Raw genomic sequence first — 69157 nt, forward strand, 5'->3', positions numbered from 1 at the left:
ATTCATATTGATCTTGAAATCTGCTAAAGTCTTGAGATCTCTTGTATCATCTTGCACTGCTATCTAAGCATTTTCCCCATACCAGACTTTTGAAGTGATTTTTTTAACCCAAACACAAGAATTTAATTTATCTCTATTAAATTTTATCTCATTATATTCATCATATACACCAACCTGTCTAGATCTTTTTGGATCCTGATTCTGCCATCCAATATGTGAGCTATTCCTCCCAGCTTTGTGTTATCTTGCAAATGTAATTAATATGCCATCCATGCCTTTCTCCAAGCACTTGGCTCAAGGCCAAGCACAGATCCCTGGGGATCTCCACTGAAGACTTCTTGTTGCAGTCATTTAACCATTAATTGGAGTTTGGCATCTCAGCTAGTTCTGTATCCATCTAACTGCAGAAGGTGTCCCACAAGTCTTAGTGCAGTGCTAAACCTTAATAGCTTAACTCTGCACTAAGACTCATGGGACACCCTGTATCATGGCCCTGTCCAAATTTCTTCATCTTTTCCACATGAACAACATGAGATATTTTGTCAACCTTTGCTGAAGTTCAAGTAAACTATATCCATAGTGTCCCCCTCATCTACTAGTCTTGTTATTCAGCCTAAAAAGGAAATAAGCTTAGCCTGGTATAATCTCTTCCAGAGTCTTTATAACCACTGATTCCTTTTCTAGATGCTCATTTGTCATTTCTTTAATACTCCATTCTAGAATTTTCCTAATAATTGAAGTCTAGCTCACTGGATCATTGTTCGTAGACTATTTGCTCCAACCATTCCCCTCCTTTTAAAAAATCAGTATATTTGCTCTTCTCCAGGATTGTGGCACCCCTCCTATTCATGATCTTTCAGAAGCACAAACGCAAAGAGGGAAAATCCAGCAAGAACTTTACACTCCTACATCTATGTTCCTTTGCCCCCAAGTGCTCTCGCCTGACTCTCTTGCTCTCTTTCTTGTCAAAGCAATCAGTTCTGTAGCCACATTGTGAGGATCATTTTGGTAATCATCAGTCTATCAGCTTTGGATCTCCTTGATTTTGTCTATTGCGTGAAAGCAGCCCCAAAGCAAGAGAGAGGGTGGTGCCCTTGCCAGGGCAACTGGCGGCAACTATTGCCTTCCAACATCTCAAATGCTCTGGCTCCCTAATTATGCTGGCACTTCTGCGGTCACCCTATGCCCAAATCATATCAGACTGAATGATGCCTCCTACTTTCTTCATCATCTAAAAAAGGAGGTGATAGCTTCTCCCTGTGGGTATCAGAACCATGGTAGTCACGAAGCTTCATCTTACTTGACCAACTCTTATTCTCTTGTAATTGCCCTTTCATTCTGTTTGCCCTCAAATCTAGAACAGCAATCTACCAGCTGAGCTATAGCTACTGGGACAATCTGATTCATTCACAAAGGACCCATATTCTAAGAACATTTCTAGGGTACCAGAAGCCCACCAATCCTCTAGAGATCTGTGGAAGTCCTTCATTCAACAGAAAGCAGAAAAGTTTAGGGAGGCTGATAAGGAGAAAATACAGAAGCATCTCAGAGTATATAAAATATTCCACATCTCTAGTCCTCTACATCTATAGAAATGAGAAGAGCATTTTCTCAACTTTTACCCTAAGACAAGTACAGTCATTATAATTACTTCTTGTCCTTTTAACTTACACTGTTGTAGTCATTATGTATATTGTTTTCCTGTTTTTTCATCAATTCATGTAACTTTCATATTTTTCTGGATTCTTCATATTTATTGCTACTTAAGATGCAATAATATTCCATCACTGCATTTTGAATTTTTTATTTTTATTTTAACTTAACAAACATCTAATAAACTGAATATTTCCATATACACAGTAGAACAAAGAAGATTTTACATGAAACTGCAGATATCTATTATGTAGAGCTTTCTTTTCTTTTTTAGTATATAGTAGGTTCATCTTCTAGTTTAAAAAACCACCCTACTTAGCTATGGTTCTTTCCGATTTTACTTTTGTTCCCTTCTCTGAAATTTTTTAAAAGATGCCTCAATGATCCTCTTTTCTTTTTGTGTTGTTACATTATCCCTACCTGCCCTCTTCATCCTTAACTACCCCCACCTCCCACTGGAAAATAAAAAAGTCCTTGTAACAAATGTTCATAGTCAAGCAAAACAAATTCTCGTATTAGCTATGTCTGAATATATATATGTATATATATATATATATATCTTATTCTGCATCTTAAATCCATCACCTATCTGTCAAGAGGAAAGTATCATGCTTTATTATCAGCTCTTTAGAATCATAGTTCATTGCATTGAACAGGGTTTTCAAATCTTTCAAAATTGGGGTTTTTTTTGTTTTTTTCGCAGGGCAAATGGGGTTAAGTGACTTGCCTGATGTCACACAGCTAGTATGTATGTCAAGTGTCTGAGGTAGGATTTGAACTCAGGTTCTCCTGACTCTAGGGCTGGTGCTCTACTCACTGCACCACCTAGCTGCCCCAAAGTTGTTTTCTTTATAATGTTGTTATTGTATAATGTGTTCTCCTGGCTCTACTCACTTCATTCTATATCAGTTCATACAAGTCTTCTCAGGTTTCTCTGAAACCATCCATGTCATCATTTCTTATGAAACAACAGTATTCAATACATCCGTGTGCTATAATTTGTTCAGCCATTCCTTACTTGGTGGACACTTCATTAATTTCTGGTTCGAAAAGAGTTTCTATAAATGATGTTAGCCATGGTCCTTTCCCCCTTTGCTTGATCTTGAAGTATGGGTCTAGTGGCAATACCACTGGGTCAGATGGCACACAATTTAGTGACTTTGGGGGCACTTTCTGCTTTTCAGAATGACTGGATCAATTCTGAGCTCCACCTTAACATTCCTGTTTTGTTGCTACCCCTCCAACAATTGTCATTTTCCTATTTTGTCATATTCATTCATCTGTTGGATGTGAAAAAATCACCACAATTCATTTAGCTCTTCTGGGAGTTCTCAATACCAATGAAAACACAGGTCCAGGCCCTATCCCCATCCCTAGTTAATGGGTGCCTCTTTTGTTTCAAGTTCTTTACCACCAAAAAAAAGTGTTGCAATGAATGTTTCTTTCTTTATGAATTTTTTTCTTCTGTCTTTGACCTCCTTGGTGGTATATGCCTATCAATGGGATCTCTGGGGCAAAGGGTATGGATATTTTAATTACTTTTTTAAAAAGCATAATTACAAATTGTTTTCCAGAATGCTTAGCCAAAATCACAACTCCACCAACAGTGAATTAATTTACCTCTCTTCCTGAAGCCCCTCCAACCATGTCTGTGACTTCTTTTTAAGTACCAAAGGAGTTGCAATGCCACAGACTTACTTGGACCTATTCAGTCCAGAAGATCATTGTATACCTCCTCCTGACTTTTAAAAAGAGGATTTTTAGGCTACATATGTACAATCATATTAAACATATTTCCACTTTAGTTATGTTGTAAAAGAAGAATCAGAACAAAAGGAAAAAAACCATGAGAAAGAGGAAAAAAAGAGAAAATAGTATGTTTTAATCTGCATTCAGGCTCCATAGTTCTTTCTCCAGATGTAGATAGCATTTTCCATCATGAGTAAAAGAGGATTTTTAAAACAAGCCCTATGGGGCAGCTATGTGGTGCAGTGAGTAGAGTACTGGCCCTGGAATCAGGAAGACCTGAGTTCAAATCCAGCCTCAGACACTAGTTATCTGACCTTGGGCAAGTAACTTAACCCCAATTGTCCTGCCTTCCCCCCTCCAAAAAAACAAAAAACAAAGCCTAAGTGATGATTGAAAGTAAGTGATGGGCCAAGTGCACCAGTCACACCAAGCTACCAGGTTGTTTGGCAACAGAGCCAGTCCTGACATGGCCCAGCTTAGCTCTCTTGGGGCTGCATTAGTGCCATCAAACCCCTCAGAGACAACATTGTGTTTTTGGCCATAAACAGATGTGACCCTGGATCCTTGGGAACAGGGAGGAGGAAGGAGGAAGTATCACTTTTCCAAAAGCTCTTGGGTCATCTGAATCTGCTGTGAAGTCTGTGTTGTGAGAGCCCTACACACTTCATGTATGTTCCCTGGGGAGAAATAGAGATGGGTCTCTTCCTTTTTCAGGTGGACAAACTGAAGCATGGTGAGGGGGAGTCACCCTTCATGGTCACACAGCAAAGTAAGCAGTAAATTTGGGATGGAAGTCTCATATCTCCTTCATGTAGGCATTCCCTATCTCTGATCCCAGCTCTCTTCTCATCTTATGGAAAGGGGGCCCTGTGGCATAGAGAGTAGGGTACCAGGCCAGGAAAACTGGTGGTTCAAATGCCACTCTTGACTTTTGCTAATTGTGTGACCTTGAATATGTCACTTAACTTTTCTGAACTTCAGGTTCTTCATTTGTAAAATGGGGATAATAATACCCATAGCTTTTAGCTCACATGGAATAATATACATAAGGTGTTTATAAGTTTCTATTAGCTTATAGTGCTATATAAATGTCATTTATTGTTATTATTTTTAATATTACTGGGTAACAGAATCAAGATTCAAAATCATCTAAATAATCAAAGGCTCAAAAAGCATTTATTAAGCATCATCTATGTGCCAGGCACTGTGCTAAATGCTGGATATACAAAGGAAAATTGAAAGCAGTTCCTGCCCTCAACGAATTTACAGTCCATTGGGGGAGATAACTTCTACAAATATAGGCATTCCAGGGGTGTGCTGATAAATGTTTAACAACTGATTCCCCAAAAGAAAATGTAGGCCCACTTTGAAATTTGATCTGTATTATTAACACCTTTCCCATCACTTTCTTAAGTCTAGACAATTCACAAAACAATAAACGAAGCCTCCTTTACTTCCAAGGTGTAAATATTCACACTGAAAATTTAACAATGGCTTTAGTGAGTGGTTTTAAACTGGTTCCAGGACACTTCTGTAGCATATGTGAGTGTGTGTATGCATGTGTGTGTGTGTGTGTGTATGTACATATATATATGAGCACTGGGGATACTTACCCCAACTCTCACTTGCACTGGGAAGTCAGTTCAGTCAGTGATCAAGCATTTATTAAGTGCCTACTATGTACCAAGCATTGTCCTAAGCCCTGGGGGATACAAAGAAAGACAAAAGACAGTCTGTACTCTGGAGGAGGTCGTAGTCTATAGGGGAGGCAACATGCAAACAACTATGTGCAAACAAACTATAGACAAGATAGATTAAAAATAATCTTAGAGAGAAGGCATCAAGACTGAGGAAGACTTAGAAAGGCTTCTTTCAGAAGGTTAGTCAGTAAATAAACATTTATTAAGTGCTTACTATGTGCCAGGCACTGTGCTAAGGAAGACAAAAGACAGTCTTTGCCCTCAGGGAGCCTATAGTCTAACGGGAGAGACAACATGCAAACAACTATGTACAAACAAGCTATTTTTGGGACAAATTGGAAATAGTCAACAGAAGGAAGTCAGTAAAAGTAAGAGGGATTAGGAAAAGCTTCCTGTAAGGAGGTAAAATTTTAGCCGGAATTTGAAGGAGGGTGAGCATCCCAGGCATGGGAACCAGCTAGTGAAAATGCCTGGAGCTGAGAGATAGAGCATCTTGTCTAAGAAATAGTAAGGAGACTAGAGTCCCTGAATCAAAGAATGGAAGGAGGCAGGTTATAAAGAGTTTTGGCCATCAAACAGAAGATTGTATATTTGATCCTGGAGACAGCCACTGGAATCTGAGTATAGGGGTGACATGGCTGGACTAACCCTTTCAGACAATCACTGGCAGCTGAATGGAAGATGGACTAGAGTGGGGAGAGATTTTGGCCAGGAAACTGACCTGCAGGATATTGCAATAGTCAAGGCACAAGTTGTACCAAGGCAGTGGCAGTATCAGAGGAGAGAAGGGAGTATATATGAGATATGTAACAAAGGTAGAAACTTTGGGCCTTGACAAATGACTGGATATGGGTGTGTGTGTGTGTGTGTGTGTGTGAGAGAGAGAGAGAGAGAGAGAGAGAGAGAGAGAGAGAGAGAGAGTCAAGGATGACACCTAGGTTGCCAGCCTGGGTAACTGGGAGAGAATGGTGGTATCCTTGGCAGTAATAGGGAAGATAGAAAGAGGAGAGGGTTTGGTGGGGGGAAGATAATGAATTCAGTTTTGAAAGAATAAGGATGATAGAGTGGAAAATCTGTTGGAGAAGACAGGATGTAATGTGATCACTTGTGCGTGCCTTGCTAAGGAGAAGGGCTACCTCTTCATGTGCCCCTAGAGCTTGGTTTCATACATCACTACCTTGGAGTTCTAAGAGTAACCCTGAGAGGTCAGGGTGATTCTGCCTCTAGCTCCCATCCTAGTGTGTTCTCCCTAATATTAATAGCTGATGATTACTGCCAATTTGCCCGCATTTGTCAGTACTAGTTATCTCCCCAACTGATATCTCTTTAATATAACTGATAAGCAGTTAACATCAATTAGCTTTTACAAATGGAAGTTTACTGAGGAAATACAGTAAGATTCAAAGTACAAACACATCTCCCCAAACCAGGGTACACTCTCCTCTAGACTACTCTGGGGAGAGTAGATGCAGACTTTCAGTGGTACTGCAAACATCCCTGCCACCAAGATTTATTTTGAAAGCAGCATGACTGATGGATAGGTCACTCACTCCCTTGCTTTCAAGACATGGTATCTGGGCCACCAGTTTGATGCACTGATGGTCTAGGTGAAGCCATGCAAGTAGATCATGCCAGCTGGGCTGGATCCTCCCTGGCTCAGCTGCCAGCAAACTCTGGTAAGGATTCCAGTTCCTGGACCTCTGGCAGATCTTTCTAACTTTTAAAGTTGACAAAGTCATAACCTAGTCTGTTCTGTCTGCTATAGACATTTTTCTAAGAGCAGGAAAAAAATGAAATGCAACAAAGACTAAAAAACAATAGTGCCAGGTGATAATGACCACATAGCAGCCTGGCCCAAGGTCTTTCTCCCCACTTGAAGGTTTATAGAATTTTTCCCTTTGCCATTAGGAAAGAGAAAGACTCTGATTCCATTTCCCCTCCTCCCCTGAAGTTTGCCTCCATAACCAATTAAAAGGCTTTTTATCACCACTCAGTAAGCAGGCTGTCATAGAATCTCTTTCTCTTCTGAAGTGGAAGGCCATGCCCTCCATTTCACATCATCACTCATTTTCAGAAGCATGTGCCCCAAGCATCTTTGTGGGCTAGCACCATGGAGAGGGGATGCACATACTGGAAGGACTGAGACCCTGTTGGTTGCCCTATCATGTAGGTATATATCAAATAGGTACAAGATAGTTTAGGGGGGAAATCACTAGCAGCTGGATGAGGAAAGGCTTCCTGTGGAAGGTAGAGATTTGAGCTAAGCTTGAAGGAAGCTGGGGAGTCTGAGGTGCAAGAGTGAGGAAGATATGCTCAGCCAATGAAAAGATATGGAAAAGGAAAATGGAGTACCATGGGTGAAAAGAAGGCCACGACTGGATTATTGCAACGTAGAGGGGGGACATGGGTGCTAAGAATGTAAAGGTGGCAATAGACTAGACAGGGGTGGGGAACCTGCAGCCTTGAGGCCACGTGTAGCCCTCTAGGTCCTCAAGTATGGCCTTTTGACTTAATCCAAACTTCACGGAACAAATCACCTTAATAAAAGGATTTCTCCTGTAAAACTTGGACCCAGTTAAAAGACCACACCCAAGGACCTAGAAGACCACATGTGGCCTCAAGGCTGCAGGTTCCCCACCCCTGGACTAGGACAATTTTTTAAAGAAGTTTAAGAGATCTTAATGTAAAATCCTGCATTTAGATTGAAAAAAATCAGCTGTACCTAGAGAGACAGAATTATATAACAATTCATGGGGGAAAGACTAGAATATTTAGCTGATTTCAAATTCTATATGACATAATGCTGTGATATGGAGGCTAAAGCAGATAATGCAATCTTAAGCTGCATTAATAGAAATATGATGAATTGCAAGCTCAGTATGAGAAGACAGTGTCACAAGGCCACCAAAAAAAGCTAATGTCCAAAATTCTATTGGGGGGGGGGAGGGGAAGGAAACAAGCATTTATCAAGAGCCTACAATGTTCCAGACATTTTGCCTTATGAGCACTGTGCAAATATTATATCATTTGATCCTTACGACAACTATGGGAGGTACTGGCTATTATTATCCTCACTTTACAGATGAGGAAATTGAAACTGAGAGGTTAAATGACTTGCTACGGTCACACAACCAGTAAGGCTAGATTTGAATTCAGGTCTTTGGGACTTCCAGGCCAGAACTCTGTTCCCCATGCCATTTAACTCCCTACCTGCAAAGTCAGCTCTCTCTACACTGCCACACTGAGATGAAGGGGCAGCTGATTAGACTTTCTTCAGACTCTAACCTTGTCAATATTGGCATCATGAGTTTGGTCTGACCATGTTCTTCTCTCTATATTTTGAGAAAACCAAGTGATTAAATGATTAAATAAATATAAAGCTGACTAATGCTCACCTGGAGCCACAAGGGACGGCAGCTACTTATGTTTAGGTATAGGGAACATTTATTACCTATTACAGGTTGACCTGACTCCGGATAGTTCCCTGGTAGTTTATGTTCCCTGTTGGAATGGAATGACACATTTATACATCAAAAGATTTACTGAACCATAGGAAGTAAAGGATATTCAATGAGGATATGCATCAGGGACACCCCGAGTGGATTCGGTTCCCTTGGCTAAGTTGCCCATTGTGGTGTACCAGGCAAGCGTCAGAGATCACCTAGAGCTTATGGTTACTTTGCAGGAAGTGACATTAACATTCTGAACCTTTAGTCCCATAAGCCAATCGAGTCTCAAAAATGGTTTCCTTGCCTTTTAAGGAAAAACTATCCTAACTTGCATGATGGTAAGGGTCAGGATATTGCTCCTACCACATTGCCCAATTAAACTTATTGCTATTTGGCAGTATAATGGAGGTCATCCCCATTTTGTAGAGGCTGGAGAGCCTGCTTATGGAATGGCATGATAATGGATAATGGAAGTCCCCTATTACTCAATTTGGAGTATATATAGACCTTCTGTTACTGGTTCTGGTTCACTAACTACAGGGTGAAGAAGAACCTTTTTGTTTGGCTCTGGAGCAGGCACTAGATTGTGTTCAGAAGGCATAAACCAGCCAGGGCAAGTCTTTTGGCTTTGGTTCTTTCTGGCCTGCCTAGCATTGGCAAGGGAGAATAAGCTGCTGAGGGCTTCCAAGTGAGGAAGGGCCTTAGGATGTCTCTCACTTGGAGCTGGCATGCAGCTGAGATCACATGGCCCTGTCATTGCTTATTTTCCTGTTGTGTTTATATTTTTCTTTTAAAAGCACTTTGGAGATGGCTATGACCCAGGCATTTTGAGAGGTCAGGAGAGAAAGTAGTCAGTCAATAAACATTTATTAAGTGCCCAGAGAAGTTCATCAGCATTGTATATCATTCTTATGACCACATGTTTGCCAGAGTTCTGCATAATGGATGATGCTCTTACACTTTCCCAGTCACCAACAGGGTGAAGCAGGGATGTGTGCTTGTTCCCATACTTTTTAGCATGATGTTTTCAATGATGTTGTCTGAGGATGAAAATGGCATAAAGGTCAGTTATGGCACTGACAGTAAATTATTTAACTTGAAAAGGCTACAAGCCAAGATTAAAGTGGAGGGAGAGCTGGGGTTTGACTTTTTGTTCTCAGATGATTGGGCACTCAATGTAGCCCTCTGAAGATGAGCTATAACATAGTATAGATCAATTCTCTGCTGCTTGTGTTAATTTTGGCCTAATAATTAAGCTCCAGCCAGCACAACATTATTCATCACATGGAACCATCAGTTACAGCAGATGGGGAAATTTTGAATGCTGTGGATAAATTCACTTACCTTGGCAGCATACTTTCCAGGGCTGTCCACATAGGTGATGAGATTTATGCATGCATTGCCAGAGCTAGCTCTGCATTTGGGAGGCTCTGGAGGAAAGTGTGAGAGAGAAGAGATATTGGGCTTCCTACCAAAATGAAGGTTTACAAAGCCATTGTGCTGACCTCATTATTTTATGCCTGTGAAACGTGGACAGCACCAGGAAGCTTAACTGCTTCCATTTAAATTGTCTTAGGAAGATTTTGAAGATCACCTGGCAAGATAAGGTACCAGACACTGAGGTCCTTTCTTGAGCTGAACTGCAAAGCATTCAAACTCTACTGCAGAGAGGGCAACTCCAATGGGTTGGCCACACTATTCAAATGCCAAGTGTACATTGGCCTAAAAGACTATTTTACAGAGAACTCACACAAGGCAAGCACTCACACAGTCAGAAGAACTGATACAAGGTCACTTTCAAGGTCTCTCTGAAGAATTTTGGAATCTACTGGGAGGCAAGGGAGACACTGGCGCAGGACCTCCCAGCATAGTATGTCCACATCAAAGAAGGTGTTGTACTCAATGAACAAATCAGAATTTCAGTAACTCAAAAGAAACATGAAATGTGCAAATTTAGAGACATCTCCATTTCAAATATTCATATGGACTATTTGTACCCAACTTTTGGTAGAGCCTTCTGAGTTCATATTGGTTAGGTCAGCCACAGTGAGACACACTTTGACCTCAACATAGTGATGTCATTTTGGTCCTCTTTGAGGATGAACGACAACAACCAAGAAACTATTAAGTGCTTATAATGTGCCAGGCACCATGCTAAGGATACAAATATTCAAAAGCAAGACAATCTCTGATCTCATGGAGCTTACAGTCTAATAGGGAAGCTAACCCATAAAAGGAAGCTGAAAAGAGGGGGAGAGGGCACTGGAGGAGGGAAAGTTTCCAGCACAGAGCATGATGGAGTCCAGTCCATGGGAGGGAAATAGGAAGATGGCAGGAAATGAAGAGTTTACTGGCTCAGGACCCCTCCTTAAATGGAAGCTTTGGGGGGAGTTCTCTTTGCCAACCTCTAACCCTGCAATCAGAGGGGTAGAGGACACCTAGAGTAATGATAAGATTTAACTACCAAGGCTGGTGCAGTTTCACAGGATGATGAGCTTCCTAGTGACAAGGTTTTCTAGGGTGATAATGGAGTCCAGTCTAAAGAGTGCAGCTAGGGGCAGCTAGGTGACGCAGTGAGTAGAGCTACAGCCCTGGAGTCAGGAGGACCTGAGTTCAAATCTGACCTCAGACACTTGATGCACTTACTAGCTGTGTGACCTTGGGCAAGTCACTTAACCTCAATTGCCTTCCCTTCTCCCCTCAAAAACAAAAAAATGAAAAACAAAAACAAATAAAAGAGTGCTGTTGGTAGGAAATAAAGAGAGAGCTCTTCTGGGAATCTTCTTTAAGTGGTCCGCGCCAGGATTTGTCAGAGGCCAAATAAGGGATTGGTAGATGGGGCAAAGTTTTGAGTGATTTGTTTGGCCCAGTTCACAGTAGGAGAGACATGGATTCCAGCCACTTGGAAGTGAATCTGCTGGGGTAAATGCCATGCAGAAACCAAATTAAGTCTCAGCCCTTTCTCCTCAGGGACTAAGATGGCATAGGGAAGAGTATGACCCAGGTGTTGGGCAGAAATATTTGTAACTTTTTTTCTTATATCTTCACAGTAAATATCCCTTTGTAAAAATTAATGTTAATATTAGTTGGTTAAATGGAATTGAGGTGTTAAATACTGGAGGTTAGAGGGGACAGGGAGAGACATACAAAAACAGGGGTTTGAGCCAATAGCATTAGAGAAGAGACACCTCTGACCCTTCAGAGCTGCTCCCTGGAACCCTGATGGGGAGATAGAATGGCCTTTGCTCTTGCAGGATGAGTCTGGAATCTAGCCACACATTGCTATTCTGTTTTAATTAAAATATTTTTATTTTGAATTTATGTGTCATTTTGTATGATCTGGCACAGAGATGTGTTGGTGAAGACTCTTACTGGGTTTTTTTTAATTAGGTAATAACCCAAACAGTACTCTGAAACTGGGTAGCCATAAAAGGGGCAGTACATAAAGGGGAGAAAACCTTTCTAACAATTAGAGCAGTCCCAAATGAGATAGGCTACTTCAGGAGGTAGTACGTTGCTTTTCACTAGACATCTTCACTAGAAAGTTGGATGACCATTGTCGTCTCAATACATATTATCAAGACTATTCTTCAAGATCCTTTTAAAATCTGAAATTCTGTGATTAAGGAGGCAGGAGTTCCTATACATCCTGGGCTGGTCAGACCCCTGCTGAGGTATTATGTTCAGTCCTGAAAGTCATATTTGGGAGGGATATTGACACAGAAGATGGAAACCAGAATGGTGTGGGATCTTCAAATCTGTACTATTTGCCCTTTTCCAAGTAGAAAGAAAGCAATATCCTGAATCAACAGACAGTCTCTAATTGTCTGGCAGCTCTGCTCCTAGGCAGGTGAACTTTACTAGGGGGAAAAAATCAAGAAATGGGGTTAATCTCATTTACTACAAATTCATGGTACTCAACCTCAGATCAGACCTCACCGATAGTCAACCATCCTGCCCTGCCACTATCAATTCCCCATCTCATTCCCCACAGCCACTACTCTGAATATTTTCTTCCCTTTTAAACCCCCCAGGTATATGCACACCTATCTCCTAGCACGTGAGCACAATGTATACTTCATAGACAAGATTTAGGCCATTAAGCAGAGATCTCTTAGGCCCGCTGCTCCTCCTTTCCTCACATTTTTATTATTGCTATTATTATCAACATCATCATCATCATCTTCATCATTATCATTCACTCTCTTTGGTTACAGGAGAGGAAAGGTATTTCTAATTGTCAGAAATGAATCATTCTCTGTAATTTTTATACTATTCTTTCCTACCCAAGGGCAGCTTATGGTACAGTGGATAGCGTGCTGGTCCTGGAGTCAGAAAGACCTGAGTTCAAATTCAGCTTCAGATACTTGCTAGCTATGTAACTCTTGGCAAGTAACTTAACCTCTATTGTCAGTTTCCTCAGATGGGGATAATAATAGCACCTGCCTTGCTGAGTTGTTGAGATATTTGTAAAACTTATTACAGTGTCTGGTACATAGCTGGTGCTCTATAAATGCTCATTCCCCTCCCCTCAGCTCCTACTTTGTGGTTCAGGACTTGGTCCACTGCCATCCCTCTTTCTGATGTATCCTCACTCTCTCCCCTGCCACTTGTTACTTCCCACGTGCCTACAAAAGGTTCAAGTCTCTCCCATCCTTGAAAAAGTTTTCTTTGACCATTCCCCCACCCACCATGTAGTTACTGTCTTGTGTATCCCCTCCCCTAACCATTAAATTTCTTGAAAAAGTTGTCTACATGTAATGCTTCCACTTCACAGCTACCCTCATTAACCCTTAGCCATCTGGCATTTGACACCACTCAACTAAAACTTTTCTTTCCAAGGTCATGGATCCAGATCAACCAATCAACCCATAAGCTTTTATCGAGCACCTGCTATGTGCCAGGCACTGCTCTGAGTCCTAGGGCTACAAATACAAAGAATGAAACAATCTCTACTTTCAAGCTGATATCCTCATGAGGGAGACAAAAAGTACACATGTAAATATAGCTAGAATCAATATAAAAAGAATAAATACGAAGGAGTTTGGGAAGGGGACCCTAAAAATTGGAGACATCAGGAAATGTTCCCATAGAAGATGGTGCTTGAGATGCATCTTGAAGGAATAAAGTGATTATTTGAGGCAGAAGTGAGGAGATAGTCTTTCTAATGCAAGGGGATTGCCAGTGCCTTCCTAATCACCAAATCCAATTACCTTTCCTTTTTTTTTTCAATCTTCATCCTCCTTGACCAATCCATAGCTTTTGATATTGTCAGCCACTCCTTCCTATTGGATGTTCCTTAGCTTCAAAGAGAGCTCCTGGTACTTTTTCTACCTCTCTAATGGAGGAGAATCCTGTCTCCTTTAATTCTATGGGACAAGAATCTATTAAGTGCACTGTGCTAGGTCCTGGGGATACAAAGACAAAAATAAAAACAGTCCTGCCCTCAAGGAGTTTACATCCAAGATTTGATATGTACACAGAAAATTAGGTGTAAAATAAATACAAAGTAATTGGGGATAGGGAGTAGCATAGAGAGGGAAGAAGAGACAGGGAGGGGGAAGAGTCAGAGATACAAAGAGAGACAGACAGAGGGACAAAGACAGAGAGAGAGACAGAGAGAATGGGGGGAAGGGAGAGATAGAAAAAGAAGGAGGGAGGGAGAAGGAGGAAGGAAGAGGGGAAGAGAGGAGAGGGGGAAAGAGAAAGAGAAAGAGGGGAAAGGGAGGGAGGGGGAGAGAGGGAGAGAGGGATAGAGAGAGAAAGAGAGAGAGGGAGAGAGAGAGAGAGTGCATTAACAATTGGAACAATCAGGAGGGGTCTCTTAATAAGGGTAGTGACACTTGGGCTGAGTCACAAAGAGGGCCAGAGATGCCAGGAGGCAGAGGTGAAGAGAGAAAGTCTTTCAGGCATGGGACACAGCCTGGGCAAAGGCATTATCTCCTCATTTTCTCTGACCACTTAATCTGGGGAATCCCCAAGGGGTTGTCCTTGGCTTTCTTCCCTTCTCTTTCTTCATAACTTCATTTATTCCCAGAGCTTCAACTACCATGTCTATGCAAATGTCCCCCAAGCCTGCCTGATCTCCCTTTTGAGCCAGAGACCCAGGACCCCAACTGGCTTCGGGGCTTCTCCACTTGCATGCCCCACTGGCACCACAAACCCAACATGCCTCAAACAAAGCTCATTTTTCCCACTCAAACTGTTCTTCCTTCTGTCAGTGACAATCCTCCACCTTCCTTCACCTTCCTTCACCCATTCACTCATGTTTACAACCTTGTGGTTATCTTTGACCCTTCCCTTACCTTCACCTTTCATATCTAATCAGTTAAATCTTGTGAATCCCACCCCTACGTCATGTTTTATTTCTCTGTATCAGGAGATTGATGAGGGAGACTCTGATCAATTGAGTTCTCCTCCACTTCTCATCCATGGGATGAAATGATAGACTTTCAGGGCTGACCACCTTCTCTGGCTGTTCACTTGAGGGCCAGGCACTTGGCTGAGATGACATAGCAATTTCTGATTGGTTTTCATGACTCCAGGGAGTTGTGTCAAAGGTAACTGGCAACAGAGTCAGGACTCAGCTGCCTATGAGAACTGTGGAAAGGACTCTGCCCTCTTTGAGGCCTTCCATTTAGGACTCTCTACCATGGAATAGCAGCCAAGGGGAGGAGATTTCTCTCCCCTTCTCTCCCCAGCAGCAGTGGCACCTTGCTTTAGAAAGGCCCAGGGTAATGACGATTAGTCTGCGCCTGCCTAGGCAAATCTGAGATGAGACTCCAACTCCCTGGTGGTGCCTTCTTCTTTAATGTTATTTTTCTTTAGCACAGGTCAACAATCTCCAGAAATTGGCATTTCCACTCTTGGTAACTGCTTCAAGAATCTGAGAGTTCCTGAGGTGGATGATAGCTGCTCTGGGAGATTTCCACAACAGCAGCTTCTCAGAAAAAGTGAGCACCCTCCCCCACACCCAACCCCCCCAACCCCTCCCCCACATCATTCTGCAGCAAGACCAAGGAAAGCCATCCTGGCTGGCTGGAGATCTGGCCCTTGTAAGCGCAGACCTGATATGAAAAGAGAAGCAGCTATTTATTCTACAATGCTACAATGTTGTCTTTATCCTCTGAGGGGAATATGAGAGCAATAGGCCATTTGAGATTTTTTTTCTGTGTCAATGTTCAGCTGTGTTTTGTGTCTTAAGCAGTTTCTGAGGTGGAGGTAATATACTTGGTATCCACTGATTACCTTTTTGAGAAGAAATCCTATCACCCACGTTATGGGAAGACACCAGACATAAGGGACCTAAGCCTTGTTTTAGAGATTTCTCTGGAGTTTTACTCTGGAATAGAGCTATATTAAGCCAGAAAGAGGAGGAACCTCAGAAGATGCACAAACTCTCTTTGCAGTAAGCCCCCCATCCCATCTCTGATGAATTGGGGTATTTGTGATCCTGGAGCCTCTCCCACTAGAGTGGGTGACCCTTGAACTGTAGGGTATATATCTCCTTTTTACCTTCTCCCTACTCCCATTCCACCAAGCAAAAATTCCCCCCACCCCATTACTATATATTTTGACAACTGCAATAGTCTTCTAGTAGGTCTTCCAGCTTCTAATCTCAGCCTCCTCTAATTCATCCTTCACAAACTTATTTTCTTTATGTATGGCTCTTGTCCTGTTTTCTTCTGATCAAAAACCTTTATTGGTCCCTTATTGGCTCCCTAAAGTTCAAAATCCTTCACAGCACATTTAACTCCATTACAATTAGCCATCATCCTCCTTTCCTAGGGGGCACAGTGCTGGACTTGGTGTCAGGAAGGTTTATCTTCCTTAGTTTAAATCTGGTCTCAGATATTTATTAGCTGTATGACCCAGGGCAAGTCACTTCACTCTGTTTGCCTCAGTTTCCTCATCTGTAAAATGAGCTGAAGGAAATGGCAAGCCACTCCAGCATCTTTGCCAAAAAAAACCCCAATGTGGCCACGAAGAGTCAGGCACAACTGAAAATGACTGAACAACAATTCCTTTCCCAGCCTGAATTCTTACTATTCCCCTCCTCATACACTTATTGGTGGTGGTGGTGCATGTAGTATTAATGTGATCCAAGGTCTTCCCCACCCATTTAATAGGCCTCAGGTGGGCCTAGGTGGGAAAGCTTGATTATATCTTTGTAAGTAGGCCTAAAGTCACTATTTACTAGGTGCTAAGCTGATGTGGGCATGAAGCCCTCAGGACCTTAAGGGGAGTTGCTAAGACCAGAGCCAGTGGTATGTGCACTGAGTTATAGTCAATCATTAATTCAGCCAATCAGAGACCTGAGTTCTAGCCAATTAGATGCAGTCTAGGACTGTATAAAAGGAGAGCCAAGAAAACAGAACTGAGAGCAGCTGCACTGAGAGCCCCAGAACTGAGAGGAAGACATTGAGGCAGCAAACTTCAAGAGGGAGCTGAAGAACAGACATTGAAAGAACTAGCTCAGCAGAGCTGCAGAAGACAATGCTGAGGGGAGAGTTAGTATTCACGAGTGATTGTTTACACGAAGGTCCTAGCAGGGGTGTAACCAGAATGGCCTTTGTTTTCTTTGAGTGACTCAATTTATCTCAGTGAGCTTTACTAGGTGCTAAGCCCCAGGCCCAAACCTCATTAGGTGTTAACATAATCCATGTGGATGTGAACCTCCCAGGATCCTAAGGGGAGGGGCCAACTCAAGAACCAATCGCTCTGGTGATTCAGATGATGTCTGATGTCTGAAGCCCTATAAGAAGGGAGGACAGAGCCATTTGTGCGGGGCTCTGGAGATGGTGTTGATGAGGAGACTCTGGGCAGCTGTAGTTAAGGAGCCCTCCAGCTTATAAACCTGGATGTTGAAACTTTGTTGAACTCTGGTAACTATCTGTTGGGACTTGAATCAGACAAAGTCTGTTGATGTCTGTAATTTGTTTGCATTTTGTTTTGAAGTTCAGGGTGTTGGTTTTTTCCCCTGAACTAACTGAATGATATTTGAATTAAAAGTAAGCTTGTCAACCCCTTCACCTTGCTTTCCTTAATTAAGCAGATCGAAAGAACCTGTGCTGTTGGCAGCTTTCTGGGTGCTGGCTGTGGGTGAATCTTATACCCCCACAGAAGCTGCTAGCCAGGTTGTTGAAACAAGGGGGAAGGTTACAAGATGACTTGCTATAATACTTTGTTCCTTACTATAATACTGTGTTATAATTTCCTTGTTATTACATTGAGGTGGGCTACTATATCGAATCAGGGACATTGGTTCTTGGATTTGATCCTCTGGAGTCTAAATAAATGTTATACTTCCTCTGTCTTCTACATAGAGAGCTTTTCATACTTAGCAATTCTGAACCATTCAGGCATGTTCATGGTTATCCTCGAAGTCATGAATCTTGCCTTACTGACATAGTGCATTATGGGAATCTGTAGAAGTGATTTCATCAGCATAGGCAAGTCCTAGCATGGAAATTCCCACCACTGATACAGGTTGTCAACTTATAGCTTTAAAGTATTGTCTGTGGGCACTGTGAGATTATGACTTGCCCATGTGTTAGCTGCTACATTTGAACCCAGATCTACCTGACTCCAAGGCTTGCTCTCTATCCACTGTATTACACTGCCCTGTCCTCTATGCTCCTGCCAAACTGGATGATTTTATGACACCCCCCCCCCAAACATGCCCTGTGTTCACAGTACCCTCTACCTAGAATGGCCCTCCTTCCCCTCTTTGCCTGTTGAACTCCTAAATATCTTTTAAAGCCAACTTAAATGCCACTTCCAGGAAGCCTCCCATGATTCCTCCACTTGCTAAAGTCTTTCTCCTTTAGACTTATCATAGCATTCTGTTTTGTAACTCTCTGACATACTCATCATATGACATTGTGCCTTTAGAATTTTCTGTCAAAATGGGTACATAATTTAGACATAAATGGCAATACCATAAGCAAATTAGGAGAGCAAGAAATAGTTTACCTGTTGGATCTATGGAGAACAGAAGAATTTATGACCACACAAGAGGCAGAGAACATTATGAAATGCAAAATGGATAATTTTGATTACATCAAATTTAATAGGTTTTGCACAAAGCCAATGTAAACCAAGATTAGAATGAAAGCGAGAGCTGGGACACAATTTTTATATATATAGCCAGTGTCTCTAATAAAGGCCTCATTCTAAAATATATAGAGAACTGAGTCAAATTTATAAGAATATAAGTCATTCCCCAATTGATAAATGGTCAAAGGATATGAACAGACAATTTTCAGGTGAAGAAATTAAAACTATCTATAGCCATATGAAAAAATGCTCCAAATCACTATTGATTAGAGAAATGCAAATTAAAACAACTCTAAAGTACATCATACCTATCAGATTGTCTAGCATGACAAAACAGGAAAATAATAAATATTGGAGATGATGTGGGAAAATTGGAACACTAATGCATTGTTGGTGGAGTTGTAAACTGATCCAACCACTCTGGAGAGCAATTTGGAACTATGCCCAAAGGGCTCTAAAATTGCATATATCCTTGGATCCAGCAATACCACGACTAGGTCTGTATCCCAAAGAGATAGGAGATAAGAGATATAGAAAAGGACCTACATGTACAAAAATATTTATAGCAGCTCTTTTTGTGGTAGCCAAGAATTGGAAACTGAGGGGATGTCCATCAGTTGGGGAATGGCTGAACAAGTTGTGCTATATGAATGTAATGGAATACTATTGTTCCATAAGAAATGATGAGCAGGTAGACTTCAGAAAAACCGGAAAAGACTTACACGAACTGATGCTGAGTGAAGTGAGCAGAACCAGGAGAAAACTGTACACAGTAACAGCAACATTGTTCGATGATCAACATTGATAGACTTAGCTCTTCTCAGCAATGCAACGATCTAAGACAATTCCAGAAGACTCATGATGGAAAATGCTATCCACATCCAGAGAAAGAACTATGGAGTCTAAATGCAGATCAAAACGTACTATTTTATCTTTTATTTCTTTTTGTTTTTTTTTTTTCTTTCTCGTGTTTTTTCCCTTTTGTTCTGATTCTTCTTTCATAAGACTTATGTAGAAATATGTTTAATACGAGTGTACATGTATAGTCTATATCAGATTGCACACATCTCGAGGAGGTGGGGGAGAAGGGAGGGGGAAATTTAGAACTCAAAATCACGTAAAAGTGAATGTCGAAAACTAAAAATTAATTAATTAATTAAAAATTTTTTCTGTGCCTTATTGGACTGTAAGTGGCAAGTATTGGGTCTTATCTAAACTGTACATCTTTCACCACTCTACCACCCCAGTATAGCACTCTGCATATAGTAAACACTGAATTAATGTTTGCTGATTGTACTTATCCTCTGTTTGAGAGGACACACTTTCAGAGGATGAATTCTACCTTTGGTAGAAAGGTTGTAGGTTAAACACAATGATCATAACAGTAGTAACTGACATTCATATAACACTTTGAGATTACAAAGTATTGTCAAATCTGATCTATAGGGAAGGTACTGGCAAACGGACATAAACATAATCAGTCAAGGGTGGAATGCTCCTACCACCATTATCCAGCGATGGTTCAGAACAGGATCTTGATTGAAGCTCTCTTAAAGGAGAAGGGCTCCAATGATTTCTCCAGTTTCCAGCCATGGACAGGTTATGCACTCCTTCTTTCTTCTAAAGAAAGAGAACAGGAATGGACAATTTAGAAAGGAAAGGGGGCCAAATTCCTGCAGAGGAACATTATTTTCATAGTTGTTTGGAGATAAAATTCCATTTCTCTGAGAACAGGAAGGAGACTGCAGCTGTGCATGAAGGAAACTAGCTAATTGAAAGTTTTCAGCCTTTCCCTGTGTCTGCTGGATAAACAGTAAGGTACACAGCTTTTCAAGAGACTCCAATAACTACAGAAACCAAGATGAAAAACCTGGAGGGCCACCTCTCCCAGGGTGATGAGCTGCCCCTGAATGGACTGAATATTTTTCGATAATGGATGAGCAAAGTGACTAAACAGATCTGGCTGAGCCTGAGAGTCATAGAATCATAAGGAAAGGTGGGGAAATGAAAGAGATGGAGGGAAAACATGAAGAGAGAAGATGAAAAGTAGAAGCTGACAGATATGAGGGGTGAAAGGAAGGAGAAGGGAGGATGTGGGGTTGAAGAGAGAGTGGAAGGAAGGAGAGTATAGAGGCTGATATGAGATTGAAAAAGGAAAGACATGTAAGGCTAGGAAGGGAAGAATAGAAGAGGGATATGGGGCTGGGAGGGAAGGAAGAATTTGAGGCGGAGGAAAAGGGAGGGAGAGAGGGATGTGGTATTGACAGAAAAGTGAGGAAAGGAGGAACAGGCAGAGGGGAATGAGGGAAGGAGGGAGACCTGTGGAACCGAGAGAGAAGAAGGGAGGCATGTGAGGCTGACGGGGAAGGGTGGGGAGGGGGAACTTGGGGCAGAGGGGAAGGGGGGAGTGCGTGCGGATTAGAGGGAGAAGGGGGAAGGAGGAACTTGGGGCAGAGGGGAAGGGGGAAGAAGGGAGACACGTAGGGCTGAGAGGGAAGGGAGAGGCATGAAGGAAGGCGGGAGAGCTATGAAGCTAGAAAAGAGAATGGAGAGATGCAGCTGGGGGAGAGAAAAAGGAGGAAGGAGGGAGACAATGGGGCTACCAAGGAGGAAGGGAATTTGGGGAAAGGGTCAGTTGTAGGGGGAGAAGGGGAAAATGGGAAAAAGAAAAGAGAAAGAAGAAGGAGGAAGGAGGAGGAAGGTAGGACTGTGTCTCAATTTGTGTTTCTAATCTCTCAGTGTTTTGCACACAGTAGGCACGTAATAAAGGCTGCGGGATCTTACCACACACTAGCACACTGAGCTAGACAAGCCCAGGTCAGGACAGAGAGGGCGCCGAAAAGGGGCGGGACCGGAACGATTTAAGCCCCGCCCCTTTCCTTCCCCTGTTTCTTTCCGGGGGGCGGGAGCTGTCGCATGATCCTCTTTTCCCGGAGGCCAAGCCAGCGCTGGTTGCTGCCACTTCTCGCGAGGTCTCGTGACGTCATCCGAGCGCGACGGCGACGGCGACAGTGCCTCCTCCCCTTTAGCCTGCGCGGTGCTGTCTCACCGGTGAGCCGGCGGTCGGAAGGAACCGCAGGCAGGCCCGGCCCGAGCTGCGTCCAGCCCTGTCCCGCCACCCGCCATGGAGTACCTTATCGGGATCCAGGGGCCCGACTACATCTTGGTGGCCTCGGACCGCGTGGCCGCCAGCAACATCGTCCAGATGAAGGACGGTGAGTGAGGCCGCGCCCAACCCGGCCGGAGGGGACGAGGCGGGAGGGAAAAGGGGCCCAGGCGATGCTCCTGGCTGGGGACGCGGACCCTGCCGCCCTCTACGCCTCCGGCGCCTCAGCCGGTGGATGGATGCTGTTAATGGGGCTTTCGGAGGGAGGGAGCTAGGCCTTCTCTCCGGCCACCTCCGGCCTCATCCCAAAGTTTCCCTTGTGCCCTGACTGGGGCATGTCGCGTGGGCGCTGTGGAAACCCCCTCAGAGTTTGAAATCAGAAGACCTGGATTCTAGTCCTAGCTCTGCGACTTTCTGTGTGACCCTGCACCACAGGTCCTTTTTCCTCCAGGTTTCCTTTTCTGTAAAATGAGGGCTTTGAACTCCCTCGAGTCACAGTTGAGTTGCAAGACGAAGCTCTCTGTGACCGAATCTTGGGTGTTGGGGAGGGGCCGACTCCAGTAATCTTACTATTATTAATAATAAAAAGTCGTTTCTGAGGCTTTTTCTTCAGAGTCCTGTGTAATACTGCAATTATTATTATCATCCCTATTTTATGCTTGAAGAATCAGGATCCGAGAAGGGAAATGACAACCAAAATCACAATGATCTTGTGTGAAATAGCAAGTTTTGGAACTCAGATTTCCTGACATCCGGCCTAAAATTCTTTCCAGTCAGTCAGCTAGCATTTATTAATTACTATTATTACGTATATTAATTACTGAAATAATAGTTTACATATATTACTTACTACGTGTCAGGCACTGTGCCAAGCTATGGGGATGCAAAAAAGGGCAACACTTTGTCTCTCCCCCACCCCTCCATCACTACTTTATCTCAGTTTTACTGACAGCTAAAAATAGGGATTGGGGCTGGACCTGTGATATCAGTGGTATAGGGAACTACTGGGTGAGCGAACTCCCTCTTCCAGTACAGGTGGACACCTTTTTTCACTACATGCCTACAGCCCCAAGAGGTTAAGTAACTTGCCAAGAATCACCCAGACACTATATGAGAGGTAGGATTTGAACTCCGGACTTCTTGGGGCCAAGCCTCACTCTTTCTGTCCACAACAACAATCTCTCTTGATAGGTTTGGTCTGCTTATTTGTTTTTGAGTTCACCTGGGGTGGGTATAGTAGTGGGAATTGCCTTGTAACTTAAATTGTAATAACCTTTTTAAAGGAAGTAATGGCAAGATTTTCATGGTATTTATTTCACTGTGGCCTTTAAACAATGAGGGTAAGGAAGTAAGTAGGCTATTTCCACACCAAGTTTTGTTTAAATGACTAATAGTCATAGATACATTGTCATTTGAAGGATGACTTGGTAGTACTTCTTTTAAATGACTGGGGTGCTGAACAAAAACCATAGGAGCATAGATTTAGAGCTAGAAGGAATCTTAGGGGTCACTTTAGTCCCTGCTTAACAGGTAAAGAAACTAAGACTCAAGGAAGTGAAGGGACCTGCTCGAGGGAAGGCTGCTAGTAACTGAGAAGTCTGGGATTTGTTTGAATGCAGTTCTTCTGACTCCAGATCCAGCTCTCTTGTGAAGAATAAAGGAATGAATCGTCAGTTTCTTGAAACTCTAAAGGTCTGCTGTGCCTTGTTTCATCACATGGAGATTTGGAATAAGATCTGTAGAGCCATTAATTCAGAACATGTTACTGTTTAATGGAATAGGACCTTGAAAGTGATGTATTAATGGACATTTTCTCAAGCTGTCTCTAAAATGGATGAAAATAAAAAAAGAAAGTGCTTCCTCATTTGAGGAACTTTTCTCTTAGAGAGCATACTTTTTCCCCCCAAGAGATATCAGTTTCTTGAATCTTTATACTTTAGAAATTAAGTCCTTTGTCAAACACATGATTTGAGGGTGAAGCAAGATTTAATTAGGATCATAGATTTAGAGCTAGAAGGGGTCTCAGGCCATCTAATCCAACCCCTTCCATCAGTGTTAAATACACTGCCTGAAATACCTGTCTATTTTTGACCTTAGAATGATGTTCCCTTTTTGAGGGAAATTCCGTTCTCAGACTGGACACAAAGCTCCAGGAGAGATGCATAGGCACAGTATGCAACAATACTTTGCACATAGCTGGTACTCAGTATCATAATTGTGATAACAAAATGGGAACAGTAAGTAATAATACCCTACATTAATATGGTGCATTTTACTTTTTCCAATATCCTTTCACCCAAGTAAAGACAAAAAGGAAGGAAGCCCACAGTGGTTCACCTGCTTCTCTCTCCCTCCCCCCTTGAGTTCCAATCTGGGCTTTACATTTTAGAGGTATGCCGACAAACTGGAGTGCATCCAAAGGAAACAGGCCAGGATGGTGAGGGATATGAAAGCTAGATAATCTGAGGAACTGCTAGAGGAACTGGGAATGAAAGGAGCTGGAAAAAGTAAAGCTTGGGAATGATATGATATATCTTTAAAAATCTAAAACCTTATGTATGTAAAAAATGGATTCATCGGGGGAGGGGGCGGAGGAGGTGTGACTCCAGTGAGCAGAAGTAGACTAATGGTTGGAAGTTATGGGAAGCTTGATGTGGGGGCTCAATAAAATGAAGCATTTTTAATACTTACAGGTTTTCCCAAAATAGAACAGGCTGCCTCATGAAGTAATGACTTTTCCATCATGGGAAGTGTTCAAGCAGAGGCTGAGTAACTCTCAGGGTTGTTGGAAATGGAATTCCTGTAGTGGGGGAGGGTTTGGATTAGAAGATTCCTAATATCCCTTGGTTCTGTAATTCATTCCTTTTTTGTTAAAATGACATTAAGGAATTGGAGGAGGACGTGTGTGGGGAGAGGAGTGGTTACAAAAACCTTCACAGAAAAAGGTGTCGTAAGTTAGCAAATTAATCACTTCCTTTAATGAAGCAGGCTTCAGTCATTTCACTGGACTGGTGGAATATGTACTTGAGGGAAAGCACATTGGAAAAAGTAAAATATGCTATGTTAATGTAAGACATAACTTATCCCCTTCTAGTTCTGTCACAATAATGATACTGATTTAGTACCAGCTATGCTGGATCTTGTAGGAAATAAAATTCCAGCCCAGAAGGAATTTACAGTGTAGTTAAGAAAAGGAAACATCGACCTAGAGAAATTTAAACAATACCTGGTTATCACAGTATACAAATAAAAAGTGTCACAGAAGCTCAGCAGAGGGAGAGATTATTTGTGGACCATGAAAGTTTGTTGGAGGAGAGGATTTCAAGCTGGATCTTAAAGGATATGTAGGAATAAAATCACATCCTTCCTCCATTTTTCCCCTACTGTTTTTCCAGGACTAAATTTGTTGGAATGTGAGCTTGATTGAGCTTATATTTTCTCACCTAGAATCTTTTATAATTGCTATTTTGTCAAGTAAGCTAAAGTGCTGAAAAATGGAACTTGGGTTTGCTTTGACTTGCCATCTTGGTTCAGTCAAGCTGTTCCATTGGATGTCATTGTCACCTTCTGTATTGCCAGCATGTTTTCAACATAAGGTAGATAAAATTTCCAAAAGATGGCCAATTTCCTAAAGTGAAAGAGATCCAGTTGCTTGTTCAAGGTCCTATATCATGCTTTTATTACCTTAGCATGTTATGTATACTATGATACTGTATCTCTTTGATCTTTCTACTAGTGAATGGAGGTACTTGCAAATTGCCCTGATTATTGCAGCTCTAGTTGATTTTCTTTCATTCTGTGAATTCCTACATTACTGAGAGACCGTATGTACTCCACACTTCGTTGTAATAATGTAAATACTTTAGATTTATTATAGCACTTTGTAACGTTTACATATGTTCTTATTTGATCTTGAACAATCCTTTGAGGTTAGGAAAGTCACTTGACTTCCGTGGACCTTGTTTTTTTCATCTGTAAAATGAGGGGGTGGGACTCAGCTACCTGGAAGATCCTTTCCATCTGTAAAACTTTGATTCTGTGATTCTTTGAGAGGTCATGTATAGTGAATGAAGAGCTGGCCTCAGATTCAGGAAGGCATGGCTAGATTCAGCCTCTGACATGACCTCGCTGTGTGATCCAGGGCACATCTCCATCCCTTAGTGTCTCAGGCAACTCTCTAAGACTAGTATAGTTTCAGAGCAGTTCCTGATGATCTGCATGGGGAAAGGCAATTGTCTCATTGGTAATTCTCTATACCAATGAAATCGCACATCTTCCTTCTTCCTTTCCTCTTCTCCCCTCTCCCTCCTTTACTAGCTCCATTTTATATTTCAAGATGAAGCTCCAGTGAAATTATTTGCCCAAGGTCACACAGCTAATTGCAGCAGAGCCTATTGCACTGTGGCAGTTCTATGAGGTGTATAAGTCATGACAAGTCCTTATATTTCTGTTCCTCTTATGGTTCCTCATATAATTCTGGGCATACTGTAGGTACCTGACAAATAACTTTTTATTTGTTTAAGTTGATTTCACAATGAAAAATAGCATTCTTGCAACTCTAGCCTTTCTTTTAAATGTTAACAAAAAATGTTAAAATTTGTTTGCACACTGACAGGCTTCTTCAACCTATGTAACAAATACAGTTTAGGTTTTATATATTTCCAGTCCATACGGATATGACCTTGAGGCCACATATTAGTAATTTTACATTTATATTTTGTGTGTTTCCCTCTAGCCCTACCCAACCATATTAATGGCAGTTTCAACACTCAAATATTTTAAACACTTTTTAACAGCAGCATTATGCTCTCCAAATCCTATTAAAGGATTGGAACATTTCAGAAGCTTTCAAACATGAAACATGTCTTCCAGGGAAGATTATTCAGCAGTATTTGAAAAATTAAAAGTGAAAGTGAGAGTCAGATAGGGAGATTACTTTTTACTGAAGCTCCAGCTTGAATATGAGAAGCTATGTTCCTTAGGCACTCATGGCTGCCTGAATGTTGATTTCTGTCTAATCTGAACAAGAATCTGGAATAACCAGATAAGATTCAATTATTTTAAATTTTTTGGAAAGTATTTTTATATAATTTGTTAAGTTTCTCTTTTGTTTATGCTTTGGGGGTGATATTAGTTAACAGTTTTTATAGTGATATGTATTTTCAGTTGATTTCCGCACAAATTTCCATTAGTAGTTACTCTTTTACCTTTTCAAAGGTCATTTTCTTTTGCTGTCTTCTTAATTTAGTTGTAGTATCACTCTTCTCTCTGCACCTTCAGATCCTGTCCCTACAATATCTCCTCAAAATGAAAACTTGATTTAGTCTCTTGAAGAAATCCTCAAGGCCTTGGATATCAGGAGCTGAAGGACTGTTTTCACACTTTTGTCATAATTCCCGCACTTCCCTTCAGTGTTTGAGTTCTGATTATATAAGTATTTTTTGATTATATTTATTGCTTTATTTCCAGTGGCAAATGACATTCATGAAATGTGCTTATTCCTGATGGCATGCCATGAGGTATGAGAATGCTGCCTAACATTGTAGAATATTATCTATTTTTTAAAATCTATTTTTGCTTAGGGTTTGCATTTACTGGGCTTGAATATGATTTGTGATGGCAAATGTGTTTTATTTTCTGAACAGATCATGACAAGATGTTTAAGATGAGTGAGAAGATCTTACTTCTGTGTGTTGGAGAGGCTGGAGACACTGTGCAGTTTGCTGAATACATTCAGAAAAACGTACAGCTCTACAAGATGCGCAATGGTAGGCAGTCCCCAGAGCAGGACTTCTGTGCCCTGGCTTTCCCTATTCCTAGAGTGAGGAAGTTGAGTCTTTGGGAGAGGTTAAAAGTGAAGGCCTGGCATATTCACTTGAATTTCTCATCAGCAAATGTTTATTTAGCACCTACTATTTATAAGATTACTTGATTGCATAACTTTATATTATCTTATTGCTGCTGCTTAATACTAAAATGCTTGAATTGAAATAAAAACTGATTTAAAAAATCAACTGCTGATAGGGACTTGAGTGACTTAAAAATGTAATACTGGGGTTAAAATTACTTTATTTAACTGTTTATGTTGATATTCAGTGTTATGTTTCTGATTTTAATAAGAACAATGGATGTCAAGAAGTATTTCCCCTTAACACAGCTAGTCTGTCTCTGTATATCAGACTTTAAGAAACCAGGCCTCATTGGCTATAAGTGAGCAGTGATGAGACGAAACCCCATTCAGGCCTAAAATTGATGATGAGATTAGACCCAGCAAGACAATATGAGGCCAGGATCTGACAGCCTCCTTGACTTGATATGTTTGGTAATCCATAATACTCTTTTGTGAAGCTAGCTAACCTCATTATATAAAAAAGAAATTCCAGAGTCTGCAGTGTAACAAAATTTGTAGTCAAGAGAATTATGATAGAAGTATGAGATTGATAGAAAAATGAGGGGTTTAGAAGGACAAGGACTAAGAGGCAATGATGTTTTTAAGGCCAGGGACCTTTTCTGATGGGAAAGGCCAGCTTTCAGTCACAAGGTACTTTGTAGGGGCATTGCAGTAGGAAAAATTTCTAGACCTTGAATGATTCACAGGTGTAATTGTCAGGGTGTGAACTAGAAAGGAATTTAATTTACATATGAATGCATCTGTTCATTCTTTATAAAAGTATTCAGTAAGATGCATTAATATAACTTTCTGAGCAACAGGCTTGGTTAATATACATGAATCTCATATGCTTAGATGAATTGAAAAATGATCTCTCTTTTTTGCTTATCACAGTGCTTGGCACTGACTAGGCATTCAATAAATGTTTGTTGAATTGGAGAAAAGAATAATTTTCTTTTTGTGTAAGTGAATAGTATCTGCAACAATATTTTTCTTTCCTGTCCTAATTATTGGACACTTTTAGTCTAATAGGCTCTATTTTTAAATTGTTAGAAAATCATTTTTAAAAATTTCTTCACAGGGGCAGCTAGGTGGCACAGTGAGTAGGGCACCGGCCCTGGAGTCAGGAGGACCTGAGTTCAAATCCAGTCTCTGAGACTTGACATACTTACTAGCTGTGTGACCTTGGGCAAATTACTTAACCCCAATTGCCCTGCCTTCCCCTGCAAAAAAAAAAATTCTTCACATATAGTTTAACATTCTCCAAACTAAATGTTTTTTGTTTAAAATCTTATTTTTTTCTAAAAGTAATTCATTTTTAAAGATGTCCCAATATCCCATTTCTTCCCTTGATTGATTTTTTTATACTTTTCAAGTTGCTTCTTGAAACCTTGTTTTCATCTTATACTTATATGTTTGTGTCTTATTTCTTGAGTGAATGAAACTGTACAGTATAGAAAGTTATCACACTGGTGACTGTAAACAAGTTCGTGGATTTGATGCTGTTACAGATCAATTTATATTATTCTTACTGTGGCCGCAGACTTTACTATTCTTCTCACCTTCACAAGGGGAAGGGGCAAGAGAGCCCATCTCCACCCTTACCCCTAGAAAAACAACTCAGACTCCACCCAGGGTGGATCAGTAACCTCCTCTTGATAAACAAAAGACAGCATGTTTCTTTCATGTTTTTCTGGTCTGAATTTCTTTGTAGCAAGGATAGAAAAATGTGGACTGGATGACAGTACAGTTAAATAGATTGTAGCTAGTTAAATAACATACCAAGAAGGTGTTAGATTATTAGATTGCTCGTTGTAAACCTAGAAGGAGGTCTGTATTTGAATATCATGGTACTCTGTCCTTAACCCTTCTTGTTCACTGTTTTTATCAGCAATTTGGAAAAAGACAGGCTTGCTTATCAAACTTAGGGATAACATGAATACAGAAGTGATAACTAATAAATTGAATGACAAAGGAAGAATCCAAAAATTTCAACAGGCTGGAATGATGGACCTACAATGTGGCCCTTTGACTAAATCCAAACTTCACATAACAAATCCCCTTAGTAAAAGGATTTCTTCTGTAAAACATGGATGCAGTCAGAAGGCCCCACCCAAGGACCTAGAAGGTCAAAGCAGGTTCCTTACCCCTGATAAACTAATGAGATGTATTTAACAGGAATATATGTAAAGTCTTTCATTTCAATTTAAAAAAATCAATTGTACAAGTTAAAAAATGGGAGAGACTTAGATGAACAGTTTATGTAAAAAAAGGATTAGGGGTGTTAGTTGATTGACAGTTCACTATAACTGGTATGACTGTCCAAAAAGTTGATGCAGTCATAGACTGTTTAATAGAAAAGTATCCAGAAAAGGAAAGTGCTAGTCCCACGGTATACTGCATACTGTTAAGACCTTAGCAGAAATATTGTGTTTTGTTCTGTGTCTTAATAGATTATAAGCTAACACAGTCCTACCTTCTTTTATATCTAGTGGTTGAATTGAATATGATTTGCCACTGTTTTAATACATAAAACCATTTCATTTATGTGTCTGGAATGGCTAAAAGAATGTGATGAAGAAAGTATTTGAGGTATGACAGGGTTGCAGGAAAAGTTACCTCTACATCTTTGTAGGGCTGCTATACGGAGAAAAGATTAGACTTTGTGTAGTTCTGTAGGATAAAGTGAGAAAGATAGGAAGACAAGGTTTCAGGGAGGCAGATTGTGGTCAGGTATAAGAATTGCATTTCTAATAGTTAGAATTGTCCACTAATGACTACTTTATGAGATTGGTTCCTCATCACAGTGGGGTTTTAGGGTGAATGATCATCTGTCAGGGATGACAGAGAGAAGATTCCTGCCTGGAAAGTTAGAAAAAAATGACCATTGGGATCCGTTCATAACTTTTTAATAGTGTGGTTCTGTATTTTGAGTATTAGACATTGAAGGGTGTGAAATTTGACTGTACTTAACCATTTAACTTCAATGCAAGTCTGACTTTTTGTCTCTTGCACCAGGGTATGAATTGTCTCCCACAGCAGCAGCTAACTTCACACGTCGAAATCTGGCTGACTACCTCCGAAGTCGGGTAAGGAGTACAGACAGGCAAGGCTGAATATTAGGGGAAAGGAGCATGTTTCTTTCTTTACTCTTTGCAAGTCTCGTTCTAAACATAAATAGTCTGTTTGTATTACTTCACCTTGATGCAGCTCTTCCCCTTGGCACAGATTTGGTCTTTTTTTAGATTTGTTCTGTATTCTACAATTTCTCAGGTGAAATCTGGAAAGCACCCCACACAATTCACCTGCAGCTTTAGGTAGAACACACTATAACTTGATTGGGTTTTTTTTGTGTGTGTGTGTGTTTTTTTTTTTTTTGCTTTATTTTTTTAACTTCACACTAATTAACTAGTTTCTAACATATAATTAAAGTCTCTACAGTTACAGGTAAGCTGTCTCTAAGCCCTATAAATTATCCAAGTTTTTATTCCTGCCAGACTTATAAGCAAGTAGCTATCCCTGTCACTGATGTTGAAATTCTTAATCTAATCTGAATTTTTCTATGACTGTCAACATCTGGAACTGGCCTTCCTCCATTGGGTTCTGGCCATGTCATTGGTTTAGTTTGTCTCTTCTGCTTTTCAAAATACACTGTTACCTTTTGAATGCATGAAGATTGCGTGTGACCACCTAATAGAATGTTGCCAGGGAAACATATGTGATTGCTATAATGTATAATTTCCCTCTCTTAAGGGACCATGTATCTGAGTCTTTACCATATGACCTCACCACCCAGTGCTTGTTTTTTAATCTATATAAAGTCAAGAAAACTTGTTAGTCACAAAGAAGTGCTAAGAAAAGAGATTGTAATGTTTCCCATTCATATGGCTTTCGCTAAAAAGCATTTTCCTTAATTTAATCAAGGCAGCATCCCTTTTGAGGCCATTGGTGCCTGACTGTTTAACTGATAAGGAGACAATAAAATAGCAATAGAACTTGCCCAGTGTCCTATGGCAAGTATGAAACAAACCAGACACGTCTGCACGGGCTTCAACCATAAGTGTGGAGCCATAACTTCTGGGGGGGTGAGGGGAGGGTGCTCTTAGTCATATCTTTTGCCCTTTTTAGATCTTTTTTTTCTTTTAGCTTATAAAAGCCATCTTTACCTGTACCTCAGAAATCTTGATAGTGGTGTATTTTCTTATGTCTAGAACAGATTGTGTGATTTGGTTTGGCGTAATTTCAGTTTTAACCTGCCATGTGAGCTCATGTTATGCAGCTGCTTAAATTACCTGTTGCAGTTATAAAAACAAATTGGGCAGGTGCTTTGTAGTCAAGTCTAAGAAGATGATATTGCAGCTCTTCAGGGTCACTTATTTTTGTTCCTCATAACACTTCTTTCTGGGATCCTCTTGAGAAATGGAGCTTCTCTTTCTCGAAGTGTTGGTTTGAATACCAGGTGAGTACTAGACGTGAATGGAAACTAAAATTCAGTCATGGGAGAATAGGAAAATTCAAAGGAAATATTTGACTTAAATGAAAGCCCAATAACATTTCCTCTTTGACTTTCATAATTGGAAAATGTGTCCAAATCCTAGCCATCCAGAAGTTCTTTGTGATATTTAGCAAAATGTAAGATGTGACTTGCTTTGTAAAATATCTCACTGACTTATCAGGCAAATTCCAAATTCCGCCTTTAGGCACAATAAACATTTTGTTGTAAATACCCTAGTATTAATAAGTGAATTAAGCTCCTTTTAAAATCGAGATAAGACTGGCTATGCTCATGCAAATGCATTGGATCCATTTAATCTTCTAGCTGTTAAGATGTTTGATGTACTTAGCAAAAGACTCTCCTTTGTAGACATTGACATGGAGCTTTAGTAAAGGGGTGGGGGAGGGAGAGAAGAACCAGTGGTGTTTATTATAAGGGATAAATTTTCATTTGGCAACTGTCAGTCAGGAGTTTTACAGGTACCCAATCTCTAGGATAAGAAATGCATTTTGTAATGACCAGTCATTATAGCTAAGTTGATTCTATTGTTACTGGCATGAGGGATTTGATATTTTGAGTCAATTTTTAAATAATTTTATTGAAAATAAAAAAGAGATTCTCACCTCTGGAGGCCCTGTGGTTGAATTTGGACTGAGGCAGACTGGTAAATGCTACTCCAATACCAGTGTGTGCTTACATTACAAGACTTTTGTGAAAAAGAGGGGACTCGGGAATGTGGAGGTGTGACTTTGCAAGAATTGGAGGGATGCTTGATCTAGAGAAAGAGGAAAGATGGCACATGAATGGAAAAACAAAAAAGAAAAGAGCCAGGAAACCAGAAATGAGACCTTTGGGTTTGGACTAAGAACATGAAATGCAAGCAATCTTTCCTTTGTTTAATAAACTTACAAATGTAATTGTGTTATTTACATGATATGGAATGGTTTCATAATGTTAAATTTGTGTAATTATTATTAAACATATATATATGCACTTTAGTTTGCTTCTGAGGTAGCAAGTTCCCTCAAAGTGGGAAAGGGCAAGAAGTTTCAAAGGCTTATTTTCAAAGCCTTTAGGCTTGGATTTGACTTAGGCTGGAAGGAGACATTGAACTATGTGGGACAGTATATGTAAGTATTTGAAAGGCTGTCCTGTGGAGAGAGATTAGGCTTGGCCATCAGAGCAATGTGTAGGGGCTGCAGAAAGGCAGATTTAGGCTCTACGGTTAGAGAAAGTTCCTAACAATTAGAAGTATCCAGCTGTGGAATAGGCCGGGCTGAATGCACTGCCTCCGGAGGTGTGGTGGCTTCCCTTCCACTAGAGATTTTCACACAAAAGTTTGTTAGCCACTTCTCAGGTCTCTTAGAGAAGATTATTATCCAGGGATGGGCTGGATTAGATGACCTCCGAGGTCCTTCCCCCTCTGGAGATGCTTTGCTTCTGCCTCTCCCTGATTCCACTGTTGATGCTAAATCACTCCATCATCAAACACCTGCTGCTCAGCACTTTAACAAGATTGATTTTTTTTAGAGCAACTTCTTAATGATTCTTGTAGGCATACTTGATAATATACAGAAAGTAAGAAAAAAAAAGCTCAGAAGCTTGTTTCAATTTTCCATTACTTTTTATGATGATAGTAAATTTTCATTTCTTATTTGAAATTGATAATACGATGCATTTAGAATAGCTCATCTGAATGCCCCCAAGGTACTTTTAAAGAAGCTATTTCCCTTTCACAGATAGGATGACTGAGGTATTCCCTGTTACAAGTAATATCGAGCATGCCCTAGTGCCTTTTTAGAAGCTTCCTGATTGCCGGAGGTATTTCACTTTGTCATAGGGCCATGCTGTCTGTGCTATGTCAAGCGTAAATGATGGCAATGAGGAAAAACTAGGAAAATCTCATCCTCTTTTACAAATCTTATGGCAAGGCAGCAAACAGTCCTGTAATTCCTTGAAAGTTGAAAGAATAGTTACGAGACCTGTGGGTATTAGATATTTCAAGAAATGGCCATAGATTGTGTCTGTTTCAGGATGAGATTTGCCCTGGTCAGTGTTATGTGACTCGTGATCTCTAGCCCCCAAAAAATCATATGACTATTGCCCTGGCTGCTGTACGATTAAGTTTCCTTATTGGCCACTGGAGCAGTTATGCCATCCTCATGCCTTCTGTGGCTCACACAAAAGACTCGTCTGTTGGTTGCCCAAGAGATTGTTTGTTGGTGTCGGTGAAGTCTTGTGACCTTGTGAACAGATGGCACAGGTGAAAGAAACCTTGACTTTACATGTCCTGTCCCCTCGCCACCAGCAGCCGTTTGTTACGTGCGATTAAAAACATCACTAACGAGAGTAATTGAACATGCTTTTTGGCAAACACAGTTAGCAGGATGTGACATGACGCAGCACTGCCTTCTTCCTCTCCGCGCCATCTCCCTCGAGGCCTGATCCTCCGTGCTCACCCCCATCTCCCCCGTGCCCAGGCTTGCCTTCCAGCTCACCTGCTCCAGATGGGCAGCACAGTAGGGAGGACACTGGCAAAGGCAGATGTGTTTATTTACCGGAGACACAACTCTGTGCTGTTGCAGATGGCAGTGCCTGGGAGCAAATGGCAGCCTTTGACAGCACTTCTCCCGCCACCCAGCCAGGGCATCTTGACTGTCAGTTAGCTCACTTTCAGTGGCAGAAAGAAGAAAAAACCAGATGAGATTTCTCAAAAGCCCTGAGTGAGCGTGGTTCTTCTGACCTCCTGACCCTGAACAGCAGCTTCCCCACTTATTTCTCTCTTGGCCTAGTATTAGGTTCTTAGCTTGGCATGACTTCTTTGTGAGGCCAACTATTCTTCCTATTTCTTTTTGAATTGGAAGTGTTGTAAATAGTAATATCTTACAGAAGCACTTACTTCTATGTTAGATATAAGCTTGTTTTGACAACTTGAAAAGCCCTCTGCACCACCTATGTACAGGCCCAGGTCATTTCCCATAGGAAAGCTCTTAGGATTGAGAGCAGCTTATGTTAACCCCACTGGAGACACCACTGATATTTTTAGTGGCTAATTTTATTATCCAGCTGTATGGGGACAGATGTGCATTGAATTGGAGATGGCTTAATTAATATGACAGCATTTTGCACTTATACAGTGTTTTTTCGCCTGGGGAAATGAGATTTTGGACAGTGACCCTTTTAAACACATTTTGCTTTTCTTGTCTTTGTAACTTAACTACTTCTATGCAAAAGACTGTTGATTTGACACAGTAATAAAATGGCTAAAGTGACTTGTCTTTGAAAGCTGCTGGCTTCTCTAGGAGTCTCCCACCCTCCTCCTTTTTCTTTAATGTGATGTTTTTCCCAACCCTTATTGCTGATAGTTAAGAGTTTGCAGGTGTAAAGTCCTCCCTCCTCCTTTTCCCCCATCCCTCTCCAGGGGGTTGTATGTGAGAAGGTGTTGCTTTCTCACTCAGAGAGCATGTATGTGATACCCAGTTGAATGCCTACTGAGAGCAGACAACCCCTGGTTCCTGATTGAGTAGAATTATCCCATTGGAGGGTTGAAATTATGTTGCCCTATAATGTCACCTTGCTACTAAAGACCTTCCTTCAAAGAGAGACAGCTTTTTCTTTATCAGTCATAAGGTAACTGATTTAGCTATGTTTCCTACTGAAACCTGTGTTGGTTTTTGGTGTTTTGTTTTTTTTAAAATACATGTCTGAGTGGGGCTGTGTCCTGAAACAGCAGAGCATATTGGCCTAATTTAGTAAGAGAATTAGATTGTTTTGCAAACGTTTGTCATAAATTATAAGTTATAGCGTATATCTTGAGGATGTACATTTAAATTAGGAGAATGGCAGCTAGTCCAAAAGGAAGTCCAGGGAAGAAAAGTCTTTCTTGGCTGGTAATGATTTTGTTTTCAGTACTGACCACATACAACCTACTGCACAACGAGCAGTCTGTGACTGATACTGTTAGCTATATGTTAAGCTAAACATCTTGCATCTGTAGACTGAAATACCTCCAATATTTACACACTTCCCCATGGCCAGGGAGTCACTTTCTCTTCAGGGAGAATATGAGTATTCATGGCTAGTTAAGCTGTGGAAATGGATTGCGTTTAGTATATTAAGCCAGGTCTCCTGGGATGGATAGGGTGGCATGATGCCTGTGAATTTCATGTAGATTATTTGTTTTTCATTATCCAATTAGAAGTTGTCCATTTCTGGCTGTGGACCTCAGTATACACATTGCTTTACGTTCAGTTGGCACAAGTTGGTATGGTTCGCAGGTGCACCTGCTGTCTCAGTCACCTTCCACAGTAATGTCAACTAGATTTTTGGCTCATGTAGATGAGTCAGCATTAAGGTAACATCCTGAATTCATCGTTACGTATATTCCTGCTTAGCATTCATCGCTCGCTAGCCCTTCCTTCTGGTCTATAATTCTGTCATAAAGCATGGTTTCTGGCTGTAAAATTGAGAATTGGCTCATAAGGGTTGTGGATGGGTACATTTTCCCCATAAGTTAATATTTAATGGAAAAAGAACCAAAATGGCCCTTTTGCAGATATCTCATTTGTTTTTGCCATTGGATACACTCATTTGCTGAGTTTAAAGCAGTATTTTTGATTAGCAAGTGAAATTAATGTTGAAAACAAATACTGTGTTAACTAGTTGGTATAATAAGGCAGCTGTGCCCTGTTGTATCTCAAGTCATTAGATTTTGAAACTCTTCTAATTACCATGTGGTTCCAATTTTAACAAGCCAGTTAAGCAAACTCAGGATTGGTAATGGCCAGAGTTATAAAATTTCCAGAAATTTTGAAACTATGGACAGTTGAAGAAACAACACAATAATCAGATTTTTCAGGATATTGAAATATATACAGCCTTTGATTTTAGTGCCTTTTTTAGGAATGACAGCATTTGAGAGTAGTTGGGGACCTTAGAAAGCATTCAACACAATCTTCTTCCTTTACAGATAAGGAAACTAAAAGTCAGAGTGGTTAATGACTTGCCCCAGTGTCAAGGAAATACAGAAAAGGCAGGATCACCACATATGAGAGTCGAATGAGACTTTAGTGATAATCAGGTTCAACCTTATTTTACAAATGAGAAATCCTAGCCTTAGAAAAGAGAATTGTCCAGTGTCACACAGGTAGTAAGTGAGATATTCTGGATAGTGATAACAGGCCTTCTGACTCCTAAGCTCGGTACCCGTTTTTAGATGTGAAGTGGAGAAGGGAGAGGGAAGAAAACTCTAAAACTCACTGAATTTGACTACTTTTGCTGTAGAAATCTTTGTCCAATTGTCTCATTTTCTGAGCTGCTGCTAGCAGTAGTTTCAACTGCTTCTGATGCTTTTAATTATCTTCACATCCTTCTGAAAGCTTAAAGTTTATCTTGATTTAGTTAAGCGTTGCTACACTTTCACATGTTCCTTGACTTCTTGATTTGGTGTGAATAAAATTGCTGATGTTTGGAAATATTTCACATACTGCAGAAGTTGCAGGAATCTGAAGCATTGAGAAGCCATCAATTCAAGAAAAATGTCTGCCTCTATTGTTGTTCCGGGGGGGGTTGATTTCATTAGTGTAAGAACCTTCCAGGGAGTAAAATTCCCATTACAAAATGCTGATGAGCAACATGATTTAATTTTCAGGAGTTACCTGGCAAAGTCAAGTGATTTCCTAGAGTCATGTAGGCCACTACAGACAGGGCAATAAATTCCTTGTTTCTTGCATCTAAAGGGGCCAGTGTGTTGTCATGAAAAGAGTATCAGAAAACGTGGGGTTGAGTCTGAGCTTCCCTACTTACCAGCTCTGTGACCAGGGACAGAACGTTTAACTTCCACATCTCATTTGCCTAGCTACAAAATGGAAGTAATGATACTTAAAACTATATTCCTCATGGGCTTCTTGTGAGAATCAAGTGATGGTGTATGTAAAGCACTTCATAACCATCAAGATCTATAGAAATTTGAGATGTTATAGAAGCAAAGGGATATTGCTGCTAGGATCCATTCCTCATCCTTATCCTTGGGGCCCTGGTGGTAGCACAATTCTCACCAACCTCCAGGTGTGCCAGCAAGAAGCCCACAAGCAAAGGTGATCACTCATTTCTTCTCTTGTGGAAATGACCAGGTCCATAGGGGCTTGGCATTGACTTCATAAAGCAGAACTGCATCCCATCCTCACAGCTTATATGGTTTTACTGCTTGTCCTTCCCAATTTGCAGTTGTAATAATCTTACCCCATTTGATTCAGTACCTGTTTAGTAAGTGCTTACACTCAGCAGAGGCTTCTCCACTAGATGTGTGTAGAAGTGAATGGAGTTGTTCCTGCCTTCATGCAATCCATGTGTATAGTAATGTAGAATAGAACCCAAGTAATATCAGTGCTCTGTGAGTGCTCAGAAAATACAACTAACTTGATGTGAAAATCTTCCTTTCGCATAGTTTTTGGAAATCATTTTGGGGAATAAATGTCAGGTAGCAAGCACATGGGTTTGTAGCCCACCTTGCTTTGGATATTTTTATTATTCAAACAAAATTAAACCCTAATTTTTAGTTATTGAGGGATAAAGTTCTAGCAGAAGATTAAAACTATATATGTATATGTATTGGAAGAGTTTTGGTGTGTTGTATTTAAACATTAGATTCCCTTTTTTGTACGTCTGATTCCTTGGCTCTTCATCTTGGCTATCAGTGTAAATCTGAAGCACTTAGTTGGTTGCAAGCTGCCTTTATCTGTGTCAGCACACTCTTAGGACTTGCTTTGGCTAGAATAGGCCAGTGGGCATTCTTTTCTTTTTGGAGAGTGACAGTAATATCAAAATGTCTATTAAGGCTCTGCTGGACCTCTCACCTAGACTCTGCTTCTATTAAGTGCTTAACTTGGTACAATGTCTTGGCCTTGTCTTTAGGTATAAGATGAAGTAAGACAAAATCCTTGCATTTGGGGAGCTTATGATCTAATAGGACAAGATATGAAAAACCAAAAAAACACCCTAATATGCTGAAGTGCATCAGATAGTGCATACAGTATGAGAGATTCAAAGAGGGAGGAAGGAAAGGCTTCCATGTAAGAAGTGCTTCTTGAACTGGACATTAAAATAAGACATTTTTTAATAGGAAAATGAAGGGAGCCAGTTCTAGGACGGGAGAAATGGAAAATGTAAATGTACCAAATAGAGCATAGGACAAGATTGGGTACATCAGATTCCAGTCTGGCAGCAGTAGTAGAGACTGGGCCACCATAACGGTCCTTGAGCAAGGATGTAATCAAGTGAGATCTCTGCATTAGGAAGATTTGTCTGACCACCACTCTAGGAGAGAGACCACTAGAAACGTTTTAGAATTGTCCAGGCAGTAGGTGACAAGAGCTAAACTAGAATGTGGCAGTGGGGATAGAAGGAAAAAGATGGGTGTGAATAATATCATAGAATAGAAATTGAGAAAAGAATTGGCAGCTGAAAGGGCATGTGCATTAGGAAGAGAAGCCAGTTGAGAAGGAGGAGGATGAGTTTGTTTTGATCATATTGAGTTTGAGGTGTTGGCAAAACTTCCAGAACTCCAGCTAAATCAGTCACCAGTCAAGGAGCATTTATTTATTTCTTACAGTGTACCATTCACTGCTAAGTGCCAAGGATACAAAGTCCCTGCTTTCAAGGAGCTCACAATCTAATGGGGGAGACAACATGAAAACAACCATGTATCAACAAGGTGCTTATGGGATAAATTCAGGGTAATCTCAGAAGGAGGGCACTAAGAGTAAGAGGACAGGGAAAGGCTTCTTGAGAAACGTAAGACTTGAAGGAAGCCAGGAGGCAGAGGGAGGGAGAGTGTTCCAAGCGTAGGGGACAGCTGGTGACAACATTCGGTGTTGGAGAGGAGTGACCTGTGCAAGGAATAGCAAGCAGGTCAGTGTCCCTGGATTGTAGAGTATGTGGAGGTATAAGAGTATAAGAAGACTGGAAAAGTAAGGGGACCAAGGGAAGGGAAGGAACAAGCATTTATGAAATGCCTTTACAAATATCTCATTTGATCCTCACAACAGTCCTGTGAGATAGTAGGTGCTACTATCCCCATTTTACAGTTGAAGAAACTTAAGGACCCAGTTATAAAGAACTTTGAAAGCCAAACAGAATCTTATCTTTGCTCGTACAGGTAAATAGAGAGCCATGCCTTCATTGAATGGGGATAGAAGAGTCTTTTAGGAAGACCAATTTGACAACTGAGTTTAGGATGGATTAGAGTAGGGGTAGACAAGGCAGGGAAACCAACCACCAGGCTGAGATCTGCGGTTTTTTCTCCTGCTCCTAAATTAATCCTTGCTTCTGTTTATAGACTGAGAAATACTAGTAACAATAATAATAGTAAAAACAACAGTAAGAGAATTTATGTAGCACTCTAAGGTTTGCACTATGCTTTTCGTGTATTACCTCATTTGATCTATCCTACATTACAACTTCACTGGCTTAGAGACTTTATAATACCATATCTGTCTTCCATTTGAGATCACTAAAAACTCTTTAACATGACGCTGAAAGCACACATATTCCATAAATTCACTTAATTTGTGCACATGAGTATCCTTTCTAGGTGCAGTTGGTAAGGTTTTCCTTTCTCTTTGTTGGTAGACATTTATGTTGTCAAGTTTGGAATATGTGGGGCTAGTAGTTATCACCCAAGTGTAGCCATTGTTGTTGGTTTTGTTATGATATAAATATCTAAAATTAAGCGGTAAGCTAAAGAGATGTTTTCTAAAGGTAAAAGTATATAGACTATAAGACCTGAAAGGTAGCTTTGAAATTGTAGTGCATCCAGATTCATTTTATAGAAGAGAAAACTGGGACCCAGGGAAATGAAGCGATATGTTCAAGATCGTTCAGCTAATTTATGGCAGTCCTGGGACTCAAGTCCAGGTTCCCTGGCTCCTGACCCAGTGTACCTTCTACTACATTGCAGTACCACCGTCTGTTCACATTTAGAATGTGGGCATGAAGCTGGTTGAGGCATTAAGTCATTACTAATTATCCTAAGGATAGATCTCAGTTCCATGGATATATGGTTTAGGTCTTAATAGAGATTTTCTGTGATCATTGATCTTTGGTACTTTGAAGCCTTTGCTGGTATTATTGGAAAAGAAGACTGAAAATAATTTTCTGAGTTTCCTTTTAAAAAGGAAAATGGCCATAAATACTTAAGAAATGAATATTTAGAAAAGTAGAGGATAGATACTACCCTCTTCCCTTAGTTGTCTCATACTCTTAAACAGAATCTTGCTATTAGGAAAGAATCAATCCAAACCGATCCAAAATCAGACCAATCCAAAAGCCCATTGCAGTAGAAATCTAAAGTAACATAAACTGAGCTGTCTGATAATACAGTTGATCTTATTAACTCTGCCGAGTTTTTCTTTATGCTTGAATACTAGTAAACAGTGTGTGGACACATAAGGAGTAGAGCCAGATCTGTGTGTTTCTGCTCTGCAAATAAAAGCGTAGCTAAGGCTAAGGCTTAATCAGAGACTTTCAAAAGAAATATCATAAAAATTATTTTTCCAGTGTAGGTATGGATGAGGTTGGAAGCAAGTGTGGAAGACTTTTATTTTCTCATTTGCTACATCCAAAATATCTGAATTTATATTATAAAATGAGAACAGACCTTAGAAATTATCTAGAATATCATGAAGGAGGCCCTTCATGAAGCATTCATGGTTTTCATAGTCAGTTAGCAATCAGTGGGAATCACAAAGAATCAGACACCACTGAAACAACTGAACAACAACAACAAATCAATCAGTGAGCATTTATTAAGTGCCTACTGTATTCTAGGCACTATGCTATCTGCATGAAATATGGAGACAAAAATTAAACATCCCCTGCCCAGAAGGAGCTTGCATTCTATCCAGGGAAACAACATGTACACCATCCTAGTATTCTTAAAGTAAATACAGGGAAATAGAGGTGAGTAGGGGTATAGCAGAGATAATATCAGGAGCTCAGAGTAGGAGTAAGTAATGGGGAGAGACAGTAGGAGCTGGGAAATCAATAAAGGCATAATGGGAGTGGTATTTGAGCTAAGCATTGAAAGAAGAGAGGCATAGGTCAGCACAGGAGTTCAGGGAAATCAAGGCAAGACCAAGCAAGGCCAACTATCCCACCTGAAAATTCAGCAGAAGACAATGCCTGGCCCTAGCACTAAACCCAAGTTCAGAAACTAAAGCTGGAGAGATGAATTACTCAAACATTGACCAGTAAAAAAAAATTGTTGTAGCTCTAAAGATCTCCAAAAGAAGGAGCAAGTGACTGTAACAACTGCAAGCTGAGACTCAAAAGAAACAAAAATAGATTTGCCACATGGACCACAAGAAATGAAGCAATAGGTTTGTGGTATTTTTTTTTTAATGAAATAAAGGCTCTGGAGAAAAGAATTGGAAAAATAGCTTAGAAGACAAAGTGGTAAAACTTACCTAAGTAATGGTCTCCCTGAAAACTAGAAAAGACCAAACAGAAATCAAAGATTCCATGAAACAGCTAAAAATATTAGAATAAAGTCAAAAGATAGAAAATGGAAGAAAATATAAGATATCTGATATTAACAACAACTGACCTGGAAAATAAGTTAAGGAGAAGTTATTTAAGAATCATTAGACTCCATAAAAAAAAATTTTTTAAGCCTCGATCTGTAGTTCCAGAAATCAAATGCAAACTGCCCCATATCTGTTAGAACATATTCATAGTCTCATAGCTCTAAAAGGGCAAAATGAAGATAGAAAGAGTCCACCAGTTACCCGGGGTGTGGGAAAGGGAATGGGAAGGTGTTGGGGACAAAAACAAGCCTCAGGGATGTCATTGCCAAAATCTAGAGCTCTGCTACATCAAAGGAAAAGTACTTCAAGGATTAAAAAAGAAGCCGTTCAAATACCTAGGAACCACATTCAGGATCACACAAGATCTGGCAGCTTCTGCTATAGATGACAGAGGATTTTGGAATACAGTATTCTTCAAAGACAAAAGAATAAAGGCTTACAACCAAGAATAACAACTTGCAAAGCTGAGAATAATTCTGTAGGGCAAAAAATGAATCTTTAACAGAATAAAGAATTTTCAAGCAGTTCTTTTGAAAAGACCAGTAGAGTAGGACCTTTGACATACAACCGTAAGGATCCAAAGAACTCTAGAGATGAATTTATTTGAGCAATTATAAGAAGCTGTGTGATGATATACTGCTAACATTCTAATGAAGGAGAAGAAACAAGTTTTCTTCAAGAACCTTAATATCTTCAAAGGTTATTGAAGTAGTTAAATAAGAAACAGAAAAGATTTAGATGTGGACTGGTTCTGTTTTGAAGGTTTTAAGAGGAGAGAGAAAAGGTAGGGTAGAAGCAGAAAGGGGTGCAGTATGCTATTTCTCATAATTGAGCTGCATGAGAAAAAGTATAAAAACGTGAAAAATGGGGGTAGTAGACATCAAATAAACCTCACTTTTATCTGAAACAGATGAAGAAGGGTTGAATACATATAACAGTTTGTTGTAGAAATAAAACTCAACAGATAAACATGTAGGTACAGGGAGTAGAGGTGGTTAAGAGAGAAGATAATACCAGAAAAGTAATCATGCAAGACAAACCAACTTCTGAACTTTCAGGGAAGATCAGAAAGGGAGAAAAAACAACTGCTATTGAAGATGGGGTCCTGTCAGCTGGAGACAGACTAAACAAATTGTGATATATGAATGTAATGGAATATTATTACAATGTAAGAAATGATGGAATAGATGGTTTCAGGAACCTGAGAAGACCTGTATGAACTGATAGAGCAAAACGAGCAGAACCAGATTAGCAATTTATACAAAAGACAAGAACATTGTAAAGAAAAACAACTTTGAAAGCTCAACCATGTCTCCAGAGGACCTATGATGAAGCCTTTTATTTCCTGACAGAGAAGTGATGGACTCTGGGTACTGAGCACACATGTTTAGTCATTGCCGAATGATATCCCTTGCCTACATCCTTAATGCTCAAATCATCATCATCTTAGTTCAGGCTTGAACTATTGCAGTAGCCTCCAAGTTGGTCTCCTAGCTCTAAGCCACCCTCCACAAGGCAGCCACAGTGATACAGTTCTAATCATATCAGTGAGTGGTTTATGGAGCTACACAACAAGCTCTGATGCATTCCTATTGCCTCTAGAATCAAATATAAGCTCGTGCCTTTGGCCTTTAAAACTCCTCACAACAAGGCTCCTTCCTTCCTTCAGTCTTCTTTTCCCATTACTGCCCTTCATGTGCTCTGCAATCATACAGGCCTCCTTGCTGTTGGAGACCCATAGTGTTCCCATCTATCTGCAGCCTTTGCACTGACTGTCCCCTATACCTGAAATGCACTCCCACCTCACTTCTATCTCTCAGAATCCCTGGTTTCCTTCAGGACACAAGTTAAGCATTATTTTCTACATGAAGCCTTTCATAGTTCCTCGAGCTGCCAGTATATGCCCTATATAACTATGTATGTATCATGTATACACTTAAATATGTACACATATTTCTTGTTAGAATCTCTCTTGTTAGAATCTCTTTGAAGGGAAGGACTACTTCACTTTTGTATTTTATAGCACTTAGCATTATGTTTGGCACATAATTGGTACTTAATAAATGTTTTTTGATTGATTGAGAGAAGACCAAGATCAGATCAAGTGAAGGTTTTTTGAGAATTGGTTGAATTTGGTGTTTCTGTAGGCATTGGATAGGGGGCCAGTGGATAGTAGGAGATTGAAAATTAGAAGGGGAAAAATCAAGGGCACAAGAAGTATTGGCCTTGGTGAGAAGAAGAATGGTCACCTTTTCAGACATGATTAATGAAGATTTGGGGGGAAGGGGTTCAGAGGATTTTAAGATATATGATAGGGTAGAAGAGGCAACTCATGGTAAATGGACTGTTTTCTCAGGAATGTATGAGTAGAGTTTCTCTGTTGAGGTGGTATAGGGGAGGAGTATTGTAAGAGGCATGAAGAGATCAATTAGAGAGGACTAAAAGGATTGCCTTGGTGTAGGGTGGGTCTAGTTTTGTAGTGGACTCAGTACTATTGCATGACGTCCTCCACCATCTTTCAGATACACACGAATAGGAACAAAGGAGGTAGGTGGTGTGAGGACTCTACAGTGGGCAGTGCATGAATGGCAATGGGGTGATGGAGCAAGGGGATGGTGGATATCGTTAAACTAAAGGGCAAGATTAGCAGAGAGGAAACAGAAGCTAAAATGAAGGTGATGGCTCGGAAGAATACTTAGAGACAGACAGACACTAAAAGTCCTACTGACGACAGTGAATGCGTTTAAGAGGAGTGAGCCACAGAAGAAATGAAATATTAGGAGGAGCTCATTACTTCACAAAACTAGTCATTCCTCCTTTTTTTTAAATAGCTCTTAGTGTCTATAATTAGTCTATTTCTCTATAATTTCTGTCCTTTAGACCTCATCCTGCCTCTTTGATACAGAGAACAAGTATAATCCCCTATGTAGAGTGTTCGAAAGAACTTTATAAAGATCATTTAAACTAACCCCTTTGTTTTAAAGATAAAAAAAATGCTGCAAAAGATTGTATGTCATGTCTAAAGTCATATTTAGTGCTTCCAGACTTTTCATAAATGCTTTTTCTACCACACTGCTGTTTCTCCTACTCTTAAGATATTTGAAGACATCTATCAGGCCATTCATTCAGCAAATATGTATTGTGTCTGTTAAATAAAGTGCCTTGTTCTAAGTGGTGGGGGAAATTAAATACAGCATAGTCCCTGCCATTGAGGAGCTTACAATTTAGTGGAGGAGATAAGACATATAATATACACAAATAACTATAATATAAAGTAAATATAAGTACATATGAAATATATGAACTGGGTGCTAAGTATTTGTATGAAGAAGGAGAGGAGGAAAGCATTTCTAGCCTGAAAGTGAGGTTGAAGGCTTACACAAGCTAAACCTCGCCATTCCACTATTCTGTTATTACATGGTTTCCATACCCTTTATCAATCTATTTACCCACTTAGGTGGAATACAGTCTAGTTGCTATCCTTCTTAAAACATGGTTACTGGAATTGAATACAGAATTGCAGATTTGGACTGACCAGCATAGACTCTGTTGGGATTTTAATTTTCTGAGTCTAGTTTGATATGTATTAAGAATGTTTCATCTTTTCCTTTGTCCCGTTTAATGGGCTTAACCTCAGAAGCTAGTTTTGGCCTTTGTCACCATTCATATTTCATTTAGGAAAAGGACTTTACCTTCCAAGATGCAGGAGTACGTCCGAAGCTGCTCTTCCTGTCGTGTTGGGGTGAGGAGTAGAGTTGATAGGTCAGATCTCCCCAGGCCTACGTGAACTTGAGGATGTATGAAATGTGAATTTGGACAAGAAATTATAAGCAAGACTGATTTACTGGGGCACTGTGTCTCATACCTATGTGAACAAGGTGTATAAATCATTCAGGTGTGAAGTATTCCCATAGTTCCATTGCTAAAAGTCCAGTCTTGGAAATGATATTTGATAGCTCAGTGAATTGATTGGCCCAGAAAGAGTGGCAGATTTTGTCTAAGTTTGAAGCACACTCTATAGTTTATCAAGGTTTAGTCATAGTATTGATGTCGTCATTATACAAATTCCTTTGTCCCACCAGCTCTCCTCCCCCCCCACCCCCCACTGCTAATGCCCTGGGAATGGAAGCTCATGTACTGCTTAGCATACCAGGGTGCTGCCCATTATTTTGTAGTAAAGAAATAGCAGAATTTCTGAGGCACCTCAGTTCGGAGTGGTGTCCTATTCAATTAGAGGTGACAAAGGCTGGCCTGAGTCCAAAGGAAGCCTGTCAATTCCTCTCCTTTTCCGTGTCCACGCTCGGCAGGATGCTTCCTCACGCCCACCTCGCTCCCCCTTGCTGTGACTTTGGCTTCCGCCAGATGTCACACCGCTGCTTGTCACCGCCCAGACTCCTGTCGCTGATTTTGTTGTTTCAGTGTATTTATCACAACTGTTCTCTTTAGCTGTAAAATTTATGGAATTTCACGCTCTTCTAATCGCTACAGTGTGTTTCTTTTAAATCAGAGGAAAGAAATACAAGAAGTTGGGTATGCTTCAAGAGTTGAGGGGTGGCAAATATTGTCTCTATAACAGAATTTGTTTGCCTTCTTCCCTTTAGATTTAAAAAGTATAACCTAAGCATAGAAGAGGAGCAATAAGAGGTTGGTAAAGAATCACACATATAGAGGTCTAGTTAAAAAGGATCTTAGGGAGGCTCAAATCACTTTACAGAGGAGAAAAGTGAGTCCCAGAAAGGAGGAGGAACTTGCCTGTGGTCCCCTATCAGATGAGTGGCAGGATGGGGACAGAACTGTGATCTTCCATCTCCAGTTCTTCTCAGGCTATTTTTCAAGGGCTTCAGGGAACTTCTATAATTTCAGTGGATCCCCTATGATGTCCAGTTTATTCAGATATATAATACCAAAAAAAGATCCTAAATATCATTATTACCTCAGAAAAGTGGTACATTTAAAACAAACATTACATTGTTAAGGTAAGAAAGAAGGCAATTTTTAATTTGCTAGCGTTTCCCCTCTTACAAATTATTGGGAATGTTTGAGGAGATTTTTAATAATAATACCTTATGTTTACATATCAGTCTTGAGTGCCTAAATCTCATCTCATTTCATTTTCTCAACTCTCTTGAGATGTAAGTAGTACTTTTATCCCTTTTTTATGTCTGAGGAACCTGAGACTTAGAGAAAGTAAGTGGCTAAGTGGCAAAGCCAGGATTCAAAACCAGATCTTCTGACTCCATTATTATTTCAGATTTAGAAATTAACTTAGTTGGATCACCAGAATAATCCCTCTTCCTTTATTTGGATGCTCAAGTGGACTTGACTTTAAAATACACTATCTTAATGTTTACACAGCAAGCCCATAGCTTGATGTCATTGATAGGGATGGCATGAACTAGAATGCTCACATGAAATGCTTGTGATTTCACTCCTGTGTCACGCTCTGGACCAGGTACTGGTAATTATTCAAAAGAAGCCAAGAATACCGTCTTGATCCCAAAGACCTTGTTTAAGTGGGGAGGCAAGAGCAGGAGACATGGAACCATTAGAGAATACGGCATTGTATGATCCAGTACGAAGTTGTGCAGACCACACAGCTAGGGGGCGCAAGAGGGCACAGGACCTCAAATCCAGTCTCAGACACTTACTAGCTGTGTGACCCTCGGGTGACTTAGCCACTGTCTACCTTGGTTTCCTCATCTGTACAACGGGGATAATAATAGCACCTCCCTCTCAGAGTTATTGTGAGGTATAAATGAGATGACATTTGCAAAATGCTTAGCACAGAGCCTGGCACATGGTAGGCACTTAATAAATGCTTGTTTCCTTCCTTTGTGAAGTGAGATTGTGCATCCAGTGATGACTAATAACTACCTACTTTTATAAATTAATTGGGAAAGTTCTCACATAAAGAAATAAAGTTAAAATGGTAGCAAAAATAAAACAGCTGTTGGCATTAAAGGGTGTGTGTATGTATGTGTGTATGCACATGCGCACATGCACGTGCACTTAGAATGAGAGTGGACTTTCTAACTTCCCTGTTGGGGGGAGAGGAGAACAGTGTTAAATGTGTGGGCATATGCAAATAGTTATTGACTAAATAGAAATGGAGGTGAATATGTAGGATGTTAGATTGTGTTTCTGCCTTCCAGGGAATGTCCCACTGCATACAGCCTGAGTTGATGCCCGTATGTTTATGGGTACCTAATCCATATTAGTGTCAGGAACAGGAGTGATTGCTTTGCTATGAGCCTTATTTCCACAAGTTTTCTATAGAAATGTTTCTGATAGTGAACATGCTTACGTTAAGGCCTGAGAGGAATTAGCCCTGAGAGATTTAAATACCTTTTGGGCCAATTCTTTGGGTTTTGAATGCCTGGACCTAGCCAAAACAGGAAGTATCTGCTCAGTGCAATAATCATCTAAGAGTTGATATAAGAAGTTCTCACCTGAGGTTAAAGAAAGAAACAATAAATGTAATATTATTGGTGAGGGCCTGGGCTTGTGATATTCAAATGTCCTGGGAACTCAGGGTAGAAACTCCCTCTCTCCACCTACGCTGATCTGCCCCTTCTCCTCTGGGTATGCCACATGGGTCACTAAGCTGGCTACGTGGATCACTGAGCGGTTAAGGGACTGGCTCAAGGTCACATGGCTACTATGGATCTTGACTTGAACCCAAGTCTTTCTGACTCAAAGGTTACTTTTCCATTATTTATGTTACACTACCTCTCACAATACTCATGAGTTAAATCAAAATTGGACAATTTCTCAATTGTTGACGTTATTTAATCGGTGCAGTCACTCCCTGTTTTCATTAATAAAATGCTTGTTAACTTCTTGCACTATTAAACATTAACTGCTTATTGCTGAAATGTGTGACACATTCAAGTTTGATGCCAGCCCAACATCATTAATACTTACAGGATCACTTGTACCTGCTTACATATGTGGAATATTTTCCAAAACAGACAAACAAGAGTCAAATGTGGGGTCTATTTCAGAAAATGAATTGGGAATGACCTTATTTTAGAGTCACTGAGTCAAGAACGTGAAGGCATATAGGTAGGGAGGCGTAGCCCTGTCTTCAGTATTTAAAATGCCACCTTTCTAGAGGAGTGAGAACGTGATGGCACACAAGACTTTATTTGAAATTTTAAAAAGACAGTGTGAGCTAGAGCTCTTCCATGAAGCAATGTCAGAAGAATGTCAAAACTGCAAGTTGTTTCACAGATGTATCGATTTAATTAGTCTAGATAACACCATTTATTTATGCTTAAGCATCTCACACATACAAAAGTTGGTAATTCAGAGTCACACAATAATTTGTGAGTTATCTTCTGTACCACGTGTGGTGGCTTCTGAACACCAACTTTAGTGAGTACATGTCAGACGCTTAAGCATAAATAAATGATATTATATAGACCAATTAAGCGATGCATCTGTGTAACAACTTACATCTGGAATTTTTTTGACATAGGGTTCCATCCAGTATCTTCTGAAAGTGGCCTTTTTTAATCTCCCGTATTTGTTGTAAATAAACTTTGATCTAATAGGAAGGGATAAAACAGGCAAGATCCTCATCAAATGCCTAGGTTCAGCAGACTGGGTGCTTTGTGTTTTCCGGGTTTGGTCTTAAGTTGTCTTTTTTTTTTTTTTTTTGAGTGGGGAAGGCAATTGGGGTTAACTGACTTGCCCAGGGTCACACAGCTAGCAAGTGTTAAGTACCTGAGGTCAAATTTGAACTCAGGTCCTCCTGACTCCAGGGCCAGTGCTCCATTCACTGAGCCACCTAGCTACAACCCCCCGCCCCGTACAACTTTGCAACTCTGCAGCTGTAATATAGACTGCTGCCCTGTAGTGTTCCAGCCATTGGGATTGGGGCAGTCATCAGAATACAGTTAATTTTTAAAGTCCTAAGATGCACATTTTTGTGTTCTAGGACAAATAAGGGGACCAAACAGTTTTGCCTGATGTTTGTCAACAAAAGAAGCCTTATTAGAGACAAGTAAGTAGGAAAAGTACTATTCTGACTGTGCTCGGTACAAAACAAACACAGGTTACTCAATTCTCTCTCTTTATCCATCAAGGTTAATTAAGAATTTTGTTCTTGTGGGAGCACTAAGCTACCAGTTATAGTCTAGAATATTCTTTGAATTTGGAGAACATGTTTACTTACAAAGAGGTCAAAAAAAGAAAGGGACATTAATCTCTTTTTACAGATGAGGAAATCAGCACATAGAAATTAAAGGAATTTCTCAACCTAATTCACATTTGCTAGCAAGTTGGTCATTGAACCAGATTGAAAACCTAAGAGTCTCTGGACTCTTGCTGTCTCTTGATACATTCTCTGAAAATGTGGTATGCCAGCAGTGGAAGTTTCAATAACTTGTCAATTTGTCTTTTTTCAGGGCTCTGTCAATTTGATCAAACCCTGTGGTTTAGGGCTGCTTTCTAGTCTGGCAGGTATTTAGTGAACTCTCCTGCTTAGGTTGGACAGCTTATCTACTTCAGTTTTCTGACGAATGCATAATATTTTCTTTTGCTCTTCTAATGTGGTTTTCTCTGGCTGCCAGATATCTGTATTAATAATTTAGTACTCAAAAAAATGTAAAATGCCACTTTTTATAGGCATATAATCCAATTCCATGAACTTGTATCAGTCTGTGCTCTATGATAGTGTGCTAAGGTCTTTGAGAGTAATGTGCATATAATCACATATGTTTTAGAATACACACATAACCATATACATACGCAGTTCCCCATTGCGGCAAATGCAAGATGAATACATGTTGTGCAGAAAAAAGTGAAACTGTGTAAAGTGGGAGATCACCAGCAAGGGCTTTATAGCATTAGCCAGTCTGTGAACTTCATGTGGTAAATGTCCAGGCTCTTGCAGTAGAAATGGGTGGTCTTTTTTGGGATGTGAAGAGTGAGGTGAGTTTCTCCAAATTTTCCCTGACAGAGTTGCATTTGAGACTGTAGGGTATCAAGGATGGGAAAGAATATGGGTGAAATCCAAGCAGCGTTAGAAGTTATTTTTAAAACCTTGGTTTCTTAAAGAAAAATGATAGCATTTCATAACAGGAGGTACCTCTTCTGATTTTCTAATACTTGTTTACATTTAAGAACTTCCTCCATACCTCTTTTCTTCCCCTTTCCCCCATAAAACAAGGTGAGCATTTATTGTTAATGCCTCTGGTGAACATAATTTTTTTCACATTAATATGAATAGGCAGGCCACTATGTAATATTTTGGTCCCACTGTCAGGGGGACATTAATAATGAAAGGTGTGGCTTGGGCCAGTACAACCCCACATTTGTGATTGCCACCCACCTTAGCGTTGAGACATGCAGGGCTCCTAGTGGAGTCCAGGCTTCATCTTGGAAGCTGACCATGTCCTCTTGTTCTGTAGCCTTCTCTGGAGATGGGCCTCGAGGCAGCAATAGTATGCCAAAAATGCACTTGTATTAGAAGACAGCAGCACTGCCTCTCCCTACCCCCAACTTCCTCATCCTGGGTTCTCTGTTGCAATAGTCTTTGAAGGATGGTTTGTTCAGCTGCTAAGGAACATCTTCTTGTCAGTGGGAGGGTTTGGAGAAGCACCACTAACTTCGAAAGGCAAGTTAGTATTGGTGTTTTAAACCAAAGCTGTGTGGTGTTTTCTTCCACAGACCCCATACCATGTCAATCTCCTGTTGGCTGGCTATGATGAGCATGAAGGACCCGCACTGTACTATATGGACTACCTGGCAGCCCTGGCCAAAGCTCCATTTGCAGCCCACGGTTATGGTGCCTTCTTGACCCTCAGCATTCTAGATCGTTACTACAAACCAAGTAAGTAACAGTGTTTGCTGGAGGAAACTGCAAAGCCACATCTGGCTGGTTCTCAGCAGTGTCCACTGGCAACAAAGATGGGTCACCAGGGCTGGACTGATGGCATCTGACTGTCACAGGTGGAAGCCATCTGATATTGGAAGGACTAGCTTGGGGACCAAGGATTCATCTTGTTCCACTGGGTAGAAGTTACAAAAAGCAGAATTAGTCTCAAGATAAAGAACTTCTTCATCAGAGCTGTCTAAAAAGTGAATGGGCTGCTTGGAGAGGTAATGGGTTCTCTATCACAGGAGGTCTTGCTGGCAGGACAAGGCGACCAGCGGAGAGAGTCTGTGAAGTATCAGTGTCAATGTTTTTCCTTCCAGAAAAGTGCAGTAAATTGTGTCATGTGGGTCTTGGTGTTCTTCAGAAATCTAAAGGAACCTCTTTGTCTTGCTAACAAAACAGTCCTTTTTTTTCCCTGAGAAATATTGCTGATATGGCAGACCTGTGTTTAACAAGCCTTACTTAGCATTACTGACCTTCAGCAGCTGGAATTTCTCATTTTGTCCCTCTGTGCATCATTGGCGCCTGATCTACAGGTTCCATGGAATTGAACTGGTAGTCAGTCAGTTGCCCTAACAATTCAGTGACCTGGGGAGAGTACATGAGGCTGAGGAAGTGAGACAGAGAGCCATAAATGTCCCAGCAAGGACAGCTGCAGCTCTGGTTTTTTCATTCGTTTTTGACCCATTATTTCTGTATCCACTCTATCCTCTAGATCAGTGTTGACCAGTAGCAGTCTGTCCTTGGAGATTAAGACTAGTTTTCCAGTTCAGTTTGACAAACATTTATTAAACTATGTGCAAGAGCCTGTGCTAGGGATGGGGAAGATACTAACATCAATAAAGTGGTATTTTGTCTAGATCTGCTAATCAGTTAGCACCTGCGTTAACCATTGCAAGGAACAGGTGGTTCTGATAGCCTTAGTGGGTGAAGACCTTGGTCATGAGGACAGATAACTTTTCCTCTAAATTTTCCTCTTTCCTTCTCCATCCAGTGCAATAAAAATGAAAGTGTTTCCATTTCTTGCTGTTTCCATTTCCTATAAGCTCACCCATACCAGTATTATAATCTCCGTCTAAGACGTTACTAGCCCTTGCCTTTTGGTAATTCTTTTGTGACTTGTCAGTGATTCTTCCAGCCTGTCCAGCAAACACCAGGAAGAAAAAGCCCAAGCCCCCCAAACCCTAATTGCACAACATGTCATCCCAGTTTGCCATCCCCATTGAGAGCCCCTTTTCGTCCTGATGTGTGAGAATCACAGAGATAGCCCACACGTGCCTTTCCCATTGTTATAGTTAATACCCAGCAGGGAAAGTAGCACTGAAACCCAGGCCCTGCTTTTCCCCTTGACTTGCAGCCGGCCCTAGGCAGATGGAGCTGATTTAAATCCGTAATAAAGTCAAGGGGAGAGAGACGGCTGGACTTCTCTAAAGGCAGATCCCTGGCCATGGGAGGCAAAATTCCGTCATGCTTCCCATTCCCTGTAACAAATCGATTTGCAATGGCTTGTGGCAGTGGGAACACTCGGGTCCAGGGCACCCTGGAGTACATATGGAATGTGTTTGCTCCAAGTTGGAAGGAGAGTTTTTCTTCAACTCTTTTCTTTTGGTCGTGTGTGCGCTGAGCTGAAAAAGCTGTTTAAATTTAATAAAATGTTTGGGGTAGGAGAGTTAGGCTTTAATTCAAGCAGCCTGTGTGTGCGTGTGTGTAGCAGTGTGTCTGTGCTTTCTCTTTCAGGTATCACGCGTGAGGAGGCAGTAGAGCTTCTGAAGAAATGTCTGGAAGAGGTGAGTGGCTCCCATGCGATCTTGAGAAAGGAATGCTTGTCTGCTTGTGTCGGCCAGTGTTTTTCCTGTTCCTCAGTCGAATTTTTTTCCTGTCCTTGCCAGAAGGCGTAATAAATACCCACTAGCCAGATGTGGAGTGGCTACCGAAGGGAGGATTGGGGGGTAGCAACCTTGTTATCTTTGCTAGCATGGTTCACGTCCTCCCCAAAGTAAACTCTTCAGCTTAATTGCTTTTCCTCACTGCTGGTTCTTCCAAACTTCACATCCTATTGGTGCAGCCAGCCATGGACAGCACTTTTTAGGCTTCGTATCTACTGTGACCCTCAGATTTGACCTCTTTAAAAAACATCCATCAGTCAAATGAGGTAAACTCTATCAAGCATTTTGCAAACATTAAAGTGCTCTATCAATGCTAGCCGTTAGGGGTGCGTGATTTCTTAAATAATTTTCCTTCAGTATGGGGCATAGATGAAATAAACTTCTGTAGGGAGTATAGACAAGTCTGCATTCAAGGAGCAGCAGAAAGGCACTTGGAGGTTTGGGGCAAAGGAAAGGGCAGAAGTGGAGGTGGATGTTGAGGACATTTGTTCATTGAGCTTATGGGGGAAGGTTTCTTTTTATTGACCCCTCATCCCAAGGTTGCACGTGACAGTCTGAAAATGAAAGACTGTGAGTCTGTCTTTCTGGAGAAAATAAGCACTTTAGGCTTCTCAGAGTATGTTAACTTTCATAATTGTCTTTGCCCATGCTCCTCAGGGTGAAGAACAGCACACCATGGTGGGAAGGGGTGTGTGCAGTGAATGTTAGTTTATCCTCTGCAGAAGCCTGTTGCATTCACTCTGTTGCAGCAGCTCCCTCCGCTCCCCCTCCCCCCTTGTTTGTAAATCTCCCTACCGGAGTAGCATCTGAGAACAAACTCTCTTTCATACTTTCCTGATCAAGTCAGCTGAGAGGCTGGGGCAGCTGGGGGGCCCAGAGGTGGCTTTAAGGGAACACTTAGAATCTTCCTGTGTTCTACTGAGCCTCTTTGTTTGCTGATGCTCACAAAGACTGTCAATCTAAGCTCTGCAGTGCCCAGTGTGAGGCTGGCACTTGACCTTAAGCTTTTGGTGGAGTATGGTGTTCAGCCATAAAGGAGGCTTCTGGGAACACGTCTCTGGGACTGCTTGTCTTGTTCTGCTGGAGTCGAGGGGTTTCAGGGTGTGAAGGCTTGAACAGGGCAGGTGGCTGCATCCTAAAGGAAGCCTGGGGAAGCTTCCTTCCCTATATGAGGAGGGTTATGGGAAAGAGATGCAGGAGCAATGATTTCCTCCAGCTCCATTCCTCAGTTATCCCCAGCTAGGATAGCAGCAAAATCTGCTTTGAAATGTGCAGACCACAGCCCCCTTGCAATTTCCTCTCACACAGAAATGCTTGTTAGAAAGCAGAGATGATCCCCGCTGACACATTGACCTTGATTGGAGAAGGGTTTTGAGAGAGGGGGTTCAAAGTGGGAAGGACAACTTGGTTTAGGAGGTTGGCCAATGAGACCTGGAAAGAACACTACCTTGGCCCCTGGCCTGCATTTTCTTTTATTAGGTTCGAGACAGATTTTCTGCGATGTGAGAAAGATTTGTGTACTACAGGCTGAGTGGTGTAACAAATCTAAGTTCGCAGACCCCATTCTTTGTGTTTCCAGCTGAGCCTCTCAGGCCAGGGAACTGGCTGGGACAGTATGTTGAAGGGCAGAAGGATTGGGGCTTTCTGGCTTCTTTTGGGTCAGCATGTAGCCATATCCTCTGGCTCCTGTTAGATGGCACGCACACTGCTCAGGCTTCCTGGCCTCCGGCCTCAGCATGCAGCTTGTCATCATGTTCTTTGTCTCCCCTGCAGCTCCAGAAGCGCTTCATCCTGAACCTACCATCCTTCAGTGTCCGGATCATCGACAAAGATGGCATCCATGAGCTGGACACCATCCTCCCTTCCAAGAGGAGCTCCTAACCCCTCACCGCCCCCCAATTGATCCCACCGGCCAGGTCACTTTTTTGTGACTGGCTCCTTTACTATTGTTTTCTATACTTCTGAAATTCACAGAGAACTAGATATCAATAAAGCTGGATATTGACAAATTGGGCTCTTTTCTTTCAGTTCGACTAGACCCTTCCCTCAGGGAAGATGTGTTCTGGTGAATGGTCCTTTTTCCTCCCACTCCCATCTCTTCTGCTCAGTGCACCCCTGTGCTGTGCTCTGTTAGTCTCTCTTGCCCTCTTTTTTTTAAAAGAAGTTTTTGTTGATATCTTTTGTCTTAATATCATATTTCCCAGTGTATCCCTTCCTCCAACCACTTTTAATACAAAAGCGGGGGGTGAATCAGCAGAACTAGCAAACATTTTGTAGGAGTCTGCTATATGTGGGCTTTCGCTCTTCTCATCCCTGAACTTTGCACAGGAGGGGTGAGGAAGTAGGTGTCTTTTCAGATCTCTTTGGGGCCAAGCTTGGTCATTATGATTTCACAGAATTCAGTTTTGATTATTGTTCTTTCTATGACCATCGTGTATATCATCTTCCCAGTTTTGTTTACTGCATTTTGCTCATTTAAGTTGCCCACGTGCCTTTTTTTTTTGCTTACATTTGACTTCCAAGCTGTTTCCTCTCCCTCCCAGTGCCGAGCTAGAGAAGGCCAACATTTGACACAGATACGTATGTGAAACTAGACAATGCATAGTTGCCTATATCAACTCTTTTCTCTGAAGGTGGTCCTTTGTAGTGGATTTGAATATTCTTTTAACTCTAGGTTAATCATTCACATTTACTCTCCGAACAGTAATGCAGATAGCATATCCGACGGTCTCTTGGTTCTGCTTGTGTCACTCTTCCATATGTCATGCAAGGCAAGCAAGGACCCCACTAAGCAAAACCCAGGCTGCCACAAATTTAGCCCTACTGTGCCTCTTCCATCCTGCCTCTCCTAGCACAGAATCATTTTTAATGAGACACTTCCTGCTTGACAAAAGAAAAAGTTGTCCTGAAGGGGCCCCAGAATGCCTGTGCAGAACCGTGGCCCCCAAACGTATGCCCTGTTGCTTAACCATGCGATGTCTTTTGATGATCATAAAGTCATCTTGGTATAATGGAGAGAGTGCCCCCATTTGGAGTAAGATACAGCTAAGTAAACTCAGTAGGGCAGCTGGGTGGCACCATAGTGGACAGCGTGCCAGGTCTGCAGTCAGGAAGACTCAACTTCATGAGTTCAAATCCAGCCTCGGACACTTAACTGCCTGTGTGACCTTGGGCGAGTCACTCAGCCCTGTTTGCCTCAGTTCCTCATCTGTACGATGGAAATAATAACAGCACCCCTCTTCCAGGGTTGTTATGAGGATAAAATAAGATATTAAGTGTTCTGCAAACCTGAAAGCACCATGTAAATGCTAGTAGCTACTGCTGCCACCACCACCACCGCCGCCACCACTACCACCACCAGCACCACCACCGCCACCACCACCACCACCACTACTCTGCAGGCTCCTCAATCTAAGTCAAGTCACTTAACTATGCCCGCCATTTCTCCTAACTGTAGAGCGTCCCAGGTGAGACCCAGGTCTGCCTACAAAGCGAGTTTTTGGAAGGCACCTGGACCATCTATTCTTTTGCCATCTCAGGAGGGATACTCCAGAGAGATTCCAGGCCAAGGATTAGGCCTGGGAAGTGGTGGGGAGAGGGGTAGGAGAGCGGGGCTTGCAGGAAGGAGCAGCAGTCCAGGTGGCCCTCAAGCTTCTCTAAGAATCCTCTGTGAAATCATTAGGATCCTCAAGTGGATCGTTGTTCTGCTAGAATGGTGGAAACAAAGTACCCATTTGGAATACACTTGCAATCTAAGTAAAGGTGTTTGCTTAGACAAACACTGCCTTGGCAGGCTGAGCTTCTCCAACATTTTGTTCCCAATTGATTTTGTATATTTTTTTAAAGGAATGTAGGTCTTTTGTCCAGTAGTTGGGATTTCAACCAGACTGTCAGTACTTTATAAGCCCCTATTAAAAGAGAGGAAGCTTTGTTTAATGGAAGGAGACCAAGAGTCAAGAGATTTGGGTTCAAGTTTCTGTTGCAATTCTGCTACGATGCTTTACTACCTGTGTGAAAAGTCACCTGAGTTCTTTGAGTGTATAATGTCATTTTAAAATAGTTGGAGGGAAAGGAACTAGATGATATTTTAAGGTTTAAAGGACCACAGGTTTTGAGGCAGAAGAGATCTTGAAAGTCATCTAAGTTCACCACCACAGCCCCCATTTTGGGTCCAGAGACAGTGACTTGTCATTTAGAGAGTAAGTGGTAGAGTTGGGTTTCTGAATCACTTCTAGGTCCTTTCCAGCTTTCAAACCTGTCATGCCACGACTACTCCCAATAGTTCTAACAGTCTCACAATATTAGAGCTTTTTTTATTTGATAGAGGGCAGACTGAGATCCAAGAAATTAAGTGACTTGTCCAAGGTCACAGTAACAGGACTAGAATCCAGGTCTGACTTCTACATCTGCTGGTGATGTTTTGTTTTATCTTTCCCCACTACTACACTATGCTGCCCCCTTGGAAGATAGACTCAGCAGTTGACCCAAGCGAAGTCAGAAAGTGTGGGGATTATCCCTTTAATACCTTTGATTCCTTACCAAAGATTCTGCCCCTGATGGGCTTCCTATTGGCTCCCATCTGCTTACAGGTGATTAATAAACAGAAAACAATTTATCCCTTCTCAGACCTCTGGGTTGGAGGTAGGTTGGAGTGGGGAGCATCTGTTTAGCCTCAGGGTAGAGAGAGAACACCAGGGCCAGCTGATGAAGAGATACTGGAGGTTTACCAGGAACCAACATCTTGGCACCTTCTGGGAAGAAAGAAGGAAACCGAGATGTCTGAACTGCCAGCACAAACTGCTCTCTGAAGGACACTGAAAATCCCTCCTGGTTCAAAGGTACCAGTAAATCTGGCCACTGGTACAGCTCATGGACCCTTAGAAGAGAAGAGTATCAATCAATGGAGCTTGCCTACTGGTCCTCTGCAAACTCCTGACTAAGATCTTTGGTTACAAAAGCAAAATCCATGAAGGAGAACTAAGATCATTCCCAGAAGCTTTCCAAGGCCTGCTGCCTTGTATTTATGTAATAGTAATGTTGCCATTGGTGCCTGAGCTTCAAGAAGGCTGCCCTTGCCTCCTTAGGGTCTACTGAGGTTTTTAAAGGGTTACATTTTCCCACTCCCCTTTCCCCACCCCACCCCCCAGTATTTTTATCTTTAAAAGGTGGGGAGAGGGATTCTATTCTGATAAATCACCTATTTATATAGACTTACAGAAGACTTCATTCTAGTGTCCTGAATATTGAGTCATTATAAAGATCATCTACCAACCCCTCCATTTTCAGAGGAGAAAACAGGCCAGGGGAAAGGCAGGGGCTTATCCAACATCACTCAGTTTGTGTTAGAACAGGAACTAGAACCCAGGCCTCCTAACTTCCAGTCCAGGGCTCTCTCCACAGTACTACACTGCTGCCTTCTTAAAGCCTGTATTCCCAGTGATTTAAAAGTCATGATGAGCAGTCTAAATGCATGAATTTTAATTTGAGGCCACCAGATGTGCAGAAAAGCCACTAAGTAAACCAGCCATCTACACGTATAAATCACCACCTATTTTTCATTAGAGCCAAACAAAGCAAGTCAGGGGCTAAAAAATAATAAAAATTTTCCCCAGAAAAAAAAAAAGAATCATCAAGGAAAAAAAAGAATGTCACGACCCTTTTAAAGTCTTTCTGTGTTGTTCCAATATCCACAGTGAGCTGTTGCCTCCGTTCCAGCTAATAATCCCGACCATATGTCTTATTAGCAAAGCCTCAAGCCCGAGGAGTTAACAAGACCCTGTTCTCATTTTTTCGATTTCCTGGCTAAAGATGGTCCCTTCCTGAGGACCTTTGGTAGGTAGGTAATTGATAGGACCACAGTCCAGTGTCAGAAGACCTGTACTTTGTTTTCTTGAATGAAGGCATAAATGGCGTGTTTATCAAATCTACAGGTGGCACAAAGCCAGGCGGGATAGCTAATGCACTGGAGGCGAGTCAGGATTCCAAATGTATCAGGCTAGAAGACTGGGCCAAATCTAATAAGATTAAGTTTAAAAGGAATCAATGCAAAGTGGTACACTTGGGTTAAAAAACAACTCCACGAGTACATAGAGGAGGAGGCATAGCTAGACAAGGTTGTCAGAAAAGAATCTGAGCGCTTTAGTGTTCCACAAGGCTCAGCGTGAGTCAACAGTGTGGTGAGACACACAACTAATGTGACTGTAGACTGTATTAAGAGATGCGTACTATTGGAATGAGATGCTAGCTTCACTGTACTCAACCCTGAGCAAGCCATATCTAAAGTACTGTGTTCAGTTCTGGGAACCACATTTTAGAAATTCAAAAGACATTTATTTTTTGTTGTTCAGTTATTTCCAGCTCTTTGTGACCACATTTGGGGTTTCCTTGGCAAAGATACGGGAGTGCTTTGCCATTTTCTTCTCCAGCTCATTTTACAGATGAGGATACTGAGGCAAACAGGGTAAAGTGACTTGCCCAGGGTCACACAGATAGTGTCTGAGGCCAGATTTGAACTCATGTCTTAATGATTCTGCAGGACAGCTAGATGGAATAGTGGATAGAATGCTGGGCCTGGAGTCAGGAAGATTCATCTTTCAGAATTGAGATCCAGCCTCAGCCTCAGACACGTACTAGCTGTGTGACCCTGGGCAAGTCACTTTACCCTCTTTACCTCAGTTTCTTCATCTGTAAAATGAGCTGGAGAAGAAAATGGCAAACCATTCCAGTATCTTTGCCAAGGAAACCCCAAATGGAGCCAGGCACAAGTGAAAAATTATTTAACGACAACTTCCTGACTCCAGGTCTGATGCGCTATCCGCTGCACCACCCATCTACCCCAAAGACATTTATTAAAAACTTCTTATGTACAAGGTACTGCAGGGATACAAAGATAAAGACAGCCCCTGCCCTCAAGAAGCTCACATGTATTATAACTAGGCATATCCAAGATACATACAGAGTGGATCGAAAGTAAAAGCAGAGGGAAAAGTTTATTAACAAATTGAAAGTGCCCAGCGAGGAGCAACCAGGTTGCTGATGGACCTCAGATTCCTGCTATATGAGGATTTGTTAAAGGAACTAGAGATATTTAGATAGGAGAGGAGATTGAGAGTGGGGTGGGATTGGAGGAGGGAAGTGGAGGGGAAGAGGAGGCATAATGCTGGCTGTCTTCATGAAGAACTGTCATGGGGAACAGTCAGCTTTGTTCTGCTTGGCCCCAGAGGAGGTCTAAAAGGGTGGGAGTTGCAAAGAGGTAAACTCAGACTTGATATAAAAATAAAAACCTCTGATAAGCACTCTGCAGAAGTGGAATGGGAGGCTCCCCCTCATCGGAGGTCTTAGAGCAAAGACTGTGTGGCTCCTTGTTGGATATGTGTAGAGGATTCTCTGGATACGTGTAGAAAAGATTCTTCCTCAGGACTGTGGCTACTGAGGGCCTTTCCAACTCTGAAATTCTGTGACCAAGGAAACAATTGTGATGCTGTGAAATGGACATCAGATTTAGATGCAGAGACCCTGTGTTTAAAGCTTGGGTCAGCCACTTATTACCTGGAAGTCCTGGGGAAGGTCATTTGCTCTGCCTATAGGCCTCGGTTTTCTCATCTGTAAAATAAGGGAGCTTGATTCAGTGGTCTCCTAAATTGCTTTCCAACACAACATTCTGTGGTCCCAGTTGGCTTTGTGCTGTGCAGCTCTCTTGGGTTGAGTCCACATGGGCTAAGTAGGAAGTATACCAAAGATAGCTTGGCCAAATCCTGGTGACACTCCGTGCTGGCTCACCCTGGTTCCTTGTGGCTGCTCGTTTATCACCAAGCCAAGGATGGAGCCAGGGGACAGACTTCAGGCCAGAAGGAATTTGTGAGTAGCGGTAGACCAGGACTTCTTAACTTTTCTGTCATGGATTCCTTTGGTGGTCTGTTGAAGCCTGTGAACACCTCAGAATGTTTTTAAATACACAAAGTAAATAGGATTACAAGGGAAACAAATTATATTGAAATACGGTGCATAGCAGGAAAGTTGATCATGTATGATGTACATAGGTAATTTTGAAGTAGAAATGAGTATAAACTATTTCAAAACAACTTGCAACAACTAATTTGATATTCAATTCGATTCAATAAACATCTATTAAGTGCCTTCTGTGTGGCAGATGGGCAGCTAGATGGCATAGGGATAGAGTGCCCCAGGGGCCTGGAGTCAGGAAGACTCTGTTAGTTCAAATCCAGCCTCAGATATTTACTAGCTGTGTCACCCTGGACAAGTCGCTTAACTCTTTGCCTCAGTTTCCTCATCTGTAAAATGAGCTGGAGAAGGAAATGGCAAACCACTCCAGTATCTCTGCCAAGAAAACCCCAAGTGAGGTCACGAAGAATCAGACATGACTGAAAAATGAACAACCTGTGCCAGGCACTATGCTAAACATTGGATGCAAACATGTATGTGATTTCTATTAGTGACCATCACAGATACAGCTAATAATTCCTAAGTGCAGGCAATTCTAAATTTCAGTTAGTTAGTGAAAAGAAAGATGCAAATTTTGTCTCATACAAATTCATGGATACACTGAAATCTAGGTCTGTGGTCCCCAGTTCAAGAACCCCTGTTCTAGAGGTATCACCATTACCTCTGAGCCCTCCTGCAACAGATGGGGGTTGCTCCCCGCCACAAGAACAAAAAGCTTCAGCTTCCGGGGCCCCACATAGGGTCTTTTTCCCTTTTAGGAACCCTGCACCATGATGGGGTTATATCAAATGACCTCTGAGGACTTTCCCAGTTTCTATAATGTTGGCATAGGACAGGGGTGAGGCACCTGCGGCCTTGAGGCCACATGTGGCCCTCTAAGTCTTCAAGTGCAGCCCTTTGACCCAAACTTCACAGAACAAATCCCCTTAATAAAAGGATTTGTCCTGTAAAACTTGGACTTACTCAAAAGACCGCATCTGAGAACCTAGAAGGCCACATGTGGTCTCGAGGCCGCAGGTTCCTCACCTCTGGCACAGGAAATAGAGACTCATCATTTATCAAGGATAGTCCTGGTCAAAGAGGGCAAGATGCTCTGGGTCTTTGCATCATGGCTCTACTAGAGCTCTAGCTACAAAGCTGGTCTGGGCCTTATCACTGAGTACCATCTTTGCTAGACTAAACCCTCAAAGCTCGTTAGCCAAGATCTGACTCTATTCCACCGGCCCCAGTTGTGCCAACATCCACCAATATCTTCTCAGTATCTTGACTCCCCCCACCATCCTGTTAAGGTTTCCTTCATTTTCTAAATGAAACAGACTAAAACCCACTTTCCTCTGAATTTGGGCCCCTTTCTTGGCCTTCCTGGGGAGGAGCAAGATTTTCTTCTCCCCAGCAATACTCACAGTTCAAACCGGGAGCAGTCTTGTAAATGCAAAGTGACATTTTAAGCAGTTTGGTTCCGTGATAATGTGCCATTAGGTCGTTATCCAATAAGGTTATTCATGTTTTCTAACTCAACCCAGCTGTGGAAGGAAGAGTGCAAAACCTCTTGCTGCTGTTGCAGGCCAGGATTGGGGGGGGGGCGGGAGGGGGAGGCGGGGAGGGAGAGAGAGACAGACAGACAGATAGAGACAGAGGAAGAGGGAGAGGGAGGGAGAGAGAGACACAGAGGGAGGAAGAAGGAAAGGGAGGGAGAGACAGAGACAGGGAGAGGGACGGAGAGAGAGACAGAGAGAGAGAAGAAAAGGGAGGGAGAAGGGGGGAAGGAGAGAGAGAAGAGAGACATAGAGAAGAGTGAAAGAGGAGACAAGACAAAAGACAAGACAGAGATGGGGGAGGGGAAAAAGGGGAGAGAAAGGAAGAGAGAAGGAGGGAAGGGGAGAGAGTACTGTTAGTACTTGGTCCTGTCCTTCTCAGGGCCCCTTTGCCTTTTTTGGGTATTTGCTTGGCATTTTACTTTAAATGTACTTAACATCTTCAGGAGGCTGGCCCTAGGCACTGGACTCAATGCTCCAGGCTAAGGGCATGAAGCTAATGCAGTTCCAAATTGCTTTCCAGAATGATTTAGATTTAGAGTCAATTTTTATATGCATATTGATAGGGAATGAAACACACAGAACAAGGTAAAAGGCAAGATTACTGCCCACTAGCAGCTTGCAACATGGAATAAAAATAGTCCCTGGGGCATGGTAGATAAGGAGAATGGATAAAATGAAGCAAAAAAGAAAGGAACAAGAGCCCCAAGACACTTATACTGTGAGTCCATCTCTAACAGGAAAGAGTTGTGGCTCATGTTAAAATCACCGCAGGACAGGTCTTAGAAAATATTCAGAAACTACCAACCATACTCTGCCCATTCACTCTAGGATCCCAGGGGAAACACATCCAGTATTCCCCTGAGTGTGTGGGAAGGGTATGACTATTATGCAAATACACGCCATCCATAGCCTGGCTTCTTATCCTCGTGTAATTTTCCCATTGGTAGGAAAGTTCTCTGCCGATTGGAGCCATTTCCTCGAGCACCTCAACTTGGGGATGGGCCTCATTCAATAGCACGAAATTCACTACTGGGGTTGTCACAAAGGGGAAGAGGCTGTGGGAGTCAAGGTCAGTGTCTACTTCTTCCTGCTGGTTAGAGGTTTAAGGCTGATCTCAGCCAAAGGATTAGAAGGCTCTTAAGGAATGAGCGAAGCCTGGCAATTTCCGTTGTCAACCTGAAGTCCAGTGAAGGGTTAGAGTCCAGGGGTGGGGAACATTTGGCCTTGAAGTCACACGTGGCCTTCTAGGTCCTTGGGTGTAGCCTTTTGACTGAGTCCATTTTTAACAGGACAAATCCTTTTATTAAGGGGATTTGTTCTGTGAAGTTTTGATTCATTCAAAGGGCCAAACTTGAAAACCTAGAGGGCCACATGTGGCCTTGAGGCCTCAGGTTCCCTACCCCTGTGGGACAGAGTCAAGTCCAACAGGGAGGTAGCAGGGGGCTGACTGATCTTTGCTGTCCAAGCTGGGTGGCCCAGTCTATAGGCCAGCCGCATGTGACTAAAAGAAGTCAACCAGAGCCAAATGAGTCAACTTTCCCCTCACTGGGCTTCAGTCAGAAGCTTACCCCCCAGAGGCTCCTCAGTTTGACTCTTCTGTGCTAGGCTGCCTCTGCCTAGATTCCTAGCCTTGCAAGATGAGGTCATGGTTTCCTAAGCCTTTCCCCTCCTAAATGGAGACACGAGCTTCTTTGCAGAAGAAAATACACTTTCCAGCCATCTCTCTCAATAAGGCATTGAAATTCTCATGCTTTTTAATTTTTTTGTGGGGTGGGGGGAAGCTGTGAAATGGAAAAATAATACTTTGTTTTATTTGTAGATAGGAGAGATAGCATGGCATCGTGGCTACAGAGGCAGGCTTAAAGTCAGGAAGACCTAGATTCTAGTGTGTACGACATGCTGATTGTGTGACCTTAGGCATGTCTCTTAACCCCTCAGTGCTCTAGACCAGAGGTATCAAACACAGATGCATTCAACCCCCAACCCTCCCCAGTGCAACCTGAACCAGATTAAGATGTTATCAGGAAATGTTTAACAAAGTAAATAAAAATATAAGTCATAGATAATTCTACATTTAGAAACTTAGTCATGTATGTGTGTGTAAGTGTATGTATGTGTATATGTTTATGTGTATATGCATATATATGTATATAAGAATGTATATATAAATATGTATATACCCACGCTTAATTGTAGCCTTCTTAGGGGGAGGAGGAAGAGGGGGAAAAAGAACAAAGTAAAAAGTGCACAGCAGAGAACAAACTAAAACCTACAAGGAAGTAAAGAAAAGAAGCTCTGAACACAACACATAGTATTTATTATAGGTTTTCTTGAAATGGAAATTTTTTGCTTTATATTTTGAATCCTCTCGTGTTCTGCTGTGCACAGGGCAATTTTTTTCTTTTCTTATTTCGTATTTAAGTTTGTTTCTTTTTTCTTTTCTTATTTTGTATTTAAGTTTAAAATTTTAAAATTTACAAAAAAAAACAGTCAATATGCGAGGCCCATAGGAATCCCTGTGTACAACTTAGTGGCCCCTATACCACTCTTCTGGGCAACTCTCTACGGCTTTACAGGAGTACCCTCCCCTAGGAATCCCCTAGACCAATGAAATCACAGGTTAAGTCCCTACCCACTATATTTGCATTGTTGTTCAGTCATTTCAGTCTTGTCTGACTCTTTGTGACTCATCTGGGGTTTTCTTGGCAGAGATACTGGAGTACTGTGCCATTTCCTTCTCCAGCTCATTTGACAGATGAGGAAACTGAGGCAAGCAGGATTAAATGACTTGTCCAGGGTCACACGGCTAGTGTCTGAGGTTGGATTTTCACTCAGGTCTTCCTGACTCCAGGCTGGGAGCTCTATCCACTTGCCACCTTGCTACCCTATATATTTGTATAGTATTTTATACTTACTCAGAATATGCTGCTATTGAAACCCCACCAGTAACCTTGTGAGGTAGAGTGATTATTCCCATTTTGTGAATGAGGCAACCAAGGTTTGAGCAATTTACCAGTAGTCACAAAGTCAGTAGCAGAGCTCTGATGAAGAATTCAGTCTCTTGATGCTGCCTTATGCTCCATGCTTCCGGATCTCAGAAAAGCCTGCCAAGTGTATAGCCAGGGTCTCCTTGGACATACGTGACAGTTATCCATGTATTTAGGACCCTGCACCACATTAAATGGACTTCCTCAAACTAAAAGGTTGGGGTTATCTTCTCATGCCAAAAAAAGGGGCAAGTTAGGGGCAGCTAGGTGGCACATTGGATGGAACACTGGGCCTGGAGTCAAGAAGATTCGAGTTCAAATCCAGTCTCAGATGTTAACTAGCTGTGTGACCTTGGGTAAATCATTGAACTCTGCCTCTGTTTCCTCATCTGTAAGATGTGGATGATAATAGCACCTACCTTCTGGGGTGGTCATGAGGCCCAAATGAGATCGTATTTGTAAAACGCTTAGCACGGTGCTGGGCACCTAGCAGGCACTTAATAAATGCTTTTGTTGTTGAGTCATATTCAGTTGGATCCAACTCTTTGTGGTTCCTTGGGATTTTCTTAGCAAAGATACTGGATTGGTTTGCCATTCCTTTCTCCAGCTCATTTTACAGATAAGGAAACTGAGGCAGGCCCTCCCTAAGTCATGTAGCTAATAAGCTTCTGAGGTTGTATTTGAACTCAGGTCTTCCTGACTCTAGGCCCAACGCTCTATCCACTGCACCACTTAGAAGCCCAATAAATGCTTATTCTGGTCTAAAATCTGAGCAGCTGTAATGATAGCCGGCACTTATAACAGGCTTCAAAGTTCATAAGGCACCAGACACCCACATTATCTCATTTGAGTCACAAAACAGGTCTCATTAGCATGCCCATTTTATAGAAGAGGAAACAGAAAGGTTAAATGACTTGCTCATGGTCAGAAAACTAATGTCAGAGATAAGATTTGAACCCAGGGCTTCCTGCCTCTGCACCCAGCATGTTCTCCATTGTGCCACATTGCCTTCCAGCTTTCCCCCACCGCTGATTCCTCTAGCATTGGCAGAGCCTCTTACCATCACCTTATAATTGCCTTCCCCTAACGCCCCATCCCACCCCTACCTCCAGCCCCCATCCCTTAGCCTGAAGAAGGACAGGGAGGGGTGCTCAGTCAATCAAAAGATTTTATTAAGATGACACCTTGGTGGTTTGAGGAGAATACATCTATTTCAGGATCCAGAGAAATAAGAGTCAGTTCAGTGCTGGCAAGGCCTCGCCAACGACACGATGGAGGAGGCAGCAGTATCTCAGCTGCCATCCTGCCAAGCCAGAGGTTCCCAGAACTGCCCCCCTTTCTTCCCGTGTCCATCAGCCCAGAGGTCCCCTGGACAGACTCTTTGCCAAACCAATCAGAATTCCCAATTCAACCCAATATAAATAACGCAATGGACACTTTGAGACATTCTGATTTAATTACAACATAAATAAATATATACAGATGGCGACAGGGCCTTGGAGTTTGGCCTGGACTCAAGCGCTGCTTCTGCTTTGTGTTTTTTCAATAGCTCCCCTCTCCCTTGGGTCCTTCCCATCTTGGGGTGGGGGAGGGAGGTGGAAAGAAGAGTTATCGAGGAACCTTGCAAAGCCTATTCTTCATACCCACCACTCTCCTGGAGGAATGGGATGGGGGAGAGGGTCAAAGAGCCAGTCCTTGAAGAACACCCAACTCTCTCCCAATCACCACTGATCAATGGTCATCAGCTACACAGGATATTTCCTATGTGGAAAGGGGGCCCCTCTGTGTGGTGAGGGAGACAGTGTCTTTCAACAACCCCCCTCCCTCTCCACACACACAACACCCCATTTCTGCCAGACAGAGGATTCCCACTCTGGTCTGGAGCTCAAAACATCTGGATCCTCCCCTACCCCAGTCACCACCCTCCCCTTCCCCTTGCCCTATGAAGCCCCTTCCCCACCCCTTACCCCACAACGTGAGGCTCCCTCAGAAACCTTCTCATCTCTGGCATTCTCAAAGCCCCTTCCACAGAGAGAGGAATAGAGAAGCCAGAACATTGCACATGTGATGTAGGATGACTGGGTCCCCAGCTTCAATATTAATCAATCTACAGAGGGAGTGAGGTCTCCGAGCTGCCTAGCCCCCCAACACTCTTCCCCTGCTCCTGATTCCAGCAGACTGTTCCATGGTTTCTCATCTCTTTTTTTCCTTCTTCCC

At 41.6% G+C, this 69157-nt stretch overlaps 1 protein-coding gene across 1 annotated transcript; it reads left to right on the plus strand.

The window, feature by feature from the left end:
- The first annotated feature begins 21599 nt into the window (after positions 1 to 21599).
- Positions 21600 to 56462, plus strand: PSMB2 (proteasome 20S subunit beta 2). Its single transcript, XM_036742754.1, has 6 exons — positions 21600 to 21825; positions 27362 to 27484; positions 30625 to 30695; positions 52360 to 52522; positions 54305 to 54354; positions 56227 to 56462. Exons 1-6 carry the CDS (start codon positions 21735 to 21737, stop codon positions 56332 to 56334), a joined length of 606 nt encoding a protein of 201 aa, XP_036598649.1. The 5' UTR covers positions 21600 to 21734; the 3' UTR covers positions 56335 to 56462.
- Positions 56463 to 69157: the final 12695 nt, after the last annotated feature.

This window comes from Trichosurus vulpecula, chromosome 2 (assembly GCF_011100635.1).
Source record: "Trichosurus vulpecula isolate mTriVul1 chromosome 2, mTriVul1.pri, whole genome shotgun sequence".
NCBI lineage: Eukaryota > Metazoa > Chordata > Mammalia > Diprotodontia > Phalangeridae > Trichosurus > Trichosurus vulpecula.

Bases quoted from the DNA above. Each gene is read 5' to 3' on its own strand.
- PSMB2 (XM_036742754.1), top strand. From the start codon at position 21,735: ATGGAGTACCTTATCGGGATCCAGGGGCCCGACTACATCTTGGTGGCC. The intron at 27,485-30,624 runs GTAGGCAGTCCC...CTCTTGCACCAG, and splicing joins GCTCTACAAGATGCGCAATG to GGTATGAATTGTCTCCCACA. The intron at 30,696-52,359 runs GTAAGGAGTACA...TTTCTTCCACAG, and splicing joins CTGACTACCTCCGAAGTCGG to ACCCCATACCATGTCAATCT.